Here is a 72089-nt window from a genome sequence, read left to right on the forward strand (position 1 = left end):
ATTGGAAGTGTCACCAAGTCTGGACCCACAACCCCTTTGCCAATAGATGTTGACTCCAGAGTTGGAGGCACGAATGCTCTCGATCTTACATTAGGATCGGCCCACTTTGGTTGGTCCTTTAACATGAGCCAACAAGGTTCTAGAAGAAAGGGTTTCTTGAAGGTCTCTTTATACAAAGCCTTCGCATTGGCAATCTAAAAAAATTAAAAGAAATATAATATGATTAGTATCTTCAAACTATTGGTGAATGGGTATGTTAGCACTATTGCAATATAATTTATACCTTATTTGTCTTTTCATTAATCGTTCCCCAACAGCTTATCAAGGAGATAGCAGTACGTGTGGAATTGGATGTATTGTACCGTGTGAAGTATTCCCAAACTTTTTGATGAAATGTGTTTTGTGTTTGTTCATTACTGTGTATGACATCAACACTAATATTGAGCCATGCTGACACTAGGAGTTGATCTTCATCTACACTAAAGTTAGTGCCCCGTTTTCCTTTTGTAGAAGAGGCATTTTCAACTTGAGGTGGAGAATCAAAAATTGACATAAGAGTATTTTGAGATGTTCCCAAAAGTTCTGAGTCAATTTCTATATCCCCGTTCATGATATCCGTGAAATATGTTAGGTCTCTACGTGACTCCATAAAATTAGAAGCAGCAATATACTTCCAAGCAAACTGAAAGTAAAGATCAATATTGTATAAATTAGAAAAAAAAAATGTAAATTTCCCTGCACACAGAAAATTCCCAAACTAACATTTATATCAAAACTTAAAAGACTTAAAAGTATAACAATAGAACATGATTATGCATAAAAACTTAATTTGACATGTAGCTTAATCCCACTAATAAAGAAAACAACAAATTCATTTTTGAGCATCTCAAAACCAAACTTACAATTTCTCATTAAAACTAGAATTCATGATTGAAGTTTATTTGTAAGAATTTCGAAATCAAAAAATCAATTCCTCATAAATTAATTCCAAAGATTCACCAATCATGAAAACCAACATGCACCAGATTGTGATTTCATCAGATATCAAGAGCAGTTAAGACTTTACATCTTAAGAAGTGACTTGTAGCCACTATAAATAAGAAAAACCAAGACTTTATTATATATGTTTAGAAGTAACCCACCTCAGCATGTATTGTTTGCTTCAAAAACAAAAGCTAGAGCCAGTAAATTACTTACTTATTTCTAAAATAATTTGGTTTAATTAATCATTTTACAATTAAATTTCTTATTCAGAATTAGACAAAATATCTCCTTTCATGGAAAATGAATAAATGCAGAAATTATTTGACCAATTCTACAACTTGCCCTCATTTTTATATTTTAGTTTTTGAAGTATTTATTTATAGATCAGGACACACACACGTGTATATATATATATATATGTACCAATTAAATTATTCTATAGTTTTTTTATTTATTATTTACTAAAAAGGAACTAAAGCCACAACCACATGCCATGTGAAAGAAAAAAAAAATCTAATAATTAACACTAGCAATCAATTTGATTGAATGGTTCTTTATTTTACACAGAATCAATAAGAGATTTGAAATCAAATTCCATGCCTTGTTGAAACTATTTAAATTAAGAACCGACAATATTTTTTAACAATAAATTTCAACCCACAATATTATTTGCTTGCAATTAGTTACCATTGAGCCAAAATTTGTGAACTATGCAAATATATTAGAATCAACAAACAGAAAATCAACAAGAAGCAAAAACAGAAACAAAAAAAATTGTAGCCTTCCTTGCACACAAAAAATTCCCAAACTAACATTTAAAAATAAAAACATAAATTCCTGCAAACAGAAAATTTCCAATACTTTCCAATCCTCAATGATTTATCATTAGATTCAACAAATATTATAAATTTATCATTCCAATTACCCAAATAAAAAATCCCAAGCATGTAGATGAAGAAGACAGAGACAACTCACTTGCAAGCAAGTCGGGTCGGAGGCATGGATTGGCGGCGGCAGCGGGACATAGAGGTGAGAGTTTAGAGGTGAGAGTTTGAGAGAGTTTGAGAGAGTTGAGAGCATCAGAGAAGGCCGAGATGGGTCAGAGGCGTGGATCGGTGGCAGATCGGAGGCATAGGTCTAAGGCGTGGATTGGCAGCTTGGGAGTTCGACGAAGTGGGTCAGCTGGTGGGTCAGTGACATTGAGCTTCGATGGGCTGGTGACGTTAAGGATTGAGTCGGGCTGACGGCGATGAGACAGAGAGGTGAGAGTTTGAGAGAAGGTTTTGAGAGAAGGTGAGACAGAGAGGCGAGAGTTTGAGAGAGTGAGTTTGAGAGAAGGTTGTCTTCAGAGAGGCTTGCATGGTCTGGACTTTGGAGAATAAAAGAATTAAAAAAAAAAAAAAACAAACAAAGAAATATTACTCTCCTCTTTGTCACAATATTCTCAAGAGTTTCTAGTGATGATTCTAACTTCAGATGCTCTTCCTTGCAAATGTAATGCTTTCTACCAGGTTTGTTTATGTAATTTATTTTCGATGGTTTTGTCTGATCTTTTATAAGTTTGGTTTAGTTTTTTTATTTGGGTTTTTGTAATTTGAAATGGGTATGTTTGAGAGAAAGATTGTGAATTTGTTTTCTTTTGATTTTTTTTTTTTTTTTTTTGAATATTTGGTTTTTTGTTTTATTTTAATGAGTATGATGTGGTTTGGGTTGTTAGTTGCATTGTATTAGGTTCCTGAGAAAATGAGGAATTAACCGAACTAACCGCACTAAACTGGTATTTTGCATTGCTCCTTGTGTAGACCAGTTCCCACCCCTCCACAGGTGAGTTGCGGTTAGGAATGAGGGAAAACCGCCCCTATAGGTGTGGTCCAAAAATGCCCAAAAAACCAACTGCACCGCACCATGTACAGCCCTAGTACTATAAAATAAATAATTTGATATGAAGTATTTTAAAAGGTAAGTATGTAAAATAGAGAAAAAAAACTTATACTAAAATAGACAATAATTTTTGGTGGAGCTAAAGCAAATGACGTTATAATTAAAGTAATATTATTTTCACACATCACTCATGTTATGTCTAAGTATTGTATTTTTAAAATTATGGTTCAATAATTGAAGAACGTCACATCAACCATTTTTTGTGTGCAATGACTAATGGTAACAAGTTTTGGTTACGTTAAACAGAATTTATAGGCAAAATGCACTTTTGGTGCTTCAAGGGCCAGTTTCAATTTAGTTTATCTTCAATTGCATCAATTTAGTTTTATTTATTTATATTTTATAATTTATTTCAATGTTACTACTAACTTAAAAAATAGGGTTAAAATTGCCAGTAACTTGAAATTCAATTTAGATCTCTTGGTGAAAAAACAGGGGATAAGGTTTGACAAAAAACTTAGCGCTTACAACTAACAATAAAAAAAATAATATGTATTCCTGTCATGTGCAATGCATATGACTTGTTTAAAATAATTATATAAAATGTGATTTAGTAAGGTCACAACTAAGTTTGGAACCAAACTCTATATAAAAATAAATAAATAAATAAATAAGAAGGACAAAACCAATAGGACAAATTTTGGCTACAACTCTCACTTAAAAATTAGCATGACTATATATTTTGAAAATCTAATCATTAGATTACACGTTCTTTATGTTTTTAACACGCATGTCAAATTTTGTACCAATCGAATGATTTACTATTCAATCCATAAATTCATTTTTAATACATAATTTTAGAATACAAAAACTTGAAATTTAAATATTTGATTGATGACATAATTATTGATCTTTGACTTTGAAAATTTTGTAAGTATGGAGGATATAAAAATAAAATATAATTCAATTCACATCCAATAAAAACAAATTTAATGGAGTTGTAGCCATTGGCTATAAACTAAACTAGTATGTAGCCAAACTTTATCCAAACCGAAGTGGCTAAAAATTAGTCGCAATTTAATTTTGACAAAGTTTAGCTGCAAACTATCTTTTCCAACCTACCACGTGCCAATTTATAAACAAGGTACATGACTCATAAAAAAATTCATGCGACTAAAAACTATATATTAATGGCCTTATCAATTGTCACGTAATGAGTCAGAGGAAGGTAACTCTAAACCCATTTGACACTAAACTTTTTTCATACGTTAATAGCTGGATTCAGAAGCTACGTGCAGGAGAATTTCAACTTTCAACTCGAATAGTTGGCAGACAAAGTGGGAGAACGGAAAGAAATGGCTCCATATTTGTAATTGATATGATTCATGACAATAGGACCATAAAAGCATCATTGTTGTCGCTCTTTATTCTCAAGTTTAGTTTAGGGTTCCATTTGACATGTATATTAAATGACATAATCAAACTAAGATCAAATATCTATCCTAATCATATTTGATGCTCGATATTCTTAAATTTGAAACTCATGATCCCATAAGTTCCGGTTTGCTTAACTAATAAAGCCTTTTGTTGTCAAATATTTAATTTTGACAAAGTTTAGCTGCAAACTATCTTTTCCAACCTACCACGTGCCGATTTATAAACAAGGTACATGACTCATAAAAAAATTCATGTGACTAAAAAATATATATTAATGGCCTTATCAATTGTCACATAATGAGTCAGAGGAAAGTAACTCTAAACCCATTTGACACTAAACTTTTTTTCATACATTAATAGCTGGATTCAGAAGCTATGTGCAAGAGAATTTCAACTTTCAACTCGAACAGTTGGTAGACAAAGTGAGAGAACGGAAACAAATGGCTCCATATTTGTAATTGATATGATTCATGACAATAGGACCATAAAAGCATCATTGTTATCGCTCTTTATTCTCAAGTTTAGTTTAGGGTTCCATTTGACACGTAAATTAAACGACATAATCAAACTAAGATAAAATATCTATCCTAATCATATTTGATGCTCGATATTCTTAAATTTGAAACTCATGATCTCATAAGTTCTGGTTTACTTAACTAATAAAGTCTTTTGTTGTTAAATAAGATGTTTGAGGTTTGATCACTATCTACATTAAAAATCAATTAATTTCTTAATTTGATAATAAAGAAAAACTATTAAGAGCAGAATTCATAAGCTCAAACTCTATTAAAAAAAAAAAAAAAAAAACCCAAACAAATAAACAAACTCACGAATCCCATATCTAAGGATCCTATCATACGTATAGTCCACATAGTGTCATAGTTGCAATTTTGCTGATGATAAAACTACTTGATACATAGGCCCACCAAATATAAAATAACCCTTGCAGCCCGGATAGGGGATGAAGGTCTCACAGTCAAATACTTGTGCATGTTGGATTGCCACTGAACTGTTAACAGTACTGAGCCCTCTGTGGATGGGCCGCTTCTCCAATTTAGCTGATACATTAGATGTTCTCCAATGGGTCAGGGACCTCGGGCCTCGGAGTTTTAAGGAAGTCTCTCTCTCTATTTTGTAATTTCGTGCCAATCCGCTTGACAACAAAAGGAAACCCACAAGCCTTTTTACCCAAAAAAAAAAAAAAAAAAAAAAGGTTTAGGAATAAAGAGCTAGTAGCCTGTGTGTATTTTTTAGAAATACGTATAAATAAAAAAATATTTAGAAATACATGTAATATTGTTTAAACGTTGAAAACTGTTGTTCAAAATACATTACCAAACATCCCCTAAATTTTTGTAAATCTAGGCTTTTTCTATGACCCACTTATGTCTTAATTTTTTATTATCTAATTTATATTATATTCATTTATTGGATTCAAATTACATCTCATGTAATCATTTTATTAGTGTTAGACGGTAGTTGACTTTGTGTTGGTAATTTATTTGTCAAAAGTTTTTGTTGTTATTGCATATTTTTGGGTATTCAAATTTATATTTTTATTTCAATTGTAATTGTATGACACCTATAAGAACAAAATTAAAACCTTTAAAAATCAATGAACGACTAAGAGTCTACCAAAACCCTTGAGAGAGAAACTTGTGTAGTCTATATTCCTTCACCCTCTCCATAGTGTCATACTTTTGATAGGAGAATTAATCCAAACACTCTTGATCAACCCTAAGTGCAGAGGATTGTTGCTAGAAACCATAAAGGCAATCACAAATCTTCAAGTAGTCTTGGAGTATCCAAGTGTTAAGATTTGCAGTCGACAATTGACTTGCATAATTGGATACTAGAACCAATTACTTGTACTAGAGGTTGTGTAAGCTGTTTCATATTGCAATTATGTTCTTAGTGGATTTAGTGAATTGGGCATGACCCTGTTTTAGTGTTTTCAAGCAAAGTGTGGGATGCCTTGTTTATCAAACCAAGGAAACTCCCCAAAATGGGGACTTCTTGATTGCGTACTTAAATAAATCTTATTGTATTTTTTTTTTTTTAAAAGAGAGAATAATCACTTAATATTTTTTTATTGATCAATTGTTTTGTCAATTATTTTTTGGAGAATAGTGTGACTGTGTTTTCAAAATCTACTATCAAAGATGCTGATATAAAGATGAAGACATGGGTCAAATTAGTTTTCTTCGCAATAATCAGTTCGCTTGTTGGATGCACTGCATACTCGTGCTTGTTTTTCACCCCCACTCCTATATCTCATATTATTGTATTGACACTTTTCACCAAACCCCTGTGTCACATGGGTCCGCAGATGGCAGATAGTTTTTGATAATTTTACATTATCAAACCAAGAAGAAGAAGAATAAAAATAAAAATAAAATAAAACACACCAAATTGAGAGAGAGAGAGAGAGAGAGAGAGAGTCCTGAACAAACAAACATGGACCATTACATTCAAAGAGAGTGAAGGATGTGGTGCAATGTGTCAAAAGAGATTGGACCTATGAATTATAAATCTAACCATTAGATAATATGTTCGTTCTATTCTCAATACATGTTAAGTTTTTCTGTCAATTGAAAATTATTTATTAATCGATCCATAAGCTTATTTTTAATACACAAGATTAGGCTACAAAAAGTTTGAAATTTAAATATTTGATTGATGACATAGCTATTGATCTTAATCTTCTGAAAATTTTGCAAACACAGAGGATATAAAAGGAAAATGTGATTCAATGATATATTTATCAAAATTCATATCTAATAAAAATATATTGAGTAGAGTATAAACATTGGCTATAAATTAGTTTGTAGCCAAACTTTGTTTAAATCAAGTGGCAAATGAAAATTAGTATCGATTTAATTTGGACAAAGTTTAGCTTCAAACTATCTCTTCCAACCTACTAGGTGACGATATATAAGATTATTTATGTGTATTATTTAAACAAGTCTCATGACTTATTAAAGAAAATCATATGACTAAAACTATATATTAATGGTCTCTTCAATAGTTACATAATTAAGGTAACTTCAAACCGGGCTTTCTTCAAAAAAAAAAAAAAAATCCAAGCCAATGTGAAACTGAACTTTTTTTATTTTTTTTTTATATATATTCATTAATTGGTTGGATTCAGAAGCTATGTGCATAAGAATTTCAACTCTCAACTCAGAACCATTGGCAGGCAAAGTGAGAGAATGGAAACAAATGGCTCTAGATTCCAAATTGATATGATTCATGACATGATGCTAAACGCTCTTTATTCTCAAGTTTAGCTTAGGATTCAATTTGATATGTAAATTAAACAATGAAATCAACCTAGAGATAAAATACATGTCCTAATCATATTTGCTGCTTGATATCCTTGAATTTAAAACTCATAAATCATAGATTTCAGTTAGCTTAATTGACAATTTTTTTTTTGTTATCACATAAGAGATTTGGTGTTTGATCTCCACTTATACTAAAAATCAATTGATGTATTGATTTGATGATAAACAACAACTATTAAGAGCACATGTTATAGATTAAAAATTTATAATAAAAAAAAAATTACAAACTCACAATCTCATGTTTAAGAGAAGTGTTATAATAATCATAGATGGTAAATTATTATTGGTTATAATTTAAACATACTACTAAAATTATTTTTTGTCTACTAATAATAACCCATAATAACTTATCACTTGTAAAAGTATTATGGACATAATATTTCTCTATGTCTGAGGATCCTATCATGCCCATATTACACATAGTTGCAATTTTGCTGGTGATAGAACTACTTGATTCATAGGCCCACCGAATATATAAATAACCCTTGCAGCCCAGATAAGGGATGAAGGTCTCACATACTTGTGCATGTTGGATTGCCACTGAACTGTTAACAATAATGAGCCCTCTATGGAGCACAGATGGGCCGCTTCTCCAGTTTAGCTGATGCATTTGATGTTCTCCAATGGGTCAGGGACCTTGGGCCTCAGAGTTTTCAGGATGTTTCTCTCCATGTGCCAATCCGCTTGACTACAAAAGGAAACCCACACGTCTTTTTACACCCCCCCCCCCCCCTTCCTCCANAAAAAAAAAACAAACAAAGAAATATTATTTTAAACCGGATGAAGAATAGAAAATCAAATTTTTTTTTTTAACTCTTAGCTATAGTGCACAACCATATATAGCTGTGCACTGTAGCAATGAAGGTAAAAATTTTACCTTTATCTCTACTATTGCAACCCTCTTTTTTATGTGTAGTGGTGCTAAAAATAGCTTTTTAGCTTTTTGGCACCACTATTGCTAGTGCTCTAAAAGTACCAAGAACAGTTGTTTGTTGTTTAAATGTCCAAACATGTGGGCCCCACACTAAGTTCTGTATTTGGTAAGGTGTGTTGTTGAAGTGGTGTTTAAGTTATGTTGTCCCAAATATGTTATTGTTTTGTCGAAATACATTGGGCCTATCTGAAGTGATTACACCTCAACGTCTCTTCTCTCTCCCGCCATTTGTCCTTTCTGAGTCTCTACTCTTTCCATCCTTTCCGAAGCTCACTTTTTCTCTCTCTCTCTTGTACAATAGTAGTCCCATCAGCATAGAGTAGCTAACCCTTCATTAACCCTTTATTAATTCCACCCACCCACTCGAATCCCTGATCACTCATCCCAATGGCCACCTGTATAAAATAAACCACGTAGTACACAAAACTCAAGCAATTATCTTCATCGTAATTCGTAATTAGCATACCTTGGCTTCCTCGTATCATTGACCAAAGTTTCAAACCCATTAGTTGTCAAACTACGCTAACCTAGCTATTGCGTAAGAAGGCTAAATTATTCTAGTTGCATAAGAACATTTCATTGATTGTCACAATTAAGCTCCATTCATGGAACACACCCCACATAGCCATTGTGCCCAGTCCAGGGATGGGTCACCTAATCCCACTCGTTGAACTCGCCAAGCGACTCGTCCTTCACCATGATTTCTCAGTTACCTTCATTATTACCACTGATGGGTCACCAATGAAACCTCAAAAAGATGTTCTTGAATCCCTTCTCGATGCCATATCCTCCATCTTTCTTCCTCCTGTGAGCTTTGATGACCTTCTTGAGGATGTTAAAATTGAAACCCAGATCAGACTCAGGCTAACACGGTCCCTCCCTGCTCTACGAGACTCATTCAAGGTCTTAGTTGAGTCAACTCGACTAGTGGCCTTGCTGGTTGATGTATTTGGTACGGATGCTTTTGATGTGGCTAAAGAATTCGATGTTTCGTCTTACATTTTTTACACTACAAACGCGACGGTTTGTTGCTGAGCTTTTATATACCTGAGCTTGATCAAAAGTTTTCTTGTGAGTATAGAGACTTGCCTGAACCGCTAAAATAACCTAGGTGTGTGCCGATCCATGGGAGTGATTTTCCAGACCCAATGCAAGATAGAAAGAATGCGGCCTACGAAAGGATTAAATTCAGTACCAAACGATACTCTCTTGTTACTGGAATTATAGTTTTAGCTTCATAGATTTGGAGCCTGGTGCTTTTAAAGCTTTGAAGGAAGGAGGAGATGGCAAGCCATCGGTTTTCCCCGTTGGACCGCTAATTTAGTCAGGTTCAGATCGTGGGGTTGATGAGTCTGAGTGTTTGAGGTGGTTGGATAAGTAGCCAACTGAGTCAGTGTTATATGTTTCATTTGGTAGTGGTGGTACTCTTTCACGTGAGCAGCTAAATGAATTGGCCTTAGGACTTGAAATGAGTGGACAAAGGTTTCTTTGGGTTGTTAGGAGTCCACATGAAAAAGCAGCCAATGCTACTTACTTTAGCGTCCAGAGCATCAATGACCCTTTTCATTTTCTTCCCAAGGGGTTCTTAGAGAGGACTAAACAGGTGGGTCTAGTGGTGCCCTCTTGGGCTCCTCAAATTCAAGTCCTAAGCCATGCACTACAAAAAAACGCGCTTTGTAGCTGCGTTTACAAAAATGCAGCTCTAGGTTGGCTTTGAGCCGTGTTTGGGAATAACACAGCTCCATCACTAGACATATAGCTGCGTTTATTAAAACGTGGATATAGACTCATTCGGAGATTTTTTTTTTTTTTTTTTCCAATAAATCCCAAAGCTGCGTTTAGTAAACACAGCTTCAACATGTTAACAGAGCTGCGTTTGACTAAACGCAGCTTAAACATGTATAGAGCTACGTTTTATCAAATGCAGCTATAAGTTTGGTGTAAAACAAAAAATAAAAAAAATAAAAAATCCCTCAATTCCACACAATTGAAAAAAACCCTAAATTAAAAACAACTCTCAGATCACTCTCAAGCTAGCTCTTGATCCACGACGCTGCCATGCTCTGAGCCACCCATTGCCCTTCTCCATCTCCACTCCACCGACCACCACCGACCCATTCAAACACACACTCACAAACCCAATCCCACTATACCCACTTCTCTCCGTGTCTCTCTTCCTAGCCGCAACTCACCACAACCCCTGCCCTCACTCTCTCGACAATTTCAGGTTTGTTTCTCTCAACTTCAGGTTTTTGTATTGGTTTTATTTGATTTTTTTGTGGGTTTGTTTGGGTGTCATTTGATTTGTTTGTGGGTTTTGTTTGATTTGTTTGTGCATCTTTTTTCATGGTATTTTCGATAATTTGTTTTGGGTTTGTGTTTATTTACTTATTGTAAGGTTTTGGGTGATAGTTCAGTTTTGTGGCTGAGAGTTTGTGTGAAGTTTTGCCCATCTGGGTCATTTTGCTCATTGGGCTGGTGCAGAACTTTGTAATCATGGAATAGGCTCGGTCAGTTTTGCTAGGAATAAGAAAACCGATACAGTTGTTTACAGGTACCTATTTCAATCTCAATAATCTATTTTGTTGTTTAGCTAACAAATTGTGTTTTGTTTCTGAGATTAGGGCTGTTTATTGGGTATATATTTATTTTATTCTCTCTTTGATTTTCTTTTTTCTTTTTTTCTTTTCTCATGGTTAGAATATGGGCATTTATGTTCTAAATGGGCTTTTTGGATCCACGCATGTTCAGTTTTAACTATGATTCGTTTGATAGAGATTGTTGTTCATTGGCCTTCTGTTTTGTTAACCATGAATATTATATTATTCCTACGAGCTCAAAAAGGAAACCAAAGGGTCTATTATGTAACTTGTTTGAACTTTTTTTGCTTTTGTGAAGAATTTGACATTTAAATCGTTCTGTTCATTGACATTTGGAGACTCATGACAATAGATTTATTGGTCAAATTATTGGATGCACATTGGGCTAAAAAAAGAATGGATGCCCTTCCAAACTCTTTTGGGCTTGTGTTGTCTAACATGTAAGTAATAGGATCTAGATAAAATTGCAAATTGGGCTTAAGGACCAGTAACTATAGCTATAACTCAGTAGTGCCCCTTGCCCAAATGTAGGTGGCTCAAGTAGACAATTACTAATTCACCTCATAAACAAATTAGAAGTGCTAATCTTTGTAAGGTCTAGGCACATAATCAATTGTTTAACAAGTTAGCACAACTAAACCAGAACTGCCTTGTAAAGAATAAATAGTTTTATTCAGTAATCTATCTTTTACATTATCTATTTTTTTCACCTTTCTTTTAATTTGAATAGATACAGAAAACTATTAGTGGTTTTGTACATATGTACCTAATGATACCTACTAGTTTTCTCAACAAATATTTCTATCACTTTTTTTCCATTTAGCATCATCCTCTTTATGGATTTTTGCTTGGAGATTTTGATGGCCTTGTAGTGAAAGAGGGCCTCATTTGGACAATTTTTTCTTCATCACCTCCCATTTTCTTGGCATAAAGGCCAGCCTCAAAGAAGCGTTTTACAGCATCATCTACATACTCCTTCCCTTGCCTAACATTCATTCCCTTCCCTATTTTGTCTGGGAAACTTGAGAAGTCATTTTCTCCTTTTAGGACAGCCCCTACCTGCAATAGCTCTTGCTGGAATTCAGTCAACTTGTGAAGACAAATACTTGTGCACCCTGGTTCAATTGGAGCTCTCACCACTAAGATGGAAAAGAATCCTGATGTATGATTTGCAAACTTACAACCAAATGCTGAGACCATCATTCGAATTGCTGAAGCCAAAGGTACCCTCTTTCATTCTTCATCTTTTCTTTTTCTGTCTGGAAACTAAAATTAAAAATGTTGAATATTATTCTTATTTTTTTCAGCAAAAAGAAATAGAATGGAAATATCCGAATCCATTGTCGCTTGCAATTTCCTATTTGGCCTTCAAATATGCAGGTTCATTATAATTAATTTTTGCTCATTTTATGTAATTGCTCTCTTATGTACTGGCTATTTAGTAATTACAATATGACAATTTAGTCACAAAGAAGCTCTTCTTCTCAAACTTATACCTAGAACTAGGATTTTGAGTGTTTGGTTGTGGTATGAATCTAATGGAAGATTAACTGATTGACTTGCAAAAGGAAAAAAAAAAAAAGGTTAGTTACCGCAAGGTTTTGCTGCATTGGCCAATTAGTTATATGGGTGTATTTAGTTCCACAAATTTTGCAGTTTATTTTTTGAATATTTTATTTTTCAGGAGGGTTTTTGAATATGGGCTTGTAAGAACAAACAAGGTGAGCCTATGAAGTTCCGTGGTCGTGGTCATGGTCGGACTTTGCTTGTAGGACAACTACTCCTACCTGAAATTTAATCCTTTTCCTTTTTCCTTTGAATTTCGATGAGAAATTTGATTATTATTAATTATTATATTTAGTTGTATCTTCTACCAAGATTGGCTCAATACAGTTTTTTGAAATAACTAACCGATATTTTCTTTGCATTTCTAATGAAAACATTTTAAGTTTAAATTCAATCTCTCCAACTATCAAATAGTAATAATTAAAAATATATGTTTAATCCACTTAATGGTAATTGGGTTGGAATTTTTTTTTTTTTTTTTATTTTTGGGAAAAATGCTAAAGCTAGTACAAATTTTTATAGAAAAAACTTATAAATTGTGTGGCAATATATGAGATTGGTGGAACTTCAGCATGGTAATATTATAATGCATTATTAATTTACTATAGAACTAAACAAATGCAGTGGGACACTTTTTCTTTTATTGTTGAATAAAAGTGAAATATAGTTGTAATAGTATTATAGAAACTTTTCTTCGTATACTGTTTTTCTTTCTTATCTCTTTTTTTCCAATTCTTTGATGCTTCTTTCTTGTCTCCTTATTTTGGTTGTTTCTCTTGGACTAAAAACTACTACTAATAGCTATCAGTATTAAGTTTTGTACCTTTTCTTTAAAAGCTTTTTGTTGCCTCTCTCTCTCTCTCTCTCTCATATTAATTTTAAGTGTAGAATTGCCCTTGATGAAAGTTACGTTTCTTTTTTCTTTGTTAAGTAAATGACTCCAACAAAAATCTCCTACATAGGATGACTAGCTAGGCAGCTAGACTTTTACTTTTTCTAAGTTCAGTAACTTTTAGATTGTTTTTTAAATTTCTGGACCATTAAAGTTGGCTGGAGACCTTACTTCACATTAAAAGGGGGAGAGGTGTCACTTGGTTGGAATGAGTAAGGACTAGTAGCGCTTTTGGGAACATTGTAGTTGTTGTATTGTTGATAGGACTTTGTTTTGAAAATTAAATTCTCAGTTAAATTTTTTATGTCATAGGTGATGAATTAACTATAGTCCTAAAGATTTAAGCTGTTAAAAAAATTATGAATTTAATTGTTTACTTTTTAAATGGGGGTAGAGTGGAGATAGGGTTTGAAATTAGGACCTTCTCTATTAATGATAAATTACCAATTGTAACAGAAGTATAAGTTGCTTGGAATTGGGGAATTTGATCACTTATTTAATATTGTAACAATAGACTGCAACCACCTCCTAATTAGCATGTAGCCTGAAGTTTATTGCATTGGGTGTAAGGTTGAATTTAATCAACCATCTTGTTGGCTTTATTCCGTGCCAAATTTGCTTGTAATTTAGCAATTAGTAATCCTGTATTTAGGTGGGAATCATGTAAGGGTAGTGAGTGAGAGAGTGAGAAGAAATGCTCAAGATTGTGCAAGGATGCAAAGACTTACGCTGGGAATCGCAGGTGACTCGCGACTGGCAAGCCGTCAACTGCAGCACACGAGTGAAGCGTGCAGAGAAAATGAACAGTCATGCTAGTTGGAGCACTACATGACAAAAAGCCCAGCTTGGTTATTTTGTTATCTCACGACTTGAACTTGCGACTCAATTAAGTCGTGAGACCAAGCCACCAACCAGCTTTGTTTTGAAAAACTTGACTCTTCGCATTCCATTCTTACCTTAGTATAAATACCCCTTATACCACGAAATGTAGAAAGCTTCCAGAGAGAATTTTGAGAGAGAAATCCTAGAGAAAAACAAGATTGATTCATCCACAATTTTCACATAGAGACTCTTCAAATTCCTTTACTCTCAGCCTCTCCATTGTTATATCCTTGAGAGGTTCTTACCCAAATCCTTTTCTCATCATACCCATATCTCACACTCTCACCCTCTCCATTGTTACGTTCTTGAGAGGTTCTTACTAAAATCCTTTTCTCACCATACCCATGTCTATGAAAAGGCTATTTGGTGCTTTGGGAAGCAGTTAGGAAGGGACCAATGACTATTGGTTGATGCTATGGGCTATAGCGGAATCCGGTAAGATAAAGAAGACAAAGGTTCGCGCAACCTCGTTGGAGTAAGAAACTTGGAGGGCTTAGGTACACTGGGTAGATTAGGCTTGGAGGGTCTTCTACTGTTCATGTATCCCAACTTCATTCTTTAGTGGATTATTTACCGCTTGGAGGACGGCGAAAGGTTTTACACCGAGGGCTTCAGTTTCCTCTTCGATAACACATCGTTGTGTTGTCCTTATGTTTGCATTTCTCTTCCCTTAATCTTTACCTTTTAATTTCTACCGTGGATGTGATTTTAATTGGTTTATATTATTTATAAAAAAAAAAAAAAAAAAAAAAGGTTTACGAATAAAGAGCTAGATTTTTGCCAATCTATATGCCTTTTTCTATGATCCATTTATGTCTTAATTTTTTATTTTATAATTTATATAATTTATTAATTGGATTTAAATTACATCTCATGTAGTCATTTTATTAGTGTTTTTTTTAAAATTTTTTTTTATAGAGTTTCAACGGAAAGTGTCTATTTTTAATAATTGTGCTTTTTATCATCAAATCAAGACAATAATTATTCTTAAAAAAAAAAAAAAAATCAATCGGGTTTTGGTGTAGGCAATGATTAATCACCAGGTCTCTTATTCAACTATTAGAGATTTTAGTAGTTGTGTTAATTAGAACACACATTTTATTAGTGTTACATTGTAGCTGGCTTTGTGTTGGTAATTAATTTATTTGTCAAAAGTTCAGGTTGTAATTGCATATTTTTGTGTATTCAAATTTTTATCTTTATTTCAATTGTAATTGTATGACACCTATAAGAGCAAAATTATAACTCTTAAAAATCAATGAACGAATGAGAGTCCACTAATCCCTGAGAGGGAAATTTGTGTAGTCTCTGTACCTCACCCTCTTCATAGTGTCACACCTTTGAGAGGAGAATTAATCCAAACACTCTTGATCAACCTTGTGAGTGTAGAGGATTGTTGCTAAAAACCATAAAGGCAATTACAAATGTCAAGTAGTTTTGGAGTATTTGAGAGATTGGATTTGCAGTTGGCAATCAATTTGCATTATCAGATTGCTGAGAAGAAAAATGACTAGCACAACCTTTGCTAGCAAGAGCAAGGAGCTTGGATGCTAGAACAATTACTTACATTATAGGTTGTCTAACTTGTTTTTTTATAGCAATTGTCATTTTAGTAAAATTACTGAATTTGGCGTGGCCCTGGTTTGGTGTTTTCAAGCAAAGTGTGGGATGCCTTGTTTATCAAACCAAGGCAACTCCCTTTTTAGGAAGGGATGTCCTTAATTGCATACTCAAATAAATCTTATTGTATTAATTAAAAAAAGAAAGAAAAGAATAATAATTTTTTTTAATATATATTAATTAAGTGTTTTGTCAATTATTTTTGGGTGAATAGTGTTTTGTCCAAATCTACTACTATCAAAGATGCTGACATAAAGGTAAAGACATGGGTCTGATTAGTTTTCTTCGCAATAATCAATTCTCTTGTTGGATGCACTGTATTTTTGTGCTTATTTTTCACCCCCCACTCCTATATCTCATATTATTGTATTAATACTTTGACATTATCCTGGTTGATTCGATCATGAATTAATAATAATATAATTAGCATTATCATCATCAAATAATGCTAATAAACCAAACTTGGTTAAGTCTAATCTTAACCTAACCAAAGTCCTGCCGCGTATATAGAAAATGTGAAAGTGAATGAAACATGACAAAATAAGCCTGAACACTCTGAATTGAATTGCTCTTTCATGACCACACTACCCACAAGAAGAAGTATAAAAAAAAAATAAAAATAAAAATAAAACACACCAAATTGAGACAGAGACAGAGACAGAGACTTGGATAAACAAACATGGACTATTACATTTAAAGAGAGTGAAGGATGTGGTGCAATGTGTCAAAAGAGATTGGACCCCGTGGATTATAAACCAAGAACTAATAGTTTGAAGCTAGGCCACTCCTCTTGCATGAGCTTTATCCGTTTGGCTTTAAGTATATACAGAATCCAAATAATCCACACTATTTTTCAGTGGCTCTCTTGGCATTTGCGTTCCCATAGTGCCACGTGATATATGACATATCTTTTGGCTAAGACGAAAAAAAAAGAAAAAGAAAACTCCGGATTTTGTTTCGGAACACATAGAACAGTCACAACTTGCGCGTGCGTTATCTCTGTTCACCATATTAGCACATGAACTGAGCTAGCTATAGCCTCTCGTGCGGAAAAAAACTCCAAACCCAGTTCACAGGTACCTATTTCAATCTCAATAATCTATTTTGTTGTTTACGCTAACAAATTGTGTTTTGTTTCTGAGATTAGGGACTGTTTATTGGGTATATATTTATTTTATTCTCTCTTTGATTTTCTTTTTTCTTTTTTTCTTTTCTCATGGTTAAGAATATGGGCATTTATGTTCTAAATGGGCTTTTTGGATCCACGCATGTTCAGTTTTAACTATGATTCAGTTTGATAGAGATTGTTGTTCATTGGCCTTACTGTTTTGTTAACCATGAATATTATCATTATTCTTTCAGTCTTATTTAGTCAATTTTTTTGTTCAGTCTTAAACATCCATTCTGCGTTAATTGTGGATTTATTATTATTTTCCCCTGTTTGATTGTTAAATAAGAGTTAAATATTTTGAGAGTGATTTTAATGTCTGTTAATTATTTGGTTATTGAAATATTGAGAGTGACTTTTAATTGCCGAAGCCTAATGAATGACCTCTGCCATCTTTGCTTTAGCAAAAGGTTGTTTTCAAATTTATCAGTTGCATGAAATCTGGGTTTGTCTACATATCTGTCGTTTAATTGGCACTTCCGCGTGTTTCACCTCCAAGTTTCAAAAGAATCAAAACCCCCTTTACTAACTGTCGAATTATCACCCAAAAAAAAAGAAAAAAAAAAGACTTAAGAGTGTATATAGGCACCTTCATATTTCTTAATTCAAACAATTAAAATGGAAAATATGTTATTTAGTATTTACCATGTAGTTATTCTTCATGGCATTTCTTGGCTTGGCTTGGCTTGTTACTAGCTCATGTTCTTTTTTTATTTATTTATAAATTCATGTTAGGGAACTGAGTTCATAGGTTTGTGTTTCACCTTCTTTCTGGATAGGGGTAACATCTGTGAGAAGGTTACTACTTCATCATGTCTCCCAGGGCATTAGACTATGAGTCGCTGAATGAAAACGTGAAGAGGGCCCAATATGCTGTTAGAGGGGAACTGTATCTTCGTGCTTCTGAGCTTCAGAAAGAGGGGAAGAAGGTATAAATACTCGCTCTCTCTGGCTGTTATGTAGTAATAGATTTTGTGTTGCTTACGCCTTGTTGTTGAGATTTGATTAGTGCTGCTGTTTATAAGCTTTTTGTTCAATTTGTTTCATTTGGCAGTGAACTTGTTATGCAATCTCTTATAGATTTATTGGAGTGGTATGGATTTTAACTAAATTAACCTTCCCTTTGTTCATGGAAATTCTTGAAGAGAGTTCTGATTTGAAATGTCAAATTGTTTGGATCTAGGTTTAAGTTGGCAAATTCCAGACCCAAAAATGTGATGTAGTGAGGGTTGTATACTTTGTAATTTTGTTATGTATTGGTCAATTGCTTCCTTGAAGACTGTGAGTTCGTGAAGACTTGCTCAAGCTATTTTAGGGCTCGTTTGAGCAATGATTTAAATCAGGCAAAAACTTGACATGCATGTTTTATTAGAGAGATCACTTTAAGACTATATTGAGAGAGCGTTAAATTCCCGTGAGCCTAAACTATCAGAAAATCTCTCATCGTGAGTTTCCCTCAAATCACATATAGCTTTCATGTCTCTACCTGTTTGGTAGTATCCCTCTAGAGAGATCTTTTGAGCATGGGGTTCCAGATTGAAGTGGGTGAGTTTGTTTGTGGAGGAGGTTCTATAGAAGAAGGCCAGAGTTTTGGAGCTGTTGAGGCAGGAAGCAAATGGGTTGTTTGCTGGGCTTACAAGTCATGTCTAGAGTTCAAAAATTTTGTGAGTATAGATTGTTTGTAACTTTAGAATCTAAAGGTTTTTAATTAAGTAGGACTAAAACAGAGTTTAAGGAATGTAAGTTTAGTCAAATTAGAAACAAAGACAAAGGGGCAGGAAGACCAGATGGTCAAGAGAAGGGTGGATGAAGTGGAAAAGCGCATCGGAAGTTTTTTGTGATTGTAAAATGCCTATTAAGTTAAAGGGATTTTATTTTTATTTTTAAAAGAATGCTATACAACGAGCTACGCTCTATGGTACTGAGTGTTGGGCTGTTAAGAAGCAATATATTCATAAAATCATTAATGAGTGTAGCTGAAATGAAAATATTAAGATGGATAAGTGGAATACATGGAAAGATAGGATTTGAAATGAGGAAATCCGTTTAAAGATTGGGGTAGCCCCTATTGATGAAATGACGAGGGAGAGTTGTTTAAGATGGTTTGGTCATGTTCAGAGGAGAGCAATTAATGCACCGTAACAAAGAGTGAGTTGATCTAAGTTAAGAGAACAATAAAATGTAGAGGAAGACCAAAACTTACATTAGTAGAAGTAATAAAAAATAACATGTCAAAGAATTAACATAGAGTATAACTTCAAATAAAATTGACTGAAGGAAAGAATACATGTGGCCGGCCCTAACTAATCTGTTGAGGAACCATAACCAACCCAAAATTTTGGGACCAAGGCCTTGTTGTTGTTGTATAGATTTTTTGTAACTACTGTTTCTTCTACATTGGAAAGTTCTTGGGGGTTGATTACCAGAGTTTTTCAAAAGTTTTCCACTTTGTCAGCAGAATTCATATGTTCTTTTTAATTTTAATTTTTATTGCTTTGGACCGTAGTGATTATTATTGTGGTTGTGTCCTTTGCTAAACTGCTAATTTTGGGTATAAGTAACAATTAATCCATTACTTAGTTTTGCTGGGGTCAATCTAATATCATTTCGTATCCTAATATCTGCATTAGGTTTATCCAGCAAGCCTGTCAATACTGTATATGTAGCTTTAATTTGAAGTTAGAATCCAATAGGTTTTGGCTGTGTGCACACTTGCATATGATTATAGCACAACTGTATTGTACGTTGTATTGTACAGTATCATTAGGCTCTTCTATTCTGTTCAAGAGTTTGATTTAGTAGTACCTATCTTAAATGTTATTTTAGTCCAATAAAGCATGATAAATATGGTGCTATCTTTGAAGATAATTCAAACTTCTTTTTAAATGCCACTCTTCTCTGTGTGTGTGTTTTTTGTCTCATTATTTTATTTTTATGTCAACAGATTATTTTCACAAATGTTGGTAATCCTCATGCATTAGGACAGAAGCCGCTGACCTTTCCTCGCCAGGTTGATCACAATTGCCATATATTTTGATTCAGTATTTTTTTTAAAAACTTTTAATATTCACTTCTGGTCAAATCGAATTGTTTTGGAGTTCTTTACAGTATGGTTTGTATTGAACCAAAGAATTGCACTATTGCAGGTGGTTGCTCTTTGCCAAGCTCCGTTTCTACTAGATGATCCAAATGTTGGACTGCTTTTTCCTGCTGATGCAATTGCAAAAGCAAAACATTATCTTTCATTGACTACGGGTGGTCTTGGTAATCTTTTGACCTGCCTTTCATATTTTGTTCTTACAAAAAAGGGATTGAAATATCTAAGATAACAATGTAGTAATCTTTTTAGGTATTTAGGTTTTATCTCATTGTTAAAAGCTACATTTTCAGTTGAGCTATCAAAACCTTTTTCTTTCCTAGTATTATGCTCCTGTTAGCCTTTCTCCTTCCTGTCATAAATTTCCACTTCTCCTCATTGATTTACATCTTATTGCTGGTTTAAATGTTGTTCATTTGGCTTCTTGATGAATTACTAAAAGTTATATAATTCCTTCATTATATATCTAGGTGCTTACAGTGACTCCCGAGGACTTCCAGGAGTAAGGAAGGAAGTGGCAGAGTTCATTGAAAGGCGTGATGGTTATCCAAGGTACTATTGGCCCTTATAAATCTTTGTATATGTCTGATTTTTCACTTTGACAACAAAGCTTTCAATTTCTGTCACCAATGTGTTAGCTGAAGGGGTTCATTATTTTGTACTCTAATAACAGTGACCCAGAACTCATATATCTCACGGATGGTGCCAGCAAAGGTGTGATGCAGATCTTGAATACTATCATCCGTGGTGAAGGGGATGGGGTAATAAATTGTTTTGAAATGAGTCTGTATATAGTTGTCCTCTTGTATCAAGCATGGTTTCTTCTTTGAAGTTCTCTTTTCTTTTCTTTTTTTCTAAATTGTTTTTCCATTTTCTCTTGTTGGTTACCTCAGGGGGCTCTCTGCACTCCCAATTGTTTTGCCAGATTATTCCTTTCATTAATATTTGAGTCTTGCTAGGTTTTGGTTCCAGTACCCCAATACCCACTTTACTCAGCTGCAATCTCTCTATTTGGTGGTTCTCTTGTCCCATATTTCCTAGAGGAGACAGAAAATTGGGGCCTTGATGTCAATAACCTTCGCCAGTCAGTTGCTGAGGCTCGCTTTAAAGGAATAACTGTGAGTATCCAATTGTGAAACTAAGGTGAAACTTGAGAACTTATTAAGAATGGATGGACCGTTGGGTTCTGAATATAAATTGGCATTTAAGTGAATCAGATGTAAGTCAGCTGGTTGACTTCCAGCTGCCCTATTCAAACTTATAGCATGGTTCTCGGGAGAATTTTCCCTGCAATATGCATCTATTTTTGTCATGAAGATTTGTTTATTGTCTTCTTCTATTTTGTATATAATATTACAATGCCTTATTTTCTTCTGGTACGGGCTTCTCAATAAGTAAATCTCGAACTATCCTTTCTTGTAGTGCTTATAACCAACAACTAAATCTCATATACATTGGAAAATGATCAGGTAAGGGCTATGGTGATTATAAATCCTGGGAACCCCACTGGTCAGTGTCTTAGTGAAGCTAATTTGAGAGAAATACTGAAGTACTGTAACCAGGAAAACTTAGTTTTGCTTGGAGATGAGGTTTATCAGCAGAACATATACCAGGATGAGCGCCCTTTTATTAGTGCTAAAAAGGTATATATCCTTGTTCTGTTAGATCTATCTGTGTCTGAGTTTTTGCATGGACTATCAAATTGCTTATATACTCTAGTTTTCTTTAACAATTGGAAGGTTTTGATGGATATGGGGCCGCCTATAAGCAAGGAGCTCCAGCTTGTCTCTTTCCATACTGTGTCCAAAGGATATTGGGGTGAATGTGGACAGCGGGGTGGTTACTTTGAGATGACTAACATTCCTCCCAAGGTTTGTCTTTCTATAAGTTTTTTACTTGTCTATATATATATATATATATATATATCTCCCGTAAGTTGCAAACCTAGCATTTTTTGCATATTTAGGATTTTGTAAAGATATGGATACATCTTACATATATTTCTATCTGAAGTTGCTTGATCAAAATGCACTAAGATGAAGCTAAACCATGTTAAGATGTGGTCTACTATAAGCCTCTGAAATTTTCAGTTATTGTTAGCAAATACCAATTCATGCCATTTACAAACATAAGGAACTGTTTTTCTATCATGTTGATTTAATAAGGTAGTGTTCTGACTTAAATAAGGTAGTTCTGACTCATGTAGAATGAATTTCAAATACAATGAATTTCAAATACAATTAAGCAACCAATGCTCATTCTCCTTTTTGAAATGATATCATGACTTAATCTTGCAGACAGTTGATGAGATCTATAAAGTTGCATCCATATCACTCAGTCCAAATGTCCCTGCACAGATATTTGTGAGTTGAACTCAAATTTTTGTGATGTATTATTCTCCATTGAACTGGGCACCACCAGTTCTTTATTCAAACTAGTATCTCACTGAGAAAATTACTTACTTTTTCCTTTTGCAGATGGGGCTGATGGTGAACCCACCCAAACCTGGAGATATTTCATATGATCAGTTTGTTAGGGAAAGGTATGGCCACTAAGATTCAAGTTTATGCTTTTCCTCCTATTGATCACATGGATATGAACCTAAAAATCTTTCTGCCTTTTGTGGTTACTCATGGTCATGATTGATGAATGGTCTAACTATTACCTTCATTTTGAAGGAGCAGTATTTAATCATTAACAAAACAGTTGCCTTAAATACATGGCAGTCAGAAGGAAAATTAATTTTAAAAATTTTTAATTTTCCTTATAATTGGATAAAAAGGAATTGAATGATGATTCGAATTTTAAATGTTGAATCGTTGATGTTATTTGTGGTATTTAGAGATGGCCTCTTGTTTGTTTGAGTGATGAATAATAGTATTTTATGAACCATGAAACATGCAGCAAAGGAATTATTGAATCGCTTAGGAGAAGAGCAAGAATAATGACTGATGGATTTAATAGCTGCAGAAATGTGGTTTGTAATTTCACTGAAGGTAAATTTTTTGTTTAAAAAGGTACATGTGATGTTTTTTTTCCTTATTTAGTAATTGGTTACTATTTTTGAGTATTCACAAAATTGGCTTTATAGGTGCTATGTATTCATTCCCTCAAATACGCTTGCCACCAAGAGCAATAGAGGCTGCCAAAAGGGCTGGAAAAGTTCCTGATGTTTTCTACTGTCTCAAGCTTTTGGAAGCCACTGGCATTTCAACCGTCCCTGGCTCCGGATTTGGACAGAAAGAAGGGTAACTACTTATATGTTTTTTGTGGGGCTGAATTCTTCTTTAGCTATATTCCCAAGGCATCTTCCTTTTTCTTTTTGAGGCTAGAATAAAGGCCATCTTCCTATTGCTTTCTTTTCAATGCTTCTACTACTACCATTTGTCTAACCATAATTTAAAAAAAAAAAATTGAAAGTGTAGTTCTTAGAAAATTTGCACAAATTAGTTCCCCTAGTCTCCACCCCTATGGTTTTTCACACAATAATTATTTTGTGGAATGTGATTATGTATTTTTGTATTGTACTTAAATAAGCTAGGCAACTTTATGGTTCTATTTCCCACAGCTACTTAAATACAACTGTACCTAATCGATTACTATTCCATATAGGGTCTTCCACTTGAGGACAACCATCTTACCAGCTGAAGAGGAAATGCCTGAAATCATGAACAGTTACAAGAAATTTAATGATGAGTTTATGGAGCAATATGAAGATCATAGAGGTTACTCAAGGATGTAAAGGGATGCTTCAAATGTCTAAATTTGTATAATATTTTTGGTTATCACAAGCCATTTGGTGTATACTCTCCAAACTTTAATCATTCTCTCTCTACCTGGGCTATAAACTTCATGCTGTTGAAGATAATTCTTTGCACTTCCTAGATTCTTGTGTAAACTCACATACAATCTCTCTTATGAATCTTTTTCCTTTTGAACCCCAATAAAATGTCATAAAATAGTGCATCTTTAACTCAAAAGCTAACACTAAATTTGATTTCATATTACCTTGTTCAACCAAAAAAAAAAAAAAAAAGATTTAATATTGCTAAGAATTCACATATAGGTTCCTTTACTGTCCTGTATTGTTTCTTCTTTCTCATAGTTTATTTTTAATGGTTGCCATTATGAAAATGAGACATAAAACTTATTATTAGTTTTCTCCGATATTTCAATAAGTTTACTAACAATCTTGTTGCCTAATTGGTTGAAACCTCAATTTTCAAGAGAGACATTTATGATTCAGATCCCCCAACTATTGTTGTATAAAATTTTTTTTGAATAAATTTCCTTGTAAAAAATTATAATATTTAGTTATCTTATAGACAAAACAGAAATCACACTATATATAAGTGTTCACAAATTGAAAATTGCATGATATAGTGGTTAATATAGCATGTTTCATGCCTAGCTACTAAAAAAATGTATATATCCTTCAGTTTTTTTATTTTTATTTTATTTATTTTTTTAACATTCTTGATGGTGTGTTACTAATTTATTTCCCTTTCTATTTGACATTGCTTCAATTGTTGCATGATATAGTGTTTTAATTGTTTTTCACATAAAAAAAAAAAAAAATTGCTTCTCATATAAATCTTAGAAAAATTATATTAAAATTTCATTATGTTATAACAAAATAAATATATTTATTCTATTACACACACATATAAATTACATGTGATTGAAAGGAATTAGAAAATTTAAAAGACTAAGATTTATTTTAGTGAATTCAAAAATATTTAATTTTTTTTTTTTTTATGGTTTTTGTATCAATTGTTGTCAAAATAACTAAACATGAGTAAGAATTTCTTATTCTAAATTTCTTATTATTATTCCAACTAAAAATTATCTCTTATATAGAGTTTATAAAAATAGTCATATAAATTCATTTGATATAAATAATTAATACACAACTATAGATAATTAATATATGTATTTACCTATTGGCTAATTTAATGAACTAATACTTTGATAAAAATGCAAACTATGTTGATTTAGAATCCTAAATAAAGAGAACTCCAAAGAATGCGCCACATGGTACAACCTTATATTCTCTAACATGAAATCTTTGCTTTTATATATATTAACTTGTAACTCCATGCATATGCATGGATTTATTTAAAAGATATACATTACGATGCATAGTATAGTTCTTACATATACAATTTAAATATTATTGATAACCATTCTTATTATTATTTTTTTTAACTCCTTAAAAATTATTGTAAGAATATTACTAGGTAGAAAATGTGAATTGTCCATTTTTTTTAAATTTTTTATGTTCATTAATTCTAGACTCTTTGGTTTTTGTACACAATAACTCACTTGAATAGATATTTATAATGTGATTCCACATTTGACTTCAAAATTAAGAAATAAAACTTTCTTTAAAAATAAATAATTTAGGGTACATGACGCAAAGTTGGACTTCTATTGTAGAATCTAATTGGATTTTCTCTAAACTTTACTTATTAATATATATATATATATATATATATATATATATATATATATATATATATATATATATATATATATATATATATAATATTTTTGTGCCAAATGAATTGTTTTTAGTTATAAAAAAAAGGCTTATAAATATAAAATCATTCAAACTTTCTCTTCATCTAATTTTATATATAGTGTTAGATATATGATTATGTTTTTTATGATTTATTTATATTGGACTCGTCATTTTCTATTCTAAATTAACTTATTCTGCACAAAAATTAAAAAATATCGATTAGAGGGAACATGTGCCATAAAATTAAACTCTAATTGAAATCTAATTTTTACACTGAATTAACTAACTTGGTTCAAAATTTTAAAATTTTTGATTAAATAGGACACGTAGCGCAAAATTAGATTTTAATTGAATTTTAATTTAAAATCTAATTGGATTTTCTCTTAGCTTTACTTATTATATATATATATATATATATATATGACTTATAAACTTGAATTGTTTTTAGTTCTACAAAGAAAAAGGCTCATAAATATAAAATTATTAAAAATTATGTTTTTTTTATGATTTACTTATATTGGACTCTTCGTTTTTTTACACTAAATTAACTCATTTGGTACAAATATTAAAAAACTTAGATTAGATGTGACACATATTGCAAAGTTAAACCCTAATTGAAATCCAATTTTTACATTGAATTAACTCACTTGGCACAAAAATTTTAAAAACTTAGATTAGATGGGACACATTGTCATAAAATTAGACTCTAATTGAATTTTAATTTGAAATCTAATTAGATTTTCTCTTAGTTTTACTTATTATTATATATATAGACTAGTATGTAATTCGTGCTTATATACAGGAATGATGAATTGTAGTGGTGCTATTGATGTTAGTTTGAGTTATTATTTATATAGGACATTAGTTCGACCAGAATATTTGGAAGTACTAAAATGATTATTCCTTACAATTTTAATGTATTGATTACGCCATAATTTTGAAAATCACTATTGGACACTACATATACAATATTAATTTACTATCACTGTTTATGAAATTCCACTAAATACAACACAAAATAAAAGAATAAATTAGTTCAATAATATCTTCTAAATTGATTGGGGATAGGTGCATAAGATTGTTTAGCTCAATTACAATTTGTTACATTTATGATCTTCACATACAAAATATCTAAATAAAAATAGTATAAAAATATACTCATTAGTTAAAAAAGAAATTGCGAAAATATGAATAATTTAATTTGTATGAAAAGCAAACAAAAATGCAAAATCTAATTTTGATTCTAATCAAATTTTATAAAAGATTTGGTTTTATAAATATAAATATAAATATAAATATATATATATATATATATATATATATTACCTAGGTTTATTTATATTGGACTTTTTGTTTTTTACATTGAATTAATTCACTTGGCACAAAAATTAAAAAAAAAAAAAATAGATAAGACACGTGGCACAAAATTAAACTCTAATTGAAATCCAATTTTTACACTAAATTAACTTACTTAGCATAAAAATTTAAAAATTTAGATTGGATGAGACATATGTCGCAAAATTAGACTTTAATTGGATTACAATTTGAAATCTAATTGAATTTTCTCTTAGCTTTAGCTCTCTCTCTCTCTCTCTCTCTCTCTCTCTCTCTCTCTATATATATATATATATATAGACACACACACATATATAGACTAGTGTGTAATCCTGTGCATATGCACGAGTACAATTAAAAACAATTATAATTTTATAGTTCAAATTATAACTTTTTTTTTAGAATAAGTTCAAATTATACATAGTATTAACTTACAATTTCTTTAAATCATATATTTTTAAAGTATGTAATGGTTTCTCATTATATATATGATTTAGAATTTAATTGGATATAGAATTTGTATGAAAAGCAAACAAAAATGCAAAATCTAATTTTGATTCTAATCAAATTTTATCAAAGATTTGGTTTTATAAATATAAATACATATATATATATATATATTACCTAGGTTTATTTATATTGGACTTTTTGTTTTTTACATTGAATTAATTCACTTGGCACAAAAAAAAAAAAAAAATTAGATAAGACACGTGGCGCAAAATTAAACTCTAATTGAAATCCAATTTTTACACTAAATTAACTTACTTAGCATAAAAATTTAAAAATTTAGATTGGATGAGACATATGTCGCAAAATTAGACTTTAATTGGATTACAATTTGAAATCTAATTAAATTTTCTCTTAGCTTTACCTCTATATATATATATATATATAGACACACACACATATATAGACTAGTGTGTAACCCTGTGTATATGCACGAGTACAATTAAAAACAATTATAATTTTATAGTTCAAATTATAACTTTTTTTTTAGAATAAGTTCAAATTATACATAGTATTTGCTTACAATTTCTTTAAATCATATATTTTTAAAGTATGTAATGGTTTCTCATTATATATATGATTTAGAATTTAATTGGATGTAGACTCTTCAGTTTTTGCACCTAATAATTCACTTGTCACTAAAATTAAAAAAATTAGATGGACACGTAGTGAAAAATTAAACTCCAATTGAAATCCAATTTAGAATCTAATTGGATTTAGACTTTTCTATTTTTATACTTAATAATTCACTTTGCATAAAATTAAAAATTAAATGAGACATGTATCACAAAATTAAGAATTAAATTAAAATCTAATTGAATTTTCTTTGTACTTTTGGTTATTAATATATGAACAAAACTTATATGCAATACCTTAGGTACTATTTGTTAGATTTCCCTCTTAAGATTTTGTCATGTAGCTACTTAAGTTAAAAAATACACTTTTATCCATGAGAAAAAAGCCACATGACAAAATCTTAAGAGATGAACCTAAGGAACATTACTTAAGTACTGTACTTAAGTTTTACTCTTAATATATTTATATAGAGTTCAAATTTGATAAAGACGTGGTATAAAACCCTTATTTTCCCCTCCAATACTAGTTTGCCGCATCAGACTTATAAAAATAAGAATCCAAATACGACCACACACGATCAAATTCTCAAACACTTTGATCAAGTTAAATAACCAGTAAATAAAAAACTAAAACCCAATATCCTTCTTGTAGCCAGAAGCTGTTGGCATCGCCATGACTCTGCTAAGCCCAAAAGCATCAGCGACATTGCCCGAATCTGGAATTTCCGCAGGATCCACCACGGATGTGGTGCTTGAGGCTTTCAAAATTAGGAGATAGTGAGTAGTGACTACCAAATCTGCTAAGTAAATCAATAGAAATATTGCACGCCCACTGATTCACCATAAAGAAAAGAAGTCCATGAAATTTATGTTCTTATTTGACAAAATTGAAGAATGAGATATAGTCTCAAATTCTAGCTGTGTCACCACCAACTTCAAGACTTTCCTTTAGAAGCTTATATTCTTGAATACCTCCACTGGGTATTTGACATTTTTGATTGATAATATGATGTAAAATAAGTAAACTGAATGCTTTGGACTTCAATGACAAGATAATCACTTAGAAAACCTGAAAGATAAGAACACACAATCAAAGGTGACCGGGGAGGACCGGCCAAGAACTCTCCGATGGTAAAGTTAGTATTTTCACTCAAATTCTGGAATTCCAAACAATTTGGAAGTGTTTGAAAAACTTACCTTATTTTGGCGTAGAGAACTGCTTATATAGCATCTGAAACGGTTACTTGTTTGATAACTTCCCCTATTATTGAGGAGGTTGAAAGGTTCGGAGTTAATTTCCATAACTGCCATGGAGGTTATTATTGTTTGGCCTTATTTTCCATAACCATCATTGAGAGCAGTTTTGTAGCAATGAACCTCGGTTTTTACTTGTGCTACGAAATAGGAATGTGGAGCTCGTCCAAGACCTGCATAGAGAAATATGCTCGGAAGGTGCGTAGGTCGTCCAACCATCATTTTGGATGGATGAGCCTGTCATGGACGAGCGTTCATTACTCCTCATTTTCCTATCCTTGGCCTAGACGACCATCATGGACGATTTTGGAGTTAGTGTATTTATTACGCCATCATTGATGTCTGAGTTCAACCGTGTAAATTTCATTTCTTTCATGTGTATGTGTGAGAATTTATTTATGTTTTTTGGGTTTTGAGATTTGATTCAACTTTGCTACCATCAACGATGATGACCCCGCTTGTCTTTTAGTCTTGTAGAACCGATTGCCGATTTACGCACGAAGTTATTTTTGTTTGTTTTTTTGTTTATATATATATATATATTTTTTTTTTTTCCATTTTTGATTTATTAATATTTGAATACATTCATGTGGCGTTTGGTACGGCATAATGTTTTAGGATTCTCAGGAATGTTTAAAGATTTTCATGTTTAGTTGCAAATCACGCTAGGAAATTAGATGCTAGGAGAATCTGGATTCCCCCTTTAAACTCTTCTTAGTAGAAATGTGGATTCCTTTTAAAACAGGTGTTTATCTAGATTCCCAAGTTTAAAGGAAATTGTATTTTGTACAAATTGACAATTTTAACCATTTTTCCATATCATTTAAGCAATTAAGATAAAATATAAAACAAATCATCAATATCTTTTCTCTTGTCTTATAAACCCAAATGTTGTTAGGTTGTTTTGTTATGGATTAAGCTCCTTTAAAAATTATTATAAAGAATAAAGCATTTTAGAATTTAAATAGTTATTTTTGTATTGTACTTGTCATTTTAAAATGTTAGATTACAGTTTTAATGAATTTGTCATAATTAATAGTTTATATTTTGTTTTTCATTATTTATTTAGAGGAAGATTTTTTTTTAAAGGACTTGGTAATTTACATTCAAATTTAAGGATAGAAGGGGAAAAATAAATAATTCATTTAATATTCCTAAGAATAAACCAAACATTATCATCTCACATTCCTAAGAATCTTAAGAGATTCCCAATGAAACCAAACATAAAAATAACTACATTCCTAGGCATCGAAATTGTAAGAAATTACATTCTTAGGAATCTAAATGCCAGGAGTAATGTGAATTTCCTTATACCAAACGCCGCATCAAAGGGATTGTGATCATGTTTGTTAGTCAATACTCTTTTATGTGAAATCATTTTAAAAAATCTGCTGTGACATCATTTTATTGGAAGTTGTAAACACCTATGTTTACACTACGTCCTTATTGAATTTATTTTCCTATATATATATATATATATTTGGTCAAATTTTTTTTTTTGATTGATTGATTGATTTTATGAAACAAAAACTTTCATAACAAACCCTAAATTAGTGGGAAAACATTTTTCTGTTATTTGGGCCATTTGGGAGTCTCAAATGGAAAAATAAGCCTCAAGTTTGAAATATACGTGGAATTGAGAAGAAAAACGGTTAGTTCAAGCAAAAAGAAAGGGAAAAAAGAGTAAAAAGACAACATTTGGTCAACTACGGTCGACAATGGCTGGTCGATGAATAACAGTGGTTACTATCGGAAGTCACTTTTTCTTTTTTTGGGTAAAAAATTCTAGAAATGTTTTTTTTTTTTTTTTTTTTCCTGCCGAAACAAAGTTAACATAAAGAATTAGATAAATTTTACTAACATATCTTGAAATTTGGACTTATAATGCCAACTAAATCCAAGACTTTTTAAAACTAGTCAATTTAGTCCCTAAATAATTAATTTTTTTTTCAACTGTTTTAGGGACTAAATTGACTTTAGAGACCAAATTGGTTAGATTTGAAAATACTTGAACTTCATTAGCATTAACCCAAATCTCAGGAGGTGTGAATGAAATTTACTCTAAAGAATTCAAATAAATAAACAAAACAAACTATAGTATGTAAAAAAGTAACCCATTAAAAATTTATATTATTAAAATAAGTGATGTTTAGACTTTATTTTAACAAAAGTTTATATTTACCTTGTGAGTTACTTTGGTGCAAGTAGTCTTATTTACTCGTAATAAAAAACGTCTGGGGCTTCATGAGAGACCCAATGGTTCATGTGCCTCTTGTGGTGCTTAGGTACCAAAGTTTGAAACCCCCACCCTAATTTACCTAGCAAAAACAAAACTCCCAAATGGGAAGATAACTTTGCATTCTATTTTAGAGCTTTGGAATCAAGCACCATGAATCTTGATTTGCGCTTGGATAAAAATGATATATAAACTTTCACATATTATAATAATAATAAATAAATAAATAAATAAATAAAAAGCTTTAAATTGGGAATCTATTTCGTAACCATCTAAAAAGCTAGATTTTTACAAAATTTTCTGTATTAGTATTCAATAATATACCAGATTATATACAAACATGAAATTATCAACTACTCCTTGATTAAGATACAATTAATTGTCACTTGTGAAGAATTTATAATTCAATGGTATTGTGTTGAACTTGAACCTTTCCTCTCCACTTATTGTATAGGAAAACAAAAATATAATTCATTCGAGAAATGGCTTGGGTCATTATGCATTGGACCTGTTTGAATACGAACACATGTCAAGCACTTGCTATGTGTCCACATCCTTATAGATCCAGTGTATGTACAAGAACACTAGATCCAAGCCTTGCCCATCCATCTAATTCAGGCTTGCACATGTATAACAAAATATAAACTCACTAAAACGTATGTATGGGACCAATCCTTGCCCATCCATCTAATTCTATAAGGCCTTGTACATAATGATAATGGTGTAAATGGGTGTGGAGTTACTTCGAACTTCCTTGCTGAGCTCTGGGCTCTCAGAGATGGCCTTTGTTGTGTAAACAATAGATGTCGAATTGGATGCTATGTCTATTATTGATCTAGTTTCAAGTTAAAAAAACCCCTAATAGCCTAGTCTCTTCTCTTGTTAATGATTGAGGCTATTGGCTTTTCCAAATTCCCCAATTGAGGCTAGCGCATTGCTTCAGGAAGGTAAATAGGTGTGTTGACTCCTAAGCAAAGCCTTTGAATATGGTGCCTTTATTTTGTATGATGCTCCTCTGCCCCAGTTAGAGGATGTTTTTTATTTGACTTCTCTATATAGTATTCTAACTGGCAGTTCCTTGAACCTATGTTCCCCTTAGTTTTGTTTTATGAAATAAACACGAAAAAACATCCTGTGGCACGAATTACATAAGTTCTTTTTTTATTGGATAAATACAGATTAATATTAAACATAATAAATTAAGTTTCCTACAAAACTTTTAGGGGTTAACGAAGCGGATTACAAATAAATTGAAGGAGAACACCAAAAAATCATATAATTTTTTTTCCTTTAAGTAAGCATGTCCTCGTAATGATTACCATTTTGATGGATGTGAGCGGACCCTTCTCCTAGTTACTCTCAAGGGATTTATAGTTTTTTATTTTTATTTTTATTTTTATTGGTTAAAATGTAAAGTATGACCTCTAAGTTTAACTGAAATTTATTTCGGTTATTTAACTTTATTTTTGTTCAATTGAGTCCTTTAAGTTTCAAAGTCATTCAATTTAGGCCTTTTATCTAATTTTGTCAAAAATTGCTGTTAAGTATGCAGTTAACTAATGAAAAAAAAAATCCCCTCAAAAAAAAAAAAAAACTAATGAAAAAAAAGTATTTTTTGCAAAAAATTCTAAGATAAAAAGTCTATAAATATTTTTATTAATTTTATAGATTTTTTTGTGTGAAAATAATATTTTATAGGCAACTTTTTAACAAAATTGAATAATGCTTGAATTGAATAAATTTGAAATTTAGAAGATTCATTTAAACAAAAGTAAAGTTAAAATATTAAATTTTCAATTTTTTTTTTGAGAAGGATTAAATTTTCAATTAAACTTAAAAGATGCCATTTACATTTTAAACTTTTTTTTTTTGGGGAAGGACTTGGAGTGTACATATTTTCATTAAACCAAAAGAACATAATTATATGCCTTAAAAAAAATTATAAAAATTATATTTTTCACAAGATTCACTAATATTTTAATGATTATCTCTAAGAGAAAAAAAAACTCTTCATGGCACTCAATGGATAAAATAATGAAAATCCATATTTTATTTTCGCACATTAACTGTTGGCTGTTGGTGATCCCGAGATACCCGAATTTTTGGCGCCAAATTCTAAGTGAAGTGAATAAAAATTCCCTCTATCACTTCAGCCTGCCCGCGGTCAGCTAACTTAACGGGCAGCCACTCCTCTCATCAATCTCTCTCATACCTATCAATCTATCTATATGCGTGCTTATGTCACAGCACAGTTTCCTTTGGCCTCGGGTTCCCTTTCTCTCTCTTTACCTCATTTGTAAGAAAAGAACATTGAACACTGACACGAAATAAAATAGAATGGCTAGGTTGACACTATTTTCACAGTAAATTTTAAATACAAAATTGTTACTTGATTTTACTGTTCGAAAAAAAAAATTTGTGAATTTAGATTCAAAAGTCGTAACAACGTAACATTTATAATTTATGAAAATGATATCCTCGTAGTATTTTTTGGAATAAAAAATTATTCCTTTCCTTCTTCCTTTCCACACTTAAAGCGTATCTCACTATTTATTATCTTTTCTCTGTCTCCTCACTTCTCCAAACTCTCTCTATTCCTATTTTGATTTTGAGAGTCTCACTCGAATCTAATTCCCAAAGCAAAGCAACCCTTTTAATCTTCCTCTCTCACCTTTTATAAAAATTAACTCTTTTTCCCTCTCTCTCACCACTTTCCCACCAAGTTTCATTATATTCCCTTATTATTATTCTTCTTCTATAATACACATCTCAAAGGTTTTTTTTTGCGCTTTCTATTAAGTCAATCTTAAGATGGGGTTTTCAGAGCAAGCACTGCAACAAGCTGAAGCAGAAGATAAAAGCTGGGTTATTGCTGGAATTCCATTACGGGCTCCATTGAAGCCCATATATACGAAACCAGTGGAGAATGAATGGGAGGAAAGTGAGGAGTGTTTGAAGACTCCAACTGGGGAAGAATCAAGAATTCCAAAGCCTTTGAAGTGCCCACCTCCTCCGAAGAGGAACAGAGTTGCTCCCATTCCCAAGTGTAATTATCGTGGTGATCAAGTTAGCAAGGTGTACTACTTTGATCCTTCAGAGTTAGAATCTCTGTTTATTCGAAGGGATAGCTAGTTCTTTTGTTTAGGCATGGAAATAGTTGGTTCTATGTTTGTTGCTTTCGTTTCTTTTTCTCTAATTTCTCTTGTTTTATTAGGCTTCTTGTAGTGAGGTAGGTTAGGCAGGACTAGAAGTTTATGTACAGGCTCTTATTATTAATAATAATTCGCTATTTAGGTGATTTATCATTGTGGTTCCTTGAAGAAATTTTTTTCTTCGTTCTCAATTTTTTTTTTCTTGAAGAAAACCTAAGAGGGAATTTTTTGAGAAGAAGATAGTTGAATGACTCTATAAAATTAGATACAACACTCCAATAACATGTGTACAACGAGGTTTGAATCTAAACACGTTGAGTGGAAGATAATTGAATGACTCATAAATTTAAATATATACTAGCTTCCAATAACGTGTGTGCAACGCGACATGATTTGAATATAAACATTGAGTGAGAAGAATGAATATTTTTATTACTCTTTATGAGCTTCGTGATATATATATATATATATGGTAAAATAAGAACAAAGTTCATTTCTTATGTGCTTTAACGTGATACACTGTTAAATTCAAAAAAAATTAAACCTTAATTATCACATCTATCGCGTTTTAAATGGTGAAATGATGGTGCAAGTTCACATTTGTAAAGTGTGAAAAATGGGTGACGGTGGTGCAAGTTAACATTTGTAAAGAGTGAAAAATTGTAAAATAAAAAGGACTACTTTTATTTTTATGGTAAAATAGGACTACTTTTGTGTTGTAAATGGTGAAGGTACGAGATTTCTTTCAAAATTTTTTTTTTAAATATATTATTATCCTTGTTCTTATTATTCGTCTCTCTCTCTCTCTCTATTGGGAACTGTTTATGTTCATGCGTACGAACTATGAATGGAAATGCAAGTCAAAATCAAAGCTAAGCAGCTAAAAGTTGTTAAACTCACGCAAGCAAAAAAGTAAATATTTTTCAATAGGGTAATGTAAGAAGATGCTGCACGGATGCTATATAGCCAATTGACAAGGACAATTCCTCACTTGACGCTTATGTATAAGTACCTTTATGCTCTGCCATCATCCCCTCTTTAGACTTAAGAGAGTTTGGTCTTTGAGTGTCCCACACCCTATATGACCCCCCACCCACTTCGGACTCTTATATAATTGGTGGGAAGGTTCTCTCTCTCTAACGCTAACTTTTCTCTGATTTCTCATCATAGAGGACAAAACACAAGTGGTAGGGAAAGATTAGAATCCTATGTAACTTGAATGGTTCTTATTTTGCACTTCCAAGCTCGATTTTTGAAGACCAATAATTGATACATTCACTTAACATAGTTTATTCAAAGTGTAATTTTTTGTAATAAAATATGGAACCCTTTATTATAAAGTTCGTACAAGACCCTTTGTTTATGAGTGGATAATCAATGATGGTCATGATTGTCAAGGTGTATCAGTTAAAAGAGTATATGTGTGACTAGGGGAAGTTCACCTACTAAACTGAGGTTTATTTTGTAGATTAGAATAATTGAATTGGGATCGAAGCCATAAATGAGGCAATAGTGTTGCAACACGTCCTAATTCTACTTGTTATTTAGTGGATCATATTACTAGCTGGATGGATGTACTAAGTTGATTCCCATTATTGGAGACCACATGGAGGGGAACAAAATTGTTTGGCAATTACCATGCACTACTGAATGCAAAGAGGGAACATACGAATTTTTAATGTATGTTTATGCTAGAATAATGTATGTTTATGGTAGAATATACTAGGGGATAAAATTTGTTTTGGGTTGTTTTTTTCATGTGTGTGAGTTGGCTAAGTTTATTTTTATTTTATCCATAAAGAGTTACATGACATATTTATCCACTTATGTATTTAGTGAAAGTGATAATCAAACCATGATTATGGTTGAAGATGTTTTTTTATTTTTATTTTATTTATTTTTTTTATTTTATATAAAAAAGATTAAAGTACATTTTTGACCCTTAAAGTTTGATATTGTTTACATTTTAGTTCTTCATGTTTGATTTCATTTTTATATATTGGTATTGTTGTCCATTTTTGTTAATAATCTAATGACACTGAAATAGACCTATATAAGTAACCTTCTTAATGGAAGACATTTATCTATCACTTAGCTATAAGAATACTAACAAAAATGGACGGCATAGAAAATATTAAATTGAACTCAAACATGAAACGCCAAAATAAAAATTTTGAAACCAAAAAAACCAAAATGAAAACAACCTTCTAATTTTTATTAAGCGTGCTAGGCATACCAGACTTACCCGTAGAAGATTAAAGTTTAAACAATCACATGCTGAGTGTTCACTTTATGATCAGCATCACCAATTCATCTACAGCTTTCCTAGTGTCCACAAAATAATGGAAAGAAAGCTTAAAAGTGGAATCATCTTTGTACATATATATTTTTTCTATCCTACACCATCATGTAGCCTGTAGGGGAGGATAAGATTTATTATGAGAGTTTTATTTTATCACGTAAAATATTATAGTGCACTGGAATAAAAAGCTGGTGTGCAAACATCACTTCTCAAGTACAAAATCCTTTTAATAAAAGAAAAGGTGCAAGATCTTTTTTCTTTAGTGCTCGGCTTAAAAAAGAAGTACAAAATCTTTAGTGGGGTAATAATAATATTGAGCAAGCATAAATATTTTACCTAAAAATTGACAACATTCCGGTGCAGTGCATAAGAATAACTGAATGGCTGTCAGCAGGGCTCTGATTAATTAGCCATGAGGAACTCATTTTGATTGATTTGCTGTTTTTGGGGGGGGGGGGGGGGGGGGGGCATTCACGCATTCATAGAATCATACTGGAAGAATTTCTATAATACAATGGGATTGATGCTATATTCTTCAAAGGCTACAACACTTATAGGCTATAGCATAGTATCTTGCCGCATAAGAAGTTTTAAATTTATGCTCGTTTTGTACCTAAAATTGACTGATATATTAATATGATAATAAAGAAAATTATTACAATTAAAACGTACTTAATTTTAACGTGACGGTAATTTTATAAGTATAAATTTTTGTATAAAAGGTAAGAGTTAGATTCAAGTTCTCGAAATAGAATTTCATGATACATATATACTTAAATTAAATTAAAATAAAATTTTTATCTAAAAAATAAATAAATAATAAAAGAAATTATATACTATAACTTGAATTTCATATTATATATATATATATATATATATATATATAACAAGCTAACCCAGTTCCTAGTGGGCCTGAGAGTCAAAAAGGATTAACAAATGAAACCAAAACAAAGTGACGTGAGCCGTGACCACTAGCATCCACCGGCTTGTTTGACTGATCCATACGATAATTCCAATTTTGTCAATGATAGAACTCCCAACAGTAACGCCTCTTGGTTCCTTAAATAAGTGCGTGAAATTAGCCCACCATAACTCTAATATTAAGTATTTGTTTGAAATCTACAAATTTTGCTGAAATTAAAACTTTTTATTGAAAGTAATGTAGTTAAAAGTAAAAGTTAGCTGAAATAGTACAGCGGAACCCATAAAATAGTACCAAAGAGTGTAGTGGGATCCATGAATAATAGTAAAAATAAGCTGGTTTTTTAAGCTGAGCCAAACACACACTAAGGATCTGTTTAAGATCTGCTTATTTTGCTAAAATTGAAATTTTTTTGTTGAAAGTATGATAGATAAAGGTAAAAGATAACTAAAATAGTACAGTGAGACTCATGAATAATACTAGAAAGTGCAATGGGACCCGTGAATGGTAGCAAAAATAAGTTGAATAGTACAACGAGTTAGATTTTTAAGCTGGAGCCAAATGCACACTAAATACAAATCTATTATTAAAAAAAAAAAAAAACTCAAAATCATTTAATTTTATTGCATATTTTTACTAAAATTGTCTTTAACTTCTTCTAAAACTTTTAATTGTTTAAAATTCCTGTGAAGAAGTTAGAGAAAATTTTCTAATAGATAGGATGAATTTTTTATTTATTAAATAAGTATAAGATAATTGTTTTCTATCATTAGATTTTTTTTCTTTAAAAAAAACACACACACACACACATAAGCGAAAGGGAAAGAAGTTTTAAGTTTTAACACAAAATCACACCACAAACTCCACTAAAAAGTTATGATAACTTTTAAGGGATTGTGGAGTAAATAATACTACAGGAAAAAATAACAATTAAGTGGAATTCAAACATTTTTCTCAAAAAAAAAAAAAATCAAATCAATCTTCAACAATTAACAATTGAACTGATTCGAACCCCTATAAATTACTCTAATCTCTTCTACATTTTATTAAAAGTTTATACTTTTTTGGTATTTTAAAACTTTATTCAAACCTTTCTTGTGTTTCAAACATATATGATGGACGGAAACTATTAACAAAGTTATTAACATTAAATGAAATGCCTAAATTACCTTAGTATTTTTATAGTAAAATATTTTTATAAACTTTTATTTTTTTTGCTACAAAATTCTCAAACTAGTAATTTCAACTGTCCATTTAGAGTTTTTTTTAATTTTTTTTTTATAAAATTTATTTAAGAAAAACTTTTTTTTTTCTTGGTTGATAGAATCTTTGAATATATTCTAAAGTGTAATTTTACAAAATATAAGCGAGGTTTTCACCTGATCTATGCTGTACTTACAAAATATGTGTTGTCAACTAGAATTTTTTTTTTTTTTTTGAGAGCGTTTCAACATATGGTGTCCGCTTCGGATTATAGTTTTTTATTATCAGACCAAGATACCAATTAGTTTTTGGTGTAGGCGGGAATTGAATTACAAATCTCTTATTCAATCTTTAGAGACTTTATAAACAGAGCTAACTGGAATTCACTACTAGAATTGTAAATGTGCATATACTAGAACTGTAAATGTACAATATTCACAACATTATTCTTAAGGCCTCTTTTGGTAGGAATGATAAGAAAGTATTATGATAATAATAATAATAAAAGTAATGGATAGAAACTATATCAATTTTAATCATATATTATTAGTAGAAGGGATAGACCAACAGAGAAATAAAAGGATAGAAAATGGTTATGCATTTCTCTTGTTTGATTAAGAAAGTTTTAGGGTATAATTTGTTGGGGGATTAAAAAGTGGGAGGATAGAAAATGAGGAGGAGATGGAAAGTGGGGAAATAGAAGATATTTTAGTTTTTTTTTTTCATAGTTTTTGATGAGGAGTGGAAAAATAAAGGGATGAAAAACTCTTTTGTTTAGAAAAATGAGAGGATGGAAAATGCAGATTGTATAAATTTACTCTCATACCCTATTAGTTTTTTTTTTTTTTTTTTTTTTTTTTTTTTTAAGTTTTAGAATATATTTTATTAAAAAAATTGTGTATGAATAGGTACTTCAATTATAATAAAAAAAAAAGTAAAATAACCCAAAACAGAAGGGAAATAAAACCATATTAAAAAAAAAAAAAGGAAAACGGATGAGAAAAAAAAAAACCGAATGAGAAGTGAACGTTGCACAAGGAAATTAAGAAAACCGAAGAAGAAAATGAAAAAAAAAAATAAATAAAGAAAAATAAAAAGAAGAGAAATGAACATTGCACGAGACATTTTTGTCCAAATCAAGTGGGAACCTTCGTAATGTTCCCCTTTTTTCTCTAGTTTTTTCCTTGATTTGGGAAGATTACATTTTGGTGGGTTCGAAAGAACACACTTGGGCCCACAATTTTCCCTCACATTTCCTCTTCTAACCAAATGCCCAAAAATACCATTTTATCTTTACTTTTCTCATCCCCTAAAATCACCCAAACCAAACGAAAATTTAAGATAAATAAGAGTGAAAATTGTGATTTGTACATATTCATTATGGGGGTTAAAAACACAACCTATGAAGAATAGTGCTTGAGTTCTTGATCAACACAACTAATTTCTAAATAAGAAGGGATAGAAATCCACAATGGAAAGATTGGATAGACGATAGAAGGCAAGGAAAGATAGAAATAGACACTTTGATTAAGAAAAGCTATTTCCCTAAGTACAAAGAATGGATCAAAGGAAAATACAAGTTCTTGCTCTCTCTCTTTCTTTCTTTGTCTCTTCTGATTTTTTTGGGATCCCCCCCTCTTGTTTGCCATCTCGTCCTTTTATCCTCCTTTTCTTCTTCCTTTTCAGCTGAATATCTCTTAGCTGGATTTGGGGAGATACTTGTCCTATCAGACACCTCCCTGCCATTTCTTGATCATAAAAGCAGGCTTTTGGGGCATCTTTACCATTTAGACCAATCATTCAGTATTTAATGAGGCTAACATTAGGTAGGAATAACTAATTAATAAGGAGGTGACTAATACATTGGGTTTTGCTCTACGTCATCTTTTTTATTTCATCAGGGATAGGAACTGAAGTCGAGTCCTCGGTGAATCAGTTGATTGCTTCTCAGTTAGGTTATCATATCTTGGGATAAATTTGTTCCTCAGATTACCTTGATAACAGGTTTATATGGTCTATATTAGTTTGGATTTAGGCTTTTCTATGTTTAGATTTAGGTTGAGCCCTTATGTTAGGAGTGTCTCTTCTGTCTTTCCTCTTCGGCCTAAAGTCCATGGGGGCAGCTATGTTCCAATCCCCCAACATTTACTATTATGTATTTGTTTTATAAGATTAATTTTGTTCATGGTCCTTGAAGATTTATATAATAACATAAGGGTCATGCTAATTGGTGCACTTAGGGGAATTGTTAACTATCCATTTTAGGAAAATTTTGACACAACTTTTATGAAAAATAGAAAAAGCTGTCAATACATTAATTGCTTCTTTTTTTCTTTTTTTCTTTTCGCATAAAAAATTTCTTTAAATGGATTATTAACCATTGCCCTAAGGGCATCCGTTAGCATTTCCCATAAATATATAACATATTACATGATTACATCAAAAGAAATGGATTCTTTAAAGCTAATTTCCTGAATCACTTCCAATGATATGCTTCAGGTTCATTTGGATTATGAAGATTAGTTTCTAGGTCAATAAATGAGGTTTAATACACATAAATAAATAAAAAATAAAACAAAAGAAGAAGAAGAGAGTCTTAATAAACATGTTTAATATATATTAGGGATAATTATATTTTACCATCCTAAATTATACTGCAAGTTAACAATCCAATTGACAACAGGTGCAAAGTGAAACCCGAGTTATAATTTAGGGTTGTAGCTATGCATTTTGAAAGTTTATATTGCAAAGTGTAATTAAGGATATAGTTTAAGGTGGTAAAATGTAATTTTTCCTTATATATTATGGTCAATTGTAAATCCGATTGAAATAGTTACCATTTTAGATTATAATTACTATCATAATTATCAACAAGTAAACGTTTTTGCTCCTAGTTATTGATTGATTTCATAGCTCAAAATTCGATTGCATTTTATTAATCTATATTGTAGGGATCGGGTTCGAACACTTCTACTGTTAAGTGAGTGGACTCAAGCCCAGCTAGCCCAATACAATGAATTTGTAGAGAGCGGGTTCAAGAACTAGGCCCAAGCAGGCGGGCAATGGGCGGTGAAGCGTTCGCCCCCATTCGCCACCGTCAGACGTCAACAGATCAAGATCGTCCTCCAAGATCTGTCCTCGGCACCGGTCTGAGGAGCTTGACAGCGGTCTCTCCTAGGGGAATCATTCCCCCCCTTGCCTTATTTGTATCTTCCCCTTATATAGTCCCTTTCCTTAACCTCTTTCTTCCACTTGTTGATCATCCATGCCTCCTCCTCCTAACTGCCCGTCCTATCAGCCGCTTTATCAGCCCTTCTGTGAGTTGCAGCGATCGAGGCAGTCTTGTTCAGAGGTCACATCACCACTAATGTGGCCAGGGGGTTAGGTGAGCGCACTTAATGCGAAGATGACAATTCATCCTGAACTTGCTCTTCCATCGAGCTGCCATGGCTAAAGTGTTGGGCCCCGTTGGCCGAGGACAAGGTTGTCCTCGGCAAGATTCTTGGCGATTTAGGCTTTCGTACTTCTCCCTTGGGCCTTCCTTCCTCCTCGGCATGGGCCTTGGGCCAGATATAAAATGGACTGGGGTTGCCAAGTTCTTAGGCCCCATAATAGCCCCTAAAAATCCTGTTATTCGTATTCTCAGATGGGGAGGAGGATTTTGACATCCTCGGGCCTTCGTCGTGGCTCGCCCAACCTTAGTCTACGTCAGCATTGGAGTCTTTTCGCTTGCCCAATGCACGTTTCTGATGCCTCGATATGCAGCGTGCACCCGCATTAAATTCTGGCGGCTCCATACTCCCCACATTCCACGGTGTGATGGTAATCAATTGGTGGGGGTTCTCTGCCTTTCCGGCCTGGTTGTCTTTTATTGAGGATATAAATACTCATTTGGACCGATTCGCCTCCTTACCTTTGCATTCAAGAACTCTGGTGCACATACTTTGAATTCGGTTAAACCTCCAACTGCACTCATCATCCTTTTCCAGCACAAAAAGCCTGTCGGAGGAGCTTTTCCTCATTTCTATAAGTCTTCCTTTCTTTCTCTAGTTCAAATTTTCTCTCTGAGCCTTCTCTTTGCTGCGCCCTTTCTTGATTCCCTTAGCCATTGTTAGGGATGGGTACGTTTAAGAAGTTAGTTGAGTCAGAGGAGGTGATGGAGAAATTTATCACCGATTATAGGATACCCAATAACGTGGGCTTGAGGTACTGTGAGGAAGGGGAATGGTATATTAAGAGAAGAGAGGGCGAAATTTTGATTCCCATAATCGCCTTCTTAGAAGGGGGTATGAGAATCACTATGGGGCCGGTGACACGTGACTACATCAGGCATTTCCGGCTGACTCCCACCCAGTGCGCCGTCAATATATTTAGGATACTGGGGTGCATAGATGCGTTAAATAAGGAGATGGGGCTGAGGTTAACCCACCATGACGTAAACTGGTGCTATAACCTCCAACACTTGAAGGGTAAGTCCTACTACATGAAGATGAGGGACGATAGGATTTGGCTTATCCACCTGAGTCCAACAAGGGGTTAAATCTGGACTTCCTTATTGTGTTAGGAGAGTGGCACAACGGCTTCCATTGCTCGACAGAAAAGGGAGAGCCAAGTAGGGCACTCGGAGTAGAAGAGGGCTGACAAGCCATGTTTTCGTAATTTGCTTCATAATTTGTACCATTTGGTTGTTGATTAGCACATACTTTCTCTTTTGTAGATCCACAGGCCTTTGAACGGCATTTTCACCTGGTCAACAAGGAGGACCTGGAGTCCGTTCTTAGGGTGGAGATTTTTGTGAATGTGGCCGACGATCAAGTTAGGGCTGCTCATAAGATCCCAACCCAGAAGTCGTTCCCGGCTCTGAAGCACGTGATCAAGGCTCGCAATCCTCGGCTTCGACAAATTACTGTGGTGGAGCATGGGTTCACATTTTTTGAAGGATTTTCCATCCCAAAGGGTGTCCCATTAGCCGGTTCTTCCTCGTCCCATCAAACTGCAGAGGTTGAGGGAGGAAGTTTGGAAAGGGAGGGAGAAGTAGTTGATCTGGGCTCGTTCGAGAACGAATTTGGTGTATTCGACCAAGTCCATCTGTCCAAGGATCCCTCTTTGTCCAAAGCTGATCCTTTGCCTTTGCGGATTGCTACTCCGACTGAAATGGGTTTCAAGAGATGACCCAAAACTAGCTTGCTTGATTTGCTTGAGGGCCAGCCGGGGAAGGACACGCCGAGGGAGTCACAACCCAAGCCTCCTACACCTCCACCCAAGCTTCCTCCTCCCCCACCTAACTTTTGCCGGTGCAGACTAGGTCGTCCTCCACTTTGTCAATCTTGGACCCTCGGCCCGAGCCCACCGATCCGAAGAGGAAGAGGCCTTCCAAGGGCAAAGACCTAGTAGATTAGGGGAGATCTCGTTCCCCCCAAAAGAAAGATGAAGCCTGTCGACCTTCCAAACAGCTGAGGATTGGTGGCCAGGGTAAGGGGAAAGAGGTCATTCAGCAGTCCGAGCCCCAGGCTTGGCTGCCCGCCGCCATGCTTCACGGGAAGCCTTTAATGGACGACGCCACCTTCAGGGACTTTCGAGGGGGCGAGGGGGCTCGCGTAGTCGACGCTCTGGGGAGGTCCCTGCTTCTCCCCGCCAACATGGCTGAGCTGGGGGACATGAGGAGGCAGGAAGTTGCCCGTAACCTTAAGAGGTACTTGGGCATGGTAAGCCTTTTGATACTTGTTCTTTCGTTTGAATCTTATTGCTCAGCACCCAACTTACCGTGGATTTGTTTTGGTTGGTAGGTTATCCAGGCCACTTTTAGGCTGAAGGAGGAGGCTGATAACCAGGATAAAGTCACGGGTTAGGAGCACGACAAATACCTGAAGGCTGCGAATACCCTTAGGAGATCTAAGGCCGATCTCAAGAAGGCGAGGGAGGACTTGGAAGAGATGACGAAGGCCATAGACAATATGGTATTTGACCTAGCTGGCGTCATGAAACAGGCTGAGGATCAGACGTCGCGCTTGCGCGATGTTGAGGGTTAGCTGCAGGTTGCTGAAAAGCATATTGCTGACCTAAAGCAGAAGTTGGCCGAGGCGGTAAGGGCCAAAGGTATTACCGAGTACACCAGGGACGAGGCCGTGAGGGCTAAAAAAGAAGCCGTGTTCGCGAGAACAGATGCTGAGCGCTCTGTAGAGTAAGTGGAGGAAGAGACCTTTGCTGAGGGAGTGGCTAAGACCGAGGTTGCCCTCAGGGCTCAAGTCCCTGAGGTATGCAGGCTTTACTACTCCCAGACTTAGACTGAGGCCCTCAACCAAGCGAGGGTCGAGGCTTCGTCTGAACTCAAGAGGGCCGAGAGAGTGTACTACGCCCCCGCAATTCGCGAGACTGCTCCTGTCACCTCTGAAGCGGGCTCTGACTTACGAACGACAAATGGAAGCCAAACCAGTGCCGCCAAGGACCCAGCTTCATCTGCTAAGCCTGTTGAGGAGATTGTGCATCAAAGGGCATTAGAAGGGGCAGGAACCGATAACCCAGAAGTGCCCCAGGATGTGGTGAGGCCTCTTGCTGACTCCCAAGCTACACTCGCTGTCTCTCAGGTCCCTCCTGCTGAGGAAGGGTCCTCCGAAATAGCCCTTCCAAGCTAGGGTCCCGAAGCTCCAGTCGAAGCCCTTCGTCAGACCCCTTAGGACAAGCTGTCCACTGAGCTAGGGAAGTAGGCCATCTTGACAGGCTACCCCATCTTAACGGCTTGGGCCACTCTGCTCTTGCTTTCTTTTTCATTTTACTTTACTTTCTGTCTTGATTCATCACTATATACCTTGTTTTGGTTTTAAACACTGTAATATTACTTTTTAAACTGAATGCATGGATCTCCTTTTCTTTTTACTTGGCGTCTATTGTCGTTGCAATGAGTTTGGCTACATATATAACCTAAGCTTCACAATCTCCGAAACTCAGCACGTTTTTCATTCTAAACTGGCAACCAAACAAAACGTAAAGCCCCTAGCAATAGTTCTTACTTGGATTTTGATCGACAATTAAATCACCTTAACACCACAACCTATTTTTGCCGGATTGAATGCTGAGGGAACGATTCCACAATATTGGCTCCATGGCACATGAATGAGATACGATAAACAGTACAAAATGCTTAGGAAAGCTGTTAGTTGCTGATTGTGCTAATGGGTTAGGTTCAATGTGCCTCAGAATGCTTCAAGTGGTGCTCATAGGCTTGAGTTTGTTTACGCCTTTGCTGAACGTAGCTAGTTTTGCCAGATGTTTGAGTCCGTGGACCATGCAAGACCTTGGTTCAGTCTAGTACCAAGATGTATCTGAGTGGTTAGTTTTCCCATAAGCTTGAGTCCAAGGACCATGTAAGGTCTTGGTTCTGTCTAACGCTTATGTTCTTTTGAAAGTAACTAGTTTCCCCATAGGTTTGGGTCCGTGGACCATGCAAGGCCTTAGTTCAGTCTAATACCCAGGTGTATCTGACTGGTTAGTTTTCCCATAGGCTTAAGTCCGAGGACCATGCAAGGCCTTGGTTCTGTCTAACGCTTATATTCTTCTGTAAATAGCTAGTTTCCCTATAGGTTTGAGTCCGTGGACCATGCAAGACCTTGGTTCAGTCTAGTACCCAGGTGTTCTTCTGTAAGTAACTAGTTTCACCGAAGGTTTAGGTTCGAGGACCACGAAAGACCTTGGTTTAGTCTAGTACCCAGGTGTTCTTCTGCTTGGGGTGAAGGGAGTTTGCACTTGATGCTGGAATGTCCACTTTTAGAGTGATAATGGTATCGGTTGTGTTTTGCTGAGGGTGGATTCCTCTTTAGTCTGGGCAATTGGCCCCGTATTGGCCTGGACGAGGGTGACCTATCCCTCTTTCGCTCTGCTTTTTTTGCCCTCTTCGATTATGAGGCGTCTTTCGACTGTTCGCGTTCTGCGCTTGACACTTCGTTGTGTAAGGCGCGCCCTCATTAATATTCTCGTGGATTAATGCAGATCCAACGATTGATGGCTTCTTTGGAATTCGGTCAGGATTAATGTCGCTGATAATTCTTCTTTCGAATTCTGGGCGGACTAATTCCCACCAACCTTCGCCCTCCGTATAAGGCTTTCTGGGGGAATTATCCTTCCACATTTCATGAACCCTCTAGTTAAACAGGAAATATGGTTTTCCCACCCTCTAAGCCCCTTCAATAACCTTGCCAGGATTGTAATCAGAGCTTGGCGGAATGGGACGGCTTTGGATGAGGGCGGGGGTAAGCAAGCCAAAGGTCCTCCTCCCTCGATTGAGAGCCTCTGCGGTTGCAGTCCGCGTCAAACTTCTAGTGCGGCAAGGCTTGGGCGTCATCCCGGTGGTATCGTGCCTGGCAATCCGGAGGGAGGTCCATGAAGTACATAACGCTTTTCTCCGGTGCGCGTCCATGCCTGCCTTTCAAGCTGGTGGTGACTCGCGCCCAGCTTACCTGCCGATGGAGGCTCGCAAGATTACGTCATGTTTGGTGCTCGGGTGTTGCCACTTCCAATGCTCAATCATCATGAGGCTGGGGGAGCATCATGGGGCGGGGCCCTCAGGTGCTTTTGCATCTGCTCCTCTCTTCTCGCCAGTACTATCATGGGGCGAGGTTGTTGGTGCCTTGAAGCAAGCCTACCTCAGCCCCCTTTTCTTTAGGGTTAACTTTTGAATAAGTCCGTCCGGGCCTCTGTTTGTAGAGTTAGCTTTAAAACAAGTCTGTCTGAGCCTCTGTTTGTAGAGTTAGCTTTAAAACAAGCCTATCTGAGCCTTTGTTTGTACCATGTATTTATTTTTTGTTTAATAAAATGTTGCAATGTTTGTTCACTTTTCCTTTTCTCTGAATCTTTTTATTTTTCTGCTATAACCGTTTCTTGAGCAAATGCGTCGTTGTTTGTTGCGTTTTTTTTTTTTTTTTTTTGCTGGGATCTGGCATCGGAGCTGTTAGCAGTGATGAGAGACTGTTTGGCCTTGCGTAAGCTAGCATCATAGGAACGATTTCCCTCTGCGCCTGCTAGCACACAAGTTCTTCCCACAGTCAACGCCAATTATAGGGACCGGGCTCGAGCAGTTCTACTGTTAAATGAGTGGACTCAAGCCCAGCTAGCCCAATACAATGAATTTGTAGAAAGCGAGTTCAAGAACTAGGCCCTAGCAGGCAGGCAGTGGGTGGTGAAGCATTCGCCACCGACAAACGTCAACGGATCAAGATCGTCCTCCAAGATCTGTCCTCGGCACTGGTCCGAGGAGCTTGACAGCGGTCTCTCCTGGGGGAATCATCCCCCCTTGCCTCATCTGTATCTTCTCCTTATATAGTCCCTTTCCCTAACCTCTTTCTTCCACTTGTTGATCATCCATGCCCCCTTCTCCTGACTGCCCGTCATATCAGCCGTTTTACCAGCCCTTCTGTGAGTTGCGGCAACCGAGGCAGCCTTGTTCAGAGGTCACATCACCATTAATGTGGCTAGGGGGTTAGGTGAGTGCACTTAATGCGGGGGTGACAATTCATCATGAACTTGCTCTTCCACAAAGCTGCCGTGGCTAAAGTGTTGGGCTCGGTTGGCCGAGGATAGGGTTGTCCTCGGTAGGATTCTTGGCGATTTACACCTGATGTAACTTGAACCCATCTCTTTAAGTGCTTTGTCCCCTGCTTTTCAGAATCGCTGTTCAACTTTTACTGTTTGGTGAATAGTGATTTGTCCGGGTACTGTTCCTGTGCAGAATCTTGCATAGTAACCGGGTCTAGGAACTGTTCCAAATAGTGACTGGTGCTATTTGGAGAATCTAGTCTTCATCCAAATTGTAACCATCATAAGGATCTTGGGAATCCTGGAATGGGTCAAATGGATACTTGTTGACTGAGGCTGCAGAATAGGTAGGGGAGCCCTTCTCTTGTGATTCTAACTTCTCTGCTTGGCTCTGAATCTGCTGGGCAAGATCTTTTAATTATTTGCTAGATTTTCCAGAGATCTGGACGGAGTCTAGGCTTGACTGAGATCTTGTATTATAAGGGATGGTCTTTTGAACTGGGAAAGGGAAGTCTTTATATATTTTGCAGATGACTTCATTGAACCTGAAGCTGTCCCACCATTTTACTGAGAATTCCCTGTCAAGTAGGTTGGAGTTGAGTGCATAATTCCACATGCTTATCCAGTGGATTCTGTACATGACTGTCATGTGCAAAATTGCTGGAAATTGGGAGCCATGTGTTGAGACTGGGAATCTGGAGCTGAAATACCTGAGGGCATCCTGTAAAGGTTCTGGGAAGATTTGGGGAATCGAACCAAACATTTCCCACCACTTTAGGAACCATGTAGGTATCGGGCCCTTGAAACTTCTATCAAACATCATAAACCAGGAATGATCGAAGTCCTGATTTTGGTAGAAGAGGATTTTCTCAAAGACGTCCATGTAGTCATAGTAGCTATACTGGAGTTCTGTGAGTCCTTTGGTGTCTGTGAGGGTTTTGAGGAGGGAGGGGTGTTGTCCCCACTCAGCACAACTAACAAAACCTTTGATGATGAATTTGTGGTAGAGAACCTGTGAAAGGTCTCTTTTGTTCATGATATTTTCTACTTGAGCCTAATGTCTTCCCTAGACTCTTCTGTAAGGCAATTGTTCCACTATTGGAGGAGTTTACCTGTAAATCCTAAGGAAATAAGTCCTATGACCTCGTATGGGTGTGTCCTTCACTGATGTAGTTGTTAGCTACCATGGTCATATGCTGGAGTTTGTTCAGGATTTCTTGTTTAGACAAACCATCTATGTTCCATTCATAGAGTTTACCTGAAGTGACTGAGAATTGGGGACCAAACAGCTATGAGGAAAAGGACAGGCCAAGGGATGATATCTGGGGCTGTAAGTTGTTGATGAGGCGCGGTCATGCTTCGTATCCAGTCCAAGGTGGAGCTATATTGGAAGCAAGAGGAGATGGGATTGGCGCCAAAGAGAGTAGTCCATAAAAGGGTAACTCGGGGGAAATCTCTGAGAATATGGAGTGTGGTTTTTGAGCTCGTGAGGCAGAGGGGGCAATAATCATCATGAAGAATGTGCCTAGAGTGGAGATGAAATTTGGTAGGGAGTCTATCATGGCAAGCTAGCCAACGGAAGGTAATGATCCTAGGAAACGTGGGAATCTTCCAGAGCCATTTACACGAAAGAGTTGCATGGGTGACAATGGAGTTTTGGGAAATGGTGTACACTGAGTTGGAGCTGAAAATGCCATTTGCAGAGAAGTTCCATGCTCAGAGGTCATCTTGATCAATTGAGAAGGGCTTGAGAGTGCCATGGATGGTGTCCATGATGTGTTGGGGGTAAAACGAAAGGAAAGGTGTGAAGGGACCACTTCCTCTGGTGGTCCCATACCTGTTTAGACCAAGGAATAGTAAGGGTACCAATGTGCCACCCACGGCATCTGAGCCAGTAAGAGAGAATGAAGTAGCTTGTAGGCAGAGGAATGAAGTACCTCTAGTGAAACATGAGGTTGTCTTAGGATAGAGGCGTGAGGCGCAAGAGCTAGACCCCATGGCTTAGATGGCAGAGATGATGAAGGACCTTCTGTAGGAGATCTGTCTCCTCAAAGAGGGAAGAACCCAAGAAATCAGGGATAACGCTTCTCCTATGGTCAACCAAGAGAGGGCCCAACCAGAGGGAGGGTCAGCAGTAAGAGGGGGAGCCAACCTCCTGTATCTGACATTGGCAGATGTCAGTGCCCTTCTTGAACAAGAAAGGGAAAAGCTTTCGGGGATCCCCAAGCAGTTCTCTCGGGATCCCCCATTCCCACCAAAACTCCTTGGCAAGCCCTACCCCAAGGGATATGAACCTCCAAAGTTCCACCCTTTTGATGGAAGGAACAGAAGTGCCGTGGAACACGTGAGTAGATTCATTCACACCATGGGCTCTTACGCAGGAGACAAGGAGTTATGTTTAAGAGAGCTTGCTAAGTCCCTAATGGACAGAGCATACATATGGTACACCACCTTAAGGCCTGGGTCCATCAAGACCTGGGATGAGATGATAGAGAGATTCTATGCAAAGTATTATATAGGTGAAGATAAAGTTACTTTCCAAAGCCTTTAGATGGTAAAGCAAAGGCCTGGAGAGGATTCTGTCTAGTTCATCAAAAGATTCAAGGACGTTTCTTTGGACTGTTATGGAGATCACGAAGAAAATGAGCTTGTGGAGACCTGCATATCCAATATGCTCTTTGATTACAGGCTTAATCTTGAAAATCTATGCATAATCTAGTTTGCTGACTTATTACAAAGAATCAGGAGGACAACATTAACCATGAAAACAAAGAGGGTACCAGTATCCCAAGCCATAACAACTTCAGTAGGAGAAAAGAGAAAGAGACCTGAAGGAAAAGTGACCAAGGAATCACCTGTGATCCTATGTATTACAGAAGAATTAAATCATGTTTTGGATAAATGGATTGGATACGAAATTTTTAGACCATTCACTGTATCCAGGCCACCTAATGAGGAAGAAAGAAAAAATCCCTTGTTTTGTAAGATGCATAATTATGTCAAACACTTTATTAAAGATTGTTAAACCTTCGAGAGGCTTTTTTACAAAAAGCTTAGGGAGGGGACCCTACACCATCGTGTAGCCTGTAGGGGAGGATGAGATTTATTATGAAAGTTTTATTTTATCACGTAAAATATTATAGTGCACTGGAATAAAAAGCTAGTATGCAGACATCACTTGTCAAGTACAAAATCATTTTAATAAAAGAAAAGGTACAAGATCTTTATTCTTTAGCGCTCAGCTTAAAAAAGAAGTACAAAATCTTTAGTGGGGTAATATTGAGCAAGCATAAATATTTTACCTAAAAATTGACAACATTCCGGTGCAGTGTATAAGAATAATTGAATGGCTGTCAGCAGGGCTCTGATTAATTAGCCATGAGGAACTCATTTTGATTGATTTGCTGTTTGGGGGGGCCATTCACGCATTCATAGAATCATACTGGAAGAATTTCTATGATACAATGGGATTGATGCTATATTCTTCAAAGGCCACAACACATATAGGCTATAGCAAAGTATCTTGCCGCATAAGAAGTTTTGAATTTATGCTTCATTTGTACTAAAAATTGGCTGATATATTAACATGATAATAAGAACAATTATTACAGTTAAAACGCACTCTTAACGTGATGGTAATTTCATAAGTATAAGTTCTCTAGTAAAAAGCAAAGGCCGGATTCAAGTCCTCAAAATAAAATTTCATGGTACATATACACTTAAATTAATAAAATAAAATTTCTATCTAAAAAATAAATAAATAATAAAAGAAATTATATACCATAACTTGAATTTCATATATATATAACCAGCTAACCCACTTTCTAGTGGGCCTGAGAGTCAAATAGGATTAACAAATGAAACCAAAACAAAGTGACGTGAGCCGTGACCACTAGCATCCACCGACTTGTTTGACTGATCCATACGATAATTCCAATTTTGTCAATGATAGAACTCACAATAGTGGACGCCTCTTGGTTCCTGAAATAAATGTGTGAAATTAGCCCACCATAACTTCAATATTTTTAGAATTTGCTTATTTTGTTGAGATTGAAATTTTTTTACTGAAAGTAGTGTAGATAAAAATAAAAGTTAGCTGAAATAATATAGCGAGACCTATAAATAATACCAAAAAGTGCAGTGAGACTTATAAATAATAGTAAAAATAAGCTGAATAGTAAAATAAGCTGGCTTTTTAAGCTGAGCCAAACGCTCACTAAAGGCCTATTTGAGATCTGCTTATTTTGCTGAAACTGAAATTTTTTTACTGAAAGTATGGTATATAAAGGTAAAAGTTAGTTAAAATAGTACAATGAAGTACCAAAAAGTATAGTGGGGCCATGAATAGTGGTAAAAATAAGCTAAATAGTACAATAAGTTGACGTTTTAACTTTTAAGCTAGAGCCAAGTGCACACTAAATACAAATCTATTATTAAAAAAAAAAACTCAAAATCATTTAATTTTATCACATATTTTTACTAAAATTGTCTTTAACTTCTTCTAAAACTTTTAATTGTTTAAAATTCCTGTGAAGAAGTTAGAGAAAATTTTCTAATAGATATGATGGATTTTTTATTTATTAAATAAGTATAAGATAATTGCTTTCTATCATTAGATTTTTTTTTTCTTTAAAAAAAAACACACACACACATAAGCAAAAGGGAAAAAAGTTTTAAGTTTTAACACAAAATCACACCACAAACTCCACTAAAAAGTTATGATAACTTTTAAAGGATTGTGGAGTAAATTATACTACAGAAAAAAATTAACAATTAAGTGGAATTCAAACCTTTTTCTCTAAAAAAAAAATTCAAACCAATCTTCAACAACTAACAATTGAACTGATTCGAACCCCTATAAATTACTCTAATCTCTTCTACCTTTTATTAAAAGTTTGTACTTTTTTGGTATTATAAAACTTTATTCAAACCTTTCTTGTTTTTCAAACATATATGATGGACGGAAACTATTAACAAAGTTATTAAAATTAAATGAAATGCCTAAATTACCTTAATATTTTTATTGTAAAAGATTTTTATAAACTTTTATTTTTTCTGCTACAAAATTCTCAAACTAGTAATTTCAACTGTCCATTTAGAGTGCTTTTTTTTTTTTTTTAATTTACTTAAGAAACACTTTTTTTTTTCTTGGTTGATAGAATCTTTGAATACACTCTAAGGTGTAATTTTACAAAATATAAGCGAGGTTTTCACTTGATCTATGCCGTACTTACAAAATATGTGTAGTCTATTATAATTGTTTTTTTTTTTTTTTTTTTTTTTTCTGAGAGCGTTTCAACCTATTGTGTTCGTTCCTGATGATAGCTCTTTATTATCAGACTAAGACACCAATTAGTTTTTGGTGTAAGCGGGAATTGAATCCCAAATCTTTTATTCAATTATTAGAGACTTTATTAACTGAGCTAATTAGAATCCACTACTAAAATTGTAAATGTGCATATACTAGAACTGTAAATGTACAATATTCACAACATTATTCTTAAGGCCTCTTTTGGTAGGAATGATAAGAAAGTCTTATGATAATAATAATAATAAAAGTAATGAATAGAAAATATATCAATTTTAATCATATATTATTAGTAGAAGGGATAGACCAATAGAGAAATAAAAGGATAGAAAATGGTTATGCATTTCTCTTGTTTGATTAAGAAAGTTTTAGGGTATAATTTGTTGGGGGATTAAAAAGTGGGAGGATAGAAAATAAGGAGGGGATGGAAAGTAGGGAAATAGAAGATATTTTAGTTTAATTTCCCTCATAGTGTTTGATGAGGATTGGAAAAGTAAAGGGATGAAAAACTCTTTTGTTTAGAAAAATGAGAGGATGGAAAATGTAGATTGTATAAATTTACTCTCATACCCCTATTAAATTAAAAAAAAAGTTTCAGATTATATTTTTATTAAAGAAATTGTGTATGAATAGGAACTTCGTTTATAATAATAAAAAAAATAAAATAACCCAAAACATAAGGGAAAGAAAACCATATTAAAAAAGAAATAAAAGGAAAACAGCTAAAAAAAAAAAAAAACGAATGAGAAGTGAACATTGCACAAGGAAATTAAGAAAACCAAGGAAGAAAAGAAAAAAAAGGAAGAGAAATGAACATTGCATGAGACATTTTTGTCCAAATCAAGCGGGAACTTTTGTAATATTCCCCTTTTTTCTCCAATTTTTTCCTTGATTTTGGGATATTACAATTTGGTGGGTTCAAGAGAACACAATTGGGCCCACAATTTTCCCTCACATTTTCTCTTCTAACCAAATGCCCAAAAATACCATTTTCTCTTCACTTTTCTCATTCCCTAAAATCACCCCAACCAAACGAAACTTTAAGATAAATAAGAGGGAAAATTGTGATTTATACATATTCATTATGGGGGTAAAAAACACAACCATGAAGAATAGTGCTTGAGTTCTTGATCAACAAAACTAATTTCTAAATAAGAAGGGATAGAAATCCACAATGGAAAGATTGGACAGATGATTGAAGATAAGGAAAGATAGAAATAGACACTTTGATTAAGAAAAGCTATTTCCCTAGGTACAAAGAACGGATCAAAGGATAATACAAGTTCTTGCTCTTTCTCTCTTTCTTTGTCTCTTCTGATTTTTTGGATCCCGCCCTCTCGTTTGCCATCTCCTCCTTTTATCCTCCCCTTCTTCTTCCTTTTTAGCTAGATATCTCTTAGTTGGATTTGGGGAGATACTTGTCCCATCAGACACTTCCCTGCCATTTCTTGATCATGAAAGCAGGCTTTTGGGGCATCTTTACTATTTAGACCAATCATTCAGCATTTAATTAGGCTGACATTGGGTTTTGCTCTGCGTCATCTTCTTCATGTTCATTAGGGATAGGAACTGAAGTAGAGTCCTTGGTGAATCAATTGACTGCTTCTCAGTTAGGTTATCATATCTCGGGATAAATTTGTTCATCAGATTACCTTGGTAACAGGTTTATATGGTCTATTTTATATTGGATTTAGGCTTTTCTATATTTAGATTTGGGTTGAGCCCTTACGTCAAGAGTGTCTCTTCTATCTTTCCTCTTTGGCCTAAAGTCCATGGGGCAGCTATGTTCCAATCCCCCAACCTTTACTATTATGCATTTGTTTTATAAGAATAATTTTGTTCATAGTACTTGAAGATTTATATAATAACATAAGGGTCATGCTAATGAGTGCCCTTAGGGAAATGGTTAACAATTCATTTTAGGAAAGTTTTGACACCACTTTTATGGAAAATGGAAAAAGCTTTCAAAACATTAATTTTTTTTTTTTTCCTTTTCGCATAAAAAAATTTCTTTAAATGGATAATTAACAATTTCCCTAAGGGCATCCGTTAGCATTTCCCATAAATATATAACATATTACATGATTACATCAAAAGAAATGGATTCTTGAAAGCTAATTTCTTGAATCGCTTCCAATGGTATGCTTTAGGTTCATTTGGATTATGAAGATTTGTTTCTAGGTTAATAAATGAGGTTTAATACACGTAAATAAAAAAATAAAATAAAAGAAGAAGAAGAGAGTCTTAATAAACATGTTTCATATATATTAGGGATAATTATATTTTACCATCCTAAATTATACTCCAAGTTAACAATCCAATTGACAACAGGTGCAAAGTGAAACTCGAGTTATAATTTAGGGTTGTAGCTATGCATTCTGAAAGTTTATAGCGCAAAGTGTAATTAAGGGTATAGTTTAGGGTGGTAAAGTGTAATTTTCTCTTATATATTATGGTCAATTGTAAATCCAATTGAAATAGTTACCATTTTAGATTATAATTACTATCATAATTATCAACAACAACAAAAAATACTATCATATCCTAGTATTAAAAAAAAAAATTAAATTGACAAATAAACATTTTTTCTCCTAGTTATTGATTGATTTCATAGCTCAAAATTTGATTACATTTTATTAATCTATATTATTATTTATTTTTTAAAACTATTTACATTAAAACATCACATTTTATTTGCAAATTGTTGTAAATATATTGAGATTGTCTCAATCAAGCTCTTTGTAAGTAGATATTTTTCATTTATATTAGTATATGCTTGGCAATGCATGACTTAATCAAGAATCATATGTAAACTAAAGAAAATATTTTTTAATTTAATTAAAATTATATATTAAAATAGATAATAAAAAAAGTAGTTTTTTACTGTTTATTTTTTTTAGCTATGTAAACTTTTACTTTAAGTTACATAATTAATGAATGTCATGTAAGACTAAGTTTTTATATAAAAATTCATATATAAGTCCAAGATTAATTAAACAAATAATATATAAGTCCAAAATTAATTGAATGGGAGATGATAGATAACTATGTAACTAATATAAAATGATATTTTATCATATATATATATATATAAAGAGACTTTGCATAGTAATATATTAAGCTTTAAAGCTTAAGTAATCACCACAACATATTTAAATGAAAAAACCTTGAATTCAATAGTTAAAAAAAAAATCCAAAAAAATAATTGAAAGCATATTTAAGTGGTATCCTCAACTGAATAGTTAAAACAATCCAAATCACTAAAGATTAAAAAATAAAAAGTAGAGTAACTAACATAAGAATTGATTTTTTTTTATTTTTTTTTTGGGGAAACCGAGGAAACCGAAACTTAGGTAAATTTCAACCTACAAAAAGGAAAAGAAACAAGAGAGGATATATATATATATATATATATAACATCAAGAATTTTTTGTAAAAAAAAAAAAAAACTAATAGTTAAGACCTTGATAATAAGTTTGCATCAATAATTGAAAATAACTTCATTAGCATTGAAATATGATGAGAATTGAGAAGTAATACCATTTGGTGAGGTCTTGTACATCCAAAGCTTGCGCATCCTTCCTGGGCTATTCTTTGCATTGATGCTCTGAGTTGGAATTCCCCATCTCAATTTGAAAGAATCAATTCATCTTTTTAGTTATGACTATTTTTCATGTTTATCTCTTATAAAATTACTAACGTATTCCTTTTTTTTTTTTTTTGGAAAGTATTTCTACATTATTTCTAATCAAAATTAGGTGTTTCAATTTTCAATAAATATACACTTCAAAAAACATGGGCTATAGCCACATTTACAAAAAAACACGGCTATAGGAGCTAACCTATAGCCACGTTTTTCAGAAATGCGGCTATAGGTTAAGTATATAGCCGGGTTTCTGTGTTTTTAGCTGCACTTTTTTGGATATGGCCTATTGCTGCGTTCAAAAAATGTGGCTATAGGTCCAGCTAGATAATATATACATATATATTTATATATATATATATTTAAAGTAGGATCTATAGCAGTGTTTAAAAAACGCGGCTATACCTAACCTATAGTTGCGTTTTAGCCGCATTCCAAAAATGAAACATTTTGATAAGAACAATTTAATAAATACATAAAAATATATAAGAACAAAAAATATTGATTATCAAATTGTTAATAAATAGAATAGTTAATTGTAAAACTATTCTTTATTTTTTTTCACCTAGTTAGTACTTTAAATATTTTATCGCTTTTAAAAAAAAATTACTTAACAAAAGGTTAAAATCAAAGGCAATTGAATTACAAAAGAAAAAAAAAGTTGATATCAACAAAATAACAAAATGTAAAAAAGAAAAAAAAAAAGAAAAAAAAAAGTTGATATCAACATTAAAACTTTTGTATTTATCCAAAAATTTGATAAAATTAATAAGAATAATTAAGATTACGTGTTTATCTAAAAATTTTGCAATTTGGAGTAGTCATTTGACTCCACCAATTATATAGTATATGATATATGTAGGGTCAGTTTTTGTAGCCCAAGCCCAAAGGATATGGGTTAAAAGCCCAACGAATCCAGAACAATAAATTTGTAGAGAGTGGGCGAAAGAGCTGGGCTGGTTATGAAGCACAGAACAGTTGGCTGGGTTACGTGCAATGATGATAACATGAACTAAAGCTCAGATATCTCCATGAATGAATGTCCGAAGATGTGTTTTATTGAATGAACAGTGATTACAACATTCAGAGCTACAATAGAGCTTTTCTCTCTCTTTTTCTTTTTCTTTTCCGGTCCCTAATTATCAGGGACCCTTCTTCTTTATATAGCATCTCTTCCTATCATCTCCATTGTCCACCTGTTCTTCATCCGCGTATCTACTCAAGTGCATGTCACGTCATGTGTCTACTTTAGTTCTTTGTGAGTGGCGGTAGCTGAGGTTGCACTGTTCAGGGGTCTTCTCCACATAAATGCGGCCAGAAAAGCTGTTGCTGAGCATTAAATGCGGTGGTAGCAGCTTTTCCTTTAGATATTTTTTAGTTCTGATCATCTCCAGATACACTCAGGACCTATCATTACCGTTGGGATTGTTAGGAAGATTAGTCGGACCTTCCACACGTTCGTTTGATCAAGGCTTGTCGTAGCCGAGGAGCAAGACGTCTTCGGACCAATGGTGACCTATTCGAACGACACTCCCCCTCTGCTTCTGGGCTTCCTGCTTTAGATGGGCCGCCCCAACCACCTATTGATCCTCGAAAATATAATAGTCCTTAACAGGGGGTTCCGGGCCCATTAAGTAGCTTTAGGCTTTTTCCCCCCACAATATATATTTTGTAAGTGTCAACAAAATTTTGAAGAAAAGAAAAATTCAAAACACTCAAAAACCAAAATACAAAAAGGAAGGAAAATATATATATATATATATATTAACCATAGCAGTTAAATAGTAGTTTTAGACTTTTGGTGTATCTTTTCTCCCCATTTTCCTACCAAAATGGGTGGATGGTTTTTCGTGGGATAAGTGAAAAATCTTCACCTAGCCCTCTCCTTCCTTCTCAATTTCTATCATAATAGATGGAGTAAAACTTCAATTCTTCCCCATTGTTCCATCTTCACTTTTCACTCATTTATATTTTCTTTCCAACCAAACATAGCCCAAGCTTTATCGACCAAAAAAAAAAAAAAGCCTAAGTTTTGAAATACACAAATTTTTCACATAATTATATCTTTTGGTTTTTAATGTCAAGTTTCACCTATTGATATTGTTATACAATTTAATAGTTTTCTATTGATATTGATATACCATCTAACAGTTTTCTATTTGATATTTACTTTTAATAAATCTACTATTGGGTTATATATTGGAATGTTATTTTCACGGTTTCTCATGAGATGATCATCAAGTTGATCCAATAAAAACAATTGCTCAATTAAGTTTCTATGACAATGCTTTGGCTCAAAATTTGTCTACTATCATGTGTGGAATTGAATTCCTGCAAATCCTTGTAAACTTCAGAAATTTAATATTTGATAAATCTACTAATTAAATAATACTAGTTGTAGGGTTGGTATTTGTGACCCAAACCCAAAAACAATTAATTTGTAGAATATGGGTGAAAGAGCTAGGTTAAGTATGAGACTGATAACAATGGATCACAGCTTTCAAACACAAGCCAACATTAATTTGTACGTAAAATTTGATAATCCGAAGAGCTACACTATTTGTTTTTCTGATGAACAAAAGTCTTAGGGTTACAATCCAGTTTCTTCCTCCTCTTCTTGTTAGGAGCTTCATTCCTTTATATAGTCACTCTTCTCCTCATCTCCATCGTCCACGTGTTCCTCATCCATGAGTTTGCTGAAGTACATGTCATGTCAGGCATCTTCTTTTAGCTCTATGTGAGTGGCGGTAGGTTAGGATGCACTGTTCGAGGGTCTTCTCCACATAAATACGGCCAGAAAAGTTGCTGCAGTGCATTAAATACGGTGGCAGTAGCTTTCCCCTTAGATATTTCTCCATCCTTATCGTTCCATAGCATACTCAGAGTTTATCTTGTTCAGGTGGAGTCCTCGGAAGGTCATTTTGGCCTTTCACACATTCAATTGATCTATGATATCGCGTCAGAGGATTACAACCTCCTTGGACAGGAAATATCCTCTTCGGATTGTGATAATTCTTCCTTTTGAGGGTCCCACTTCCAGTCTGGCCCTGCTTTTTCTATCTTCTTCTTCTCGGTCGCAAAATAGCCCTCCTATAGGCCTCCGGCCCATTATGTTGAGCCGGACCCTTTTTCTCCCACACTAGTCATTGTATGGTGTGTGTGCTAAAAATACTTAATATTCTCAAAAAAAAAAAAAAAAAAAACTGGTATTTGCTAAGGAATTGGAGGGATTATAATAGTGGGCATTAATTTGTATCTTTATTTTTTTTTATTTTTTTTTAACTTTGTCTTTCATTATTTTTTTTTTTACAAAACCAGCAACACCATTTCCTTTTCTTTCTTTTTTTCTTTTTCTTTTTTTTAATTATAAGGAAATCTGTGATCACTTTGCCAATTTTGAATAGTTTTTATTGAAGAAATTGGCAATGTTATTGCCACTTTCTAACCATCGATGGGTCACAAAGTTTGTTAAATAATATTATTTTACCAAAAGACTAAATTAATAAAATAAATTAAACATTTAGAGGTGGCTTGAAATATAGACGGCTTAAAGTCTTTTTTTTTTTTTTTTTTCGTTGTAATAAGTAAATCAAGTAGGGACATAGTATGCATATCACCTAGTTTAGAGACCCCAACTAGGTTATGTGGCACCTTGTAAAATTGATATGTGTCTTGAACTAATAATCCGAATTATCTAACTCACTTAATCATCGTTAGTACACTTTAGTGTGTTGGGTAAAGTTGGATCAAGATACATGTTAGTTTTTCAAGTTGCCACCTAATCTTGTTGCATATAAACTTTTTTTCTTTTTCTTTTTGGTAAACTGGAAATTGCATTGAAAACTAACAAGGATTACAAAGGCGGGGGTTAACAATACCCCAAGAGTCTGCCATAAGTTGGTACATAATACATGCCAGGGGATGGGGGTGAATAACAAAATCAAAATGGGAACAATGCCCTTCTTTCGCCAAAAGATCCGTGCAGTGGATGTGCGTGATGTGAACTTCCTCAAAAAGTAGGAGGAGGGACCTACAATCAATGATGATGGCACTAAAGGGTTGAGTGGTGTCATGCATAGAACTTTCGATGGAAAAAAAATTTGCCACAACGCTAGCATCAACTTCAACTAGAATTTTGTGGATATAAGATTTCTAGCAAGAGTAAGCCCATCATGAAGGCCCCATAGATCTACCGCCATGGAGTGGGTGTAGCCAATCTTCCTGGTGCAACTACTGATCCAGCGTTCGTGGGAGTCTTGAATGGTTCCACCCGCGCAAGCATCACCAGGATTATTTCGGACCAAGCCATCGGTATTAAGCTTAAAGAAGCCATGACGTGGTAGGGTCCAACCAATGTGCATGGTGGTTTTTGTGATGATATCATGCTTAGCAGAGAGGAAAAAGTGGAGGTAGGTGGAAATGGTGTTGATTTTTTTGAGGATGGTGTGACTGTCAAACTAAGAAGCCTTCATGACCGACTTGTTTCTTGCGAACTAGATGGACCAAGCAGCTATGGGGAAAAGGACGGGCCAGGAGATGATACTTGGGGCTGTAAGTTGTTGATAGGGTGCGGTCATGCTTTGTATCCAGTCCAAGGTGGAGCTGTATTGGAAGCAAGAGGGGATGGGATTGGCGTCAAAGAGAGTAGTCCATAAGGGGGTAACTCGGGGGCAATCTCTGAGAATATGGAGTGTGGTTTCTCCGCTCGTGAGGCAGAGGGGGCAATAATCATCATGAAGAATGTGCCTAGAGTGGAGATGAAATTTGGTAGGGAGTCTATCATGGCAAGCTAGCCAAAGGAAGAGAATGATCCTAGGAAGTGTGGGAATCTTCTAAAGCCATTTCCACAAACGAGTTGCATGGGTGACAGTAGAGTTTTGGGAAATGGTGTTCGCTGAGTTAGAGGTGAACATGCCATTTACAAATAAGTTCCATGCTAGAAGGTCGTCTTAATCCATTAAGAGGGGCTTGGGAGTGCCATGGATGGTGTCCATGACGTGTTGGGGTAAAACGAAAGGAAGGGTGTGAAGGGACCACTTCCCCTGGTAGTCCCATACCTCCTTAACCCTTAAGGTGTCAACATCCCAGTTCAGAGGTCCATGAATGAAACCTCTAAGAGGTTCGTATCTTGTCCAGCTGTTATGCCAGAAGCTAATGGACTCGCCATTATGGATCAGTCACCTTACACCTTTATCACATATGGCTTTGGCTAGGCAGAGACTAGCCTAAGTGGGGGAAGCTCGTTTAGGGGGAATCGTGTAAGAATTTTTTTTCTTGAACATTAAAGCATGCAAGCTTTCCAGATGAGTTCGAATATCCTAAAGACGTTTGGCAAGAAGGGCTTTGTTCCTGTGGATGCTTGTTTTGATGCCTAGACCACCCATGACTTTGGGAAGGGTGACAAAATTCCAACTCATGAGGTGGATCCTTCTCTTAGTCATGGAGTCTCCCCATAAGAAATTTTTGTTTATTTTGTTGATCTCTTTGCAAACTTTGGAGGGGAGCATGGTGTTGTGCATGGTATGCGTGGGAATGGTAGTGGTGACAGCCGTGATAAGGGTAAGGTGATCAGCAAGGGATAAAGTCGAAGCTTTCAAATTAGATAGTCTCGAGCGGAGCTTATCAATGAGGAAATTAAAGGCCCTGGTGTTTCACTTACTTGTAAGGATGGGAATGCTAAGATATTTCCCGAAGTCGCTGCATGCTTTAATACCGAGCTCTCTTTCGACAGTGCTAATATTATCCAGCGAGGTATGAGGAGAGAAGTAAATCCTTGATTTTGAGAAATAGATTTTCTATCCTGAAAGAGATGCTTTTAATGGTTTGGTAGTTCCGTTTGGTGGCCTTGGCAAAAAGAATGAGAACGTCCATGAAAAAGATATGTGAGAAGGTTGGACCATCTCTCGAAGTTCTAATCCCCGACCATGAACTTGCGTCAACTTCATTAAGGATGGGCTAGGAAAGATATTCCATGCAAAGGATGAAGATGTAAGGGGAGAGGGGTCCCCTTGTCTAATGCCTTTAGAAGGAAGACTGTCAAAGGCTTTTTCAAGGTCAATTTTGAGCGCCATGAGGCCTTGCTTGCTTTTTGAAATGGACATGGTGTGTATGAGCTCCTGAGCGATAATAATGTTGTCGCTGGCTTGGAAGGGGTGGATAAGGTCGTCCAAGTGAGGTTTTAATCTCTGAACAAGGACTTTAGTGATCGTCTTGTAGATGGTGTTGCAAAGATCGATGGGGCGATATTGATGAATGGTTTCAAGCTTGCCAACTTTCGAAATAAGGCAAATGAGGGTGGTGTTCAGGTCAGGTGGGATTTTTCTAGCCAAGAAAATGTATTTTATGCGAGTAGTGATGGAATAACCAACAATGTTCCAAAACCTTTGGAAAAAGATAGGGTGGAAGCCATTTGGGTTAGGGGCATTCTGCGGTTGAAAAGAAAAAATGGCCCTCTTAATTTCACAATCAGTGACCTCTATTTTAAGTCGTATATTGACCAAAGAAAAGCAAACACCACATTTTCTTTAAGAACCCCTCAAAATAGAGTTGAACCATGGTAGGCATAGAAGAGATTGAGATGTTTCCACTAAGATTACAAAAAGAAGTCCACCTAGCCAAAGAGTTAGAGCCCTGTTTTTTTTCTTCTTCTTTTCATAAGTTAAAGGCTCTTAATACATAATTTGCATTTCAAAAGGAGACAGAATTCAAAAAAAAAAAAAAAATTCTTCTAAATAAGAGCAACGGAAATATATGTGGGGGTGAGGAGGAGCATCTAATTGGATAAATAATGTTAAGAGGCTAAGAGTGTCTTCCTCAATAATAAACTTTGAAAAGCCAACTGCTTTCATATTGTGGCAAACAAGTAGAGTAGCTACGCCTCAACCCACAAAGCATCACCTAAAAGGCTGAAACTAGTAACTGAAATGTTAAGGATATTTAGGCTCTATTTGGTTTTTATTTTTATTTTTTGATCACTCATCACTCCTCACTCAATTTTCGTCACTTATCACTCACAACTTAAAATACCCAAATTTCCTAATACCCACCCATTTGGCAACTGTTTTCACTTCACATCACTCAATTATTTCTACTATTTTGTGGGATGCACACATTGACCTAAAGAAGACTGTTCTCTCCTTTTTTTTCCCCCAACTCTTACATCTTTCTCCGCCTCTCCTTTTCTTTTCTTTTTTTTCCCTTCGTCTTTCTCTACCTCCCCTGAACTTTTCTCTGCTTTTCTTTTGGACTGCTTTTGCAAAACAGTCCAAAAATCTCCACATTAGTATTGCCAAAATAGCATCAATTGACAATCCACATCGTTTGAAGGTATCTCGCCTCAATTGACGAGGATTATATTGTTCATTGCCAAACCAAATAGGATATATATATATATATATATATATAAAGGAGACAGAATTCAAAAAAAAAAAAAAAATTCTTCTAAATAAGAGCAACGGAAATATATGTGGGGGTGAGGAGGAGCATCTAATTGGATAAATAATGTTAAGAGGCTAAGAGTGTCTTCCTCAATAATAAACTTTGAAAAGCCAACTGCTTTCATATTGTGGCAAACAAGTAGAGTAGCTACGCCTCAACCCACAAAGCATCACCTAAAAGGCTGAAACTAGTAACTGAAATGTTAAGGATATTTAGGCTCTATTTGGTTTTTATTTTTATTTTTTGATCACTCATCACTCCTCACTCAATTTTCGTCACTTATCACTCACAACTTAAAATACCCAAATTTCCTAATACCCACCCATTTGGCAACTGTTTTCACTTCACATCACTCAATTATTTCTACTATTTTGTGGGATGCACACATTGACCTAAAGAAGACTGTTCTCTCCTTTTTTTTCCCCCAACTCTTACATCTTTCTCCGCCTCTCCTTTTCTTTTCTTTTTTTTCCCTTCGTCTTTCTCTACCTCCCCTGAACTTTTCTCTGCTTTTCTTTTGGACTGCTTTTGCAAAACAGTCCAAAAATCTCCACATTAGTATTGCCAAAATAGCATCAATTGACAATCCACATCGTTTGAAGGTATCTCGCCTCAATTGACGAGGATTATATTGTTCATTGCCAAACCAAATAGGATATATATATATATATATATATATTTGTTCTCTCTCATGCATAGATCGGTGAATTGGGTTCGAGACGACTTGTTCATTGATGGTGGTGGATGGCTTTCCACAATGGCTGTTGATTGGTGGGTTTGGTGGTGTGATGGGTTTATGGTGTTGCTGCTGAAGTGTGGCTGATGGATTTGAGTTGGCTTTTTTCATTTTTTTTTTTTTTTAAGATTGTTTGAATTGAAAATTTTGTGGGTATTGTTTGAATTGAAAAGTTTGTTTCTTGATTTTGGAAGGATGGAGAAGATGGTGGGTCTGAGCTGATGGTGGTATAGTTTAACAAAAAAAAAAAAAATGCAACCAAACCCAGAAACCCAATGTGAAAAGGGGGGAAAAAAAAACCTTTGCAACCAAACCCAAAAACCAACGTGAAAAGGAAAGGAAAGGAAAGAAAAGAAGAAAAAGAAGAAGAAGAAGAGAATAGCAAAGAGGTGTGTCCCAGACCCAACATGAAAGACGAAAAAAGAAAAAGAAAAGAAGATAACGTGTGTTGGAGAGAGCAAAAGGTCTGACCGTGGGACCCTTAGTGTGTGTTTAATTACGAAAATGCCATTGAAAACTAAGTTTTGGAAACTGAAAACACCTAAAATGTGTTTTCAGTTTTCATAACTCATCACTCAAAAATAAGAGAGTTGAGTGATGGAAACAAAAACCAAACAGACTTCTCAGCCGTGGGACCCACATATTTTGAGTTATGGGTGATGGAAACAGAGTTATGAGTTATGGAAATAGCAAATCCAAACAACCCCTTAACTCCTAATTGGTGCCTTAAAGTCATGTACTCATGTTGCCCTAGTAATGATATGATGATGAACTGAGACTACCTTCTAATTAATTAAGAAGGTGAATCTCCTATCTTAAATTTTTAATAAATTCTTTACTTGAACTCCTTGAGTTATTTGATTTTCTTGACATTAAATTATTTTTTATCATATTACCTTTAAAAAATAGAATAAAGTGGAAAAAAAATCAACTAGTGGGAGTATCAGTTTTGGAAACTCTTAGGGTCTGTTTAGTGGGAAGATAGAAAAGTGGTAGAATAGAAAATAGGAAGAGGTTGGAAACGTGGGGTGATAAAAATATTTTAATTTTCCTTCAATGTGTTTGGTTGCAAAAGTGGAAAAGGGAGAGGATAGAAAATGTAGTTTGTTTGGTTGTTTGTATAAATTTATTCTCATGCCCCTAGTACATTAAAAACAATTTTTTAATAACTTATACAAAATTTTTTAATTACTACAACTTAGAAATTAACCCAACTAATAAAACATCTAGCAAAAGAAGTAATAATAATAATAAATTTTCCATTTGAAATGAAAAAAAAAAAAAAAAGAAAAAGAAAAAGAAGAAGAAGCAAAACGACGTCTTACTGTAGTTAAACCAAAAAAGAGCTTGACAGTTTGAGCAACGTGCACAGTTTGCTACGAAGGAACATTGTTTGAACTACATATTGCCCAAATTGTAACTCTGATTATGAAGACACAAGTACATGCTCTCTGGGGTTGCCAGAGGTTGTTTGTTATATGGGAAGTTGATGATGAATTGAAGACGTGTACTAGACAAAAATTCAACCTCTTTGCAGATTTTTTGGAAGTGGTGTTCTTGAAGAGTGATAGGGTTGATGTTAACATTATAGCTAGATGATTGTGTGGCTAATCTGGAATAGGCAAAACTTTGCTAGGTTGGGGCAATCTGTTACTGAGTATCATCAAATTCGGGCTAAAGCTGAGACTGTCTTGCTGGATTATCAGTCTAATCATGTGCAGGAGCAACGGGTTTCATCAGAAAGGACCAGAGCTGTTAAGTGGATCACACCCCCCCCCCCCCATCTCCCCTCTCTACAAAATTAACTTTGATGGGGCTATCTTCAGTGATTTGGGTGCTGCAGGACTAGGAGTAGTAATCTGTGACTCTTGTGGTCAGGTATTAGAGCTTTGTCAGAATGCATCTCTGTCCTTACCTCTGCTGCAACTGTTGAAGCTCTAGCTTGTCGAAGGGTGTTAATCTTTGCAAAAGAGTTAAGCATCTTTGAGATAGTGTTTGAAGGTGATGCAAAAGTCATTATTAAAGCATTGTTGGCTAGAGAGGTAGATCAACTAGAGAGTGAGCATGAGCATTGTAGGCTTTATATAAATAAATATATATATATATATATATTATATTTTTGTTGGATAATAAGAGTTTGAGGCTTTTAATACATGATTTTCATTTCAAAAGGATATATAATTCAAAACAAATAAAATTTCTTCTAAAATAAGAGGAATTGAACAAATTGGGGGGTGAGGACGAGCATCTAATTGGTTTAGTAATGTTAAGGGGCTAAGAGGGGCATTCTCAAGAATAAACTTTGAAAACCAACTACTTTCATATTGTGGCAATTGAGTTAAGTGGCTGGGCCTCAGCCCACAAAGCATCACTTGAAAGGCTGAAACCAGTAACCAATTTTTTTTTTTTGAGAAAGAGACCAATAACTTTAATAAATCAAGGCTGAAGATCAACTAATACAAAAGATGTAATATCTGTTGGATAAGAGTCCAACCAAATTAAAATAGGAGTACAATGTCTAGCTTTCTAGGCCAGAGCATGATCAACAGTATTGCCCTGCCTACAGACATGAGAGAAAGGTACTCACAAAGGAGTTTACAATAAAAAGGATATCTCAGATAAGGTGACCACCCGAAGCAAGATCCCAGCCACTCCATTGAAGGGCCTTCATTACTTGCTCCGAATCCCTTTCAAAAATCACCTTGTCAAGACCAAGTTCTTGAGAGAAGAGGGCAGCCCGTCTGGCAGCCAGCAGCTCCAATGCTTCCACTGAAAGGGGGCTTTTTGATCTTCTCCGCCAGAGCAGCCCTCACCTCGCTGAAGGAATTTCGAACAATCACCTTCACCCTAACTTCTTTCGATTCACAATTCATTGCCTTGTCGAAGTTTATCTTCCAAACATTACAGTCAGGTGGGGTCCCCAAACCTTAGGAGTTGCAACTTGGACAGTAGGAGTGCACCGCTTCAAAGACTAAAAATCATGAACATAATCCCGCGCAAAGCCCACAATTTGACTCAGTGGCCTAGAATTTTCACTTAATCGGATCTTATTCCTATGGAACCACACTGACCAAGCAGTCGTAGCAAACAGGGGAACCAACTCTGACTTGGTGAAGGCCAGATTTACCAACCTTTTCAAGGAAGTAATGACCATCCTAGACCTGAAAATCCAACCAAAATCCTTCTCCCAAACCTCCTTAAGACCACTGCAACTCCACAGAGAATGAAGGGTATCTTCATGAGCACCTGAACAGCAAGAGCAAATAGCATCTAGCAAGATTTTGCATTTCACCAAATTTTCCTTTATAGCTAGAAAGTTCATGCAAGCCCTCCAAAGAAAGTGTTTAATTTTTCCTGGGACTTGAATTTTCCAAAGCTTTTTCTAGAAACCTCTTTCATCGGTGCTAGCTTGAGACAAAATTTCAGCGGAATCCCGAACCTCACACAACAATCTGAACCCCATTTTGATAGAGTACTTGCCAGATTTTCAAGAGGCCAAAACAACACATTGGACTGAGGAGTCGAGTAGAGTGGAAGTGCTTTTATCCGAGCTGCATCGGGGGATGGAAGCAATGATCAATCAACTAAACATTCCACCACCCCGAGGTACGATTAATAAGCATAGAAACAGTAGCCTCCAGATGAAGCTCACTCAAGGAAGAAGATAAAACTCCCTCCCCATTAGGCAGCCACTTATCGATGAAAATTCTAACATGCTGCCCATCAGCTACTCTCCACCTAGCACCTGCTTCAATTAAATGCCTAGATTTCAAGATGCTTTGCCAAGCAAAGGAGCCGAAAGATACAATAGCTTCAAAAATGGAACCATGTGGGAAATACATTACTTTAAACACCTTGTAAAATAGGGAGTGCTTATCATGAACCAACCTTCACACTTGTTTAGCGAGTAAGGCCTTATTGAACTTACACAAATCTTTAAAACCCATACTCCCCTCTTCCTTAGGTTTGCAAAGCACCTTCCACTTCTTCCAATGTATTTTCCAGCGATCCCCCCATTGACCCCACCAAAACCAACGAGCAAGCGTCTCAATGTCTTGACAAAGACCAACTGGGAGACGAAAGCAACTCATAGCGAAGGTCGGGATGGCTTGAACAACGGTTTTTAACAAAACTTCCTTCCCGGCTCGGGATAAAAGTTTTTCCTTCCAACCCTGTAGTTTTCCCCCACACACAATCTTTAATATAATTGAAACTTGCTTTTTTATGTCTCCCCACAATTGTCGACAACCCCAAATATTTCTCGTACTCCTTGATTTCCAAAACACCCAAGAGACTTTGCACTTGCAACTTTGTCGAATCAGTCACATTACCACTAAAGAAGATAGTAGTTTTATTTGCATTTACTTTTTGCCCTGAGGCTCTCTCATACTTCCCAAGGATCTCGAGGATTTTTGACAGATCTTGCATTCTAGCAGGGCAAAAGAGGAGACTATAATCGGCAAACAAAATGTGGTAAATTTTTGGCCTATATTTGCATAGAAAGAAGCCCTCAAGAGACTTTGCTGCCACCACCTGCTTAAGGAGACCATTTAAACCTTTTGAGCAAAGAAGGAAAAGTTAGGGAGAGAGAAGGTCCCCTTGACGAATGCCCCTAGTCGGGTAATGGTTCTGTAGGCTCACCATTTATCAATACCGAGTAAGTCATTGATTGAACACACTCCATTATCCAACCAACCCACCTACTATGGAAACCCATTCTCTCCATCAACTTTTTAATAAACACCTACTCCAATATGTCGTATGGTTTACTAATGTCCAATTTCAGAGCCAAGTGCCCCACTTTACCCCCTTTCTTTCGCTTCATATGGTGTAGAGTTTCAAAGGCCACCAAAATATTGTCGAAAATTGCCTTATTAGATTGAAAAGTACTCTGGGATTCTAAAATGATATGAGGTAAAAAAAAAATTCAACCTGTTAGCGAACACTTTTGATACCAACTTATATAAGATATTACAGAGCCCAATGGGACGAAATTCTGTAACATACTCAGGATTTTTAACTTTAGGAATAAGCAAAATAAAAGTATGATTCAAACTTGAAAACAGAATACTAGAATTTAGGCAAAATAGCACTGGGACCACATCATTACCAATATCACTCCAAAATTTCTGGAAGAAAATGGGAGGCATTCTGTTAGGCCTGGGGGCTTTTAGGGGGGCCATTTGATTTAGAGCACACTCAATTTCCACCCAAGAAAAGGAGCTAATCAGACAATTATTCGTATCATTGGTAATAACTGATTTTATGGACAAGACAACTTCATCCACTTCTGTCAGCCTCGAGGAGAGGAATAAATTTTTATAGTAATCCCGAACCATTACCGAGAGATCTCATTCACCCGAGATCAACACTCCATCTAAATTTTGAAGCTCCACAATTTTGTTCTGACGGAAACGTTGCGAGGCTCTTGTATGGAAGTTCTTGGAATTTCAATCTCCGAAAATCATCCAATGCTCCTTGCTTTGTTGTTGCCACATTTTTTCGTCTAAACGGAGGAGATCGACAATTTTTGATTTAAGCTTAAGGAACCGATCAACTTGCCTTCCTTGGGCTGCTTCACATTCAACCCCCTTTAACAATTTCTTTTTTTCAATAATCTCCCATTTCACATGGTAGAAAGAATTCCTACTCCATTGCATGAGACTCTTTTGACAAGCCTCTAATTTTGAGACTACTACTTCCATAGAAGAGACTAATATAGATCTATCCCATGTCACACCACTGTATCCCTACACCCCAAATCCTCAAGCCACATCTGCTCAAAGCACAAAGATTTGACTTCAATCCCCTTAAGATGAATGCAAATTGGGTTATAATTCGAAGGCACACAAGTCAAAGTTTGTACATAGGTTGTCGGAAATAATTCATACCAATCCGCTGAGCCCACTGCCTAGTTTAACCTCTCCCAAACCATACCTCCATTCGAGTAAGACCTCATCCAAGTAAGTTTATTTCCAAAGAAGCCAAGATCCAATAAATTACACTCATCTAATACTTTACA

General features: G+C 34.7%; 3 protein-coding genes, 1 long non-coding RNA gene and 1 pseudogene across 5 annotated transcripts in view; 4 read left to right on the forward strand and 1 right to left on the reverse strand.

Moving 5' to 3' along the window:
- The window catches only part of LOC112039056 (uncharacterized), a 3003-nt gene extending 664 nt beyond the window's left edge, over positions 1–2339 (reverse strand). The window contains exons 1-3 of the mRNA XM_024071893.2: positions 1960–2339; positions 284–682; positions 1–194 (exon numbers count right to left, since the gene is read on the reverse strand). The exon at positions 1–194 is cut by the window's left edge and continues 664 nt beyond it. Of these exons, the coding sequence (XP_023927661.2) occupies positions 1–194; positions 284–682; positions 1960–2064 (698 nt within the window). The 5' untranslated portion in view covers positions 2065–2339. The remainder of the gene's footprint in view (positions 195–283; positions 683–1959) is intronic.
- Positions 2340–8228: 5889 nt separating this feature from the next.
- Positions 8229–10300, forward strand: LOC112039075 (hydroquinone glucosyltransferase-like; annotated as a pseudogene).
- Positions 10301–11554: 1254 nt separating this feature from the next.
- Positions 11555–13089, forward strand: LOC136063222 (uncharacterized). Its single transcript, XR_010624929.1, has 3 exons — positions 11555–12406; positions 12491–12563; positions 12868–13089. It is a non-coding gene; the product is annotated as an uncharacterized LOC136063222 (long non-coding RNA).
- Positions 13090–16849: 3760 nt separating this feature from the next.
- On the forward strand, positions 16850–24357 carry LOC112010088 (glutamate--glyoxylate aminotransferase 2). Of its 2 annotated transcripts, none has more exons than XM_024042426.2 (14): positions 16850–17219; positions 18091–18240; positions 20256–20321; positions 20458–20575; positions 20879–20960; positions 21082–21169; positions 21368–21526; positions 21878–22051; positions 22148–22279; positions 22706–22771; positions 22886–22950; positions 23313–23404; positions 23500–23656; positions 24021–24357. In XM_024042426.2, exons 2-14 carry the CDS (start codon positions 18124–18126, stop codon positions 24148–24150), a joined length of 1446 nt encoding a protein of 481 aa, XP_023898194.1. In that variant the 5' UTR covers positions 16850–17219; positions 18091–18123; the 3' UTR covers positions 24151–24357. The 2 variants fall into 2 exon arrangements, with proteins under 2 accessions (XP_023898194.1, XP_065618851.1); XM_065762779.1 differs by lacking the exon at positions 16850–17219 and adding an exon at positions 17242–17304.
- Positions 24358–34650: 10293 nt separating this feature from the next.
- Positions 34651–34971, forward strand: LOC112010064 (cyclin-dependent protein kinase inhibitor SMR6). The gene has a single exon (XM_024042404.2). The coding sequence runs from the start codon at positions 34651–34653 to the stop codon at positions 34969–34971; it is 321 nt and encodes a 106-aa protein (XP_023898172.1).
- Positions 34972–72089: the final 37118 nt, after the last annotated feature.

This window comes from Quercus suber, unplaced genomic scaffold (assembly GCF_002906115.3).
Source record: "Quercus suber isolate HL8 unplaced genomic scaffold, Cork oak 2.0 scaffold_20, whole genome shotgun sequence".
NCBI classification, from domain to species: Eukaryota; Viridiplantae; Streptophyta; class Magnoliopsida; order Fagales; family Fagaceae; genus Quercus; species Quercus suber.

Bases quoted from the DNA above. Each gene is read 5' to 3' on its own strand.
- LOC112010064 (XM_024042404.2), top strand. From the start codon at position 34,651: ATGGGGTTTTCAGAGCAAGCACTGCAACAAGCTGAAGCAGAAGATAAA.
- LOC112010088 (XM_024042426.2), top strand. From the start codon at position 18,124: ATGTCTCCCAGGGCATTAGACTATGAGTCGCTGAATGAAAACGTGAAG. The intron at 20,322-20,457 runs GTTGATCACAAT...GCACTATTGCAG, and splicing joins CGCTGACCTTTCCTCGCCAG to GTGGTTGCTCTTTGCCAAGC. The intron at 20,576-20,878 runs GTAATCTTTTGA...TTATATATCTAG, and splicing joins ATTGACTACGGGTGGTCTTG to GTGCTTACAGTGACTCCCGA.